We start from the raw sequence: 72089 nt of genomic DNA, 5'->3' as shown, positions 1-72089 counted from the left end.
CTGTGTCACTTTTGCTACTGTCTCATTGTCCTAAGAAAGTTATAGGCCAGTCTAGAGTCAAGGGGCCATGGAAGAAAGCTCTTCTCTATCATTTGTCATCTATTCCCTGTTACCCATGAGTTCTTCTTTTTCTTTCTACTTTAGTCTTTTGTTAGTCCTAATTTCTTAAGAAATGATGTTTTGTTTTCTTTTATTTGAAAGCTTTCTTGCTTGAATATGTCCTTATTTTGCTCTGGCTTGATTCATAGTTCGGCCTGGTGTATAATCTAAATGAGAGATACTTTTCCTGCCACAGTTTGAAAGTGTCCCTCCACTGTCCTCTATATTTTCCTGTGACTGTTGAGAAATTTGATGAGACTCTAAAATTTGATCCTTTGTATTTGACCTCTCTTAAGTTGTGAAACTTTGCCTCAGTTTCCTTCTATTAAAAAAAAAGTATAATAGTCCTACCTTTTTCAATGTGCTATGTGGAACCACATACAAACGCAACATATATAAGGTGGTTGGCCGAGGCCTGACCTATAGGAATGGCCCTGGAATGGTAGTGCAGTACTCTACCTTCACTCTCTTCCACCAGCATAATTAAAAACAAGGAGTAAGGATTTGACATGTACCAGACCACTTCTCATTATCCCCCATAACCAACCTCTTCAAAACATCCTCAGAAATATTTTGCAAAATATTCTACAGAATATTTGTGAATTAAAACTGAGAAGGGAGAAAGCTTTGAAGCTTTGTATTTATTCTATCATTTTTGGAAGGTGGGGTTTCCTTACCCTTCTAAGAAGGCTTTATGACTTGTTGGCAATAACCTGGATTTGGCATCCACTGGCAATGCCTCAGACTAAGTTGCTGGATCAAAAGTAGGAAGAGAACCTTTGGATCATATAACAAATAAGCTAATGCTGACTTCTGTTAAGAGAAAACTTAGGTGATTTGCTGTTATCACTGAAAGCTCAAACTTCCATTGCAGAGGTGATCCCATTCAAAAGGAGGGGTGACGGATGAGGTGACATTATTGAGCTGCCATGAACATCTGAACACAGTGATGAAATATTTATTCCCAACCTTCCACAAGGAAGATAGTTGTCTGCCACTGCTAAATAGGGATAAATTTTGGAGGATTAGGGAAGTTGATCCAATATGAGATTTGAAAATCCTTACCTGTGTTCATCCCTTACCTCTCTTCCCTCAACTACTCAGATGATAAAAAGGTGTTTAAAAGTGACATAGCCTCTCTTTGTCATGCAAATATGAATATGAAATGTGAATAAAAATTAAATCATGAGTTATAAATTAAAGAAAAATAAAAACACTAAAATTGTTCTGAAGACTCCACTTTTCCCTGAGGAAATTAAGCTTGCAAATGTGTTCCTTTTTCTCTTAAGGAAATATTTTTACAGAGGCAGATGGGAAATCAGAAGACAATTCAAATGAATTTTGATTTTAAGCGTATACATCTTTTTATTTACTGCAGATATTATGTGAGTTTGAAGAAGAATGTAAAGTCTCAGGTAAGATCTTGCAGAAATACAAAGCAGTAGAAGATGTGGCAAAGAACGTTTCATTTAAAGTTTTAGTCAACCATCAATGTTACTTGTGCTCACACCAATTTTTCATGATCTAAACCTGTGATTACTTGATTTATTAAAACTACAGGACCAGGGCTGACACTGGGTACCCTCATGACCAGGGCCATGTAATAAAATGATAAACAAAGCTATATCAGGTCTCAGACCCCACTTCTGAGAGCTAAAGTGAAACTCAGTATCTACCTGCCCACATGCCAGTATTTAAGGACATTTCTTTCCATTTAATTATCTTGTGGCTTTACAAGTGAATTAAAGCCCATGAAATCATTCTCCCACTTCAAAAAATTTACTGTGCTTTATGGAAGCATGACAGATAAACAGAGAGATACAAATGCCTACAACTAATTTCAATAAAAGATTGGCCATTACGCATGCTATAACACAAGTATAGATACACTATGGTTATAAGGGCCATTCCACACCTCAACTTCAACTAAGGCTCAGACTTTTGATGAAATTATGAATATAAGTTATAATGGTGTAGAGAAGCAGACAGTGGCTGGAGGCATAAAGACCGATTAGGACACTGTTCCTTTATTCTAGGCCCAAGGTAACAGGTACCTGAAACTGGGAATATAACTGGAATGAGAAAAGAGTAGATATGAAAATTATCAAGACAGAAAACTGAGGTTTGAGAAATTGATTTGTTACCATTCTCAGAAAAAGGACAGAGATACAGGAAAGAACCATGAAATGGATCTAAAAATTTCTACCTCTAGTATTTAGAGTGATCAGACTTCGGAAATTTGGCCAAAACATAACCTTTTCAGCCCTAAAAGGGACACCATCTTCTGTGAAAACTCCAGATTGAGTGATCCTGTAGGCTCCGCACTCCTTGTAGGGTGGGCATCTCAAGAGAAACCATATTTCATAGAAGTCTACTATGTTCCTGGTATGGGATTAGGTACTTGGGGGAATACACATTGAAATCAAACTTGTTCATTATCATAGATTACCTGCTATTCTTTTAGAACTGATGGATTTGCTATGTTCTGGCAGCACTTTGGAACCCAGTGCGAGGCAGCACTCCTGCCCCCAAGGGAAGGTCCAGAGCAATAGGTTCATAGATGCCAAACAGGCTGCATTTGTCAATTTTGCTTCCTCCTATAGATGCTCCAGGCATTGTCCTTCTTGGTCATCTGGCAAGTAGTGAAGCAACATTTTAAGGCTTGAAGAAAGAGGATGAAGAGGTGGTCAGAACCATCCCGAATTCTCCAGTGCTAGGGCACTGAAGTCATCCTCACCAAGACCAGTGGTTTCTAGAACGAAATCCAGTGGATGTGTCTCTGTCTCCGTAGCAGTCAGGAATGGCAGATATGGTATAATGACAGAAAAACAATTCTAACTGACCTAACCAAGAAAGGAAATTCATTGGTTCATAAAACTTGAAAGTCGTAGGTTTCCAGTGAAAGTCCTCACCTGGAGTCCCATTGGCCTGGTGGGCTCACAGGCCATCCTGTACTCAGGGAAACACTGCTTGTTTGCATCTGGGAACCATTAAGTGGGGTTCACTCAACCCAAGTCAAATGAACCAAGAGTAGGAGAGGCAGGGTTTCCTCAGGAAAACTAAAGCACATTCCCAGAAGCAGAAGGAATAAATGCATATCCATGGCTGTTTATTGTGTATGACTGGAAACCTTCAACACCCTCTTCTCTTGCCCTCTGATGTCATTCTTTTTTCTACTCCAACTTCCCAGCCTTCCTCACAGGATGTACCAGACCCACTTGCACTTTGCCCTTTCAAAACTTCATTCTGGGGATGCCTGGGTGACTCAGTGGTTGAGTGTCTGCCTTTGGCTCAAATCATGATCCTGCAGTCCTGGGATGGACTCCCACATCGGGCTCCTTGCAGGGAGTCTGCTTCTCCCAACGCCTATATCTCTGTCTCTCTCTGTCTCTTATGAATAAATGAAATCTTAAAAAAAAAAAAAAACACCCAAAAAAACAAAAACAAGCAGCTTCATTCTGTAACTTTGGAAAGGTTTTCAGCCTTTCGGTGATTTGCCTGGATTCCTAGCTAGAGAGGCCCCAGTGAGACTCACATCATTTCAACATTTGCAGAACTCCAGCCCCTGCCAACAAAGCCACAAGGCCTGACTGCCATCTGTCTCAAACCCCCTGCGGACTAGGCTTTGGCAAAGCCTCATTGTGCCCATTTGGAGGAAGAACTAGAAGTTCCAGTCCAGTCCTGAGATTTGAGGAAAACAGACCCCTAAAGGCTCATGTTTCCTAGAAAAGCTGGTTAGTACAACTAAGAAACACTCGGAAGTTACCGCACAGGGAGGGAGGGAGTGATTCACGAGAGGCAGGAAATGAGGAGGAGCTAGATATTTGCCTAACAGAATATTTCAAAGGCAATGTTTACACAGGGTCTCTCTCTTGAGGCTGCATGACCCGACACCAGGCTGTGTTTTCTCGTGGGGCTGTGCACCCCTGAGTAATGCACCCATGTGTTTGCTTTCCTGCCTCTCCTACCCCATTCCTATTTTTGTCTTACTCTTACAGCCCTGCCACAGTGTCCCCACACCCCTCCAGTAAAGTGTTCCTGCATCCTTTGCTTTGCTTTGCTTTGCTTCTTAGGGAACCTGGGCTACGACATAGGACTGTCCTCCTCAGGTTTCCTCCTAGACCACTTATCTTTTCACAACACAAGTTCTTCTGGAGAGACACCATCCACTCCTGAGGTTTCTATAATATTTATACATATTATGTATATCCCATATAACATCACACACACACACATACACATACGTTATATATATATATATATATATATATATATATATATATATATATATATAAAATGATCACTATAATCTGCAATCTGATGACACCCAGACCTCCATCTCTATCCCAGGCTCCACTTCTGAGTTCCACCTCCACAGAACCAGCTCTTACCAGAGGGCCCTCCTGAAAGGGCTCATGGAAACTGTGAACTAACATGCCTCCAACATATTTACGTGCCAAATCCAAACTGCTCTTCCCTTGACATTTCTTCTTTTTGCTTTTGACATTTCCTTTCTTGGTAAATGGCACCACCATGTTTGCTTAAATTAGACATGTGGAACCCTTGACCCCTCTCTTGTCTCTTACGTCTCTCTGTTCACAACGTCTCTCATCAGGCCTTGGCAATTCTATCTTGTTGATGAGAACATCAACATTATTGCATCTCCACTGCTGTAGCTTCTCCAAGCCATCATCCGGCCTTTCCCGCAGTCTTCCAGCCCATTCTTTAGAGAGCGATCCCTGTAATACACAAATCTCAAAGGTTCTTTGTTGTCTTTTTGTAAATATTCTTTGATGTTATGAAGTCTGCATTTTATGCCCTACCTTCTACCTGCACGTTCAGGTTCATTTCTTGCCTCTCAACAGTCTGGGTTCCAACCGTATGCAACTTTTATTTCTGTAGAGGCCCATGATCTTTTTCACTTCTGAGTCTTCACATAAGCTATATCCTCTGCCTGAAACACTCTTGTCTCTCTTCACCTTGCTAATTTCTACTCATCCGCCAGGTTCCAGCCTAGCTATCACTTCCTCCAAGGAGTCCTCCTAGATTTCCACTCCTTCCCCCAGTTCAAGCAAAGGGTTCCTGCTATGGCTGCCACTGCACCTGTACTCACTGCACTCAGTCAGAGGGGCTGTTTAGTTGTCTTCCTTTCTGCACAGGAGTAGGGCCTCCTTGCCCATAATTGCTTTTCCCCAAACCTGGCACATGATTGGCTTAAAAATATGTCTAACGTTTAAGCACATTTGTGAATGTTTTTGTCTTTTCATTTTGTCGAGTCTAGGACATCCAGTTTCCTTTCCCATGAATTTCAGAAACCTAGCATGTACGAGCTTGCTTTTGCAGATTCTCTCTCTCTTTTTAGAAGATTTTACTTATTTATTTGACAGAGAGAGAGAGAGAGAGAAAGCACACAAGTAGGAGGAGCGTCAGGCAGAGGGAGAAGCAGGATCCCCACTGAGCAGAGACCCCCCAGACTGGGCCTCCATCCCAGGATGTGGGGCTCAATTCCAGGATGTGGGGCTCCATCCCAGTACCCTGAGATCATGACCTGAGCTGAAGGCAGATGCTTAACTGATTGAGCCCCCCAGGTGCCATGCTTTGGCAGATTCTTTTAACAGTTTTCATTACAGGACTACATGGGGTAGAATTATAATGACTTTTAAGGCACTAAGCTTTTAGCTAGATTATAACCACACAAAAGATATCACCACAAAGATGTGAATGAGATCATTATTCCATGTTTCAAAGTTTGTTTGCTTTTTGTTTTACATTCTGTTTTTGTTGAAACATAGAACTTAAAATCCGTAGTCCTTAAAAATTGATTTTAGTGCAAGTGACTAAATGAAACACTTGCCTTTATTGTCTACCAAAGCCTGTCACTTGTTTACAGAGAACCCGGAACACAAGTCACATTTTTATATACTTATTTTAGAGTGCAGACATTTTACTCGTGTCTTTTTTCTTGTGTTTTTTTTTTTTAATTTTGTAATTGGCTTAATATACTCTTAAAACCTTTTTCTCCCTTGTAGTGTTTATTTTAGCATGATAATTATTTTATGCAGTCATTTAAACCCATACTTAAAAGTGGCCAAAAAGCATTTAAAAACAATGCTTTTTCACTTAAAATAAGCAAGTTGCCAAACTCTTTTTAAAAATATTTATGACACTATGAAAATACATTTTTTAAAAATTCCAATGCATAAATATTCTGTGTCATATAACACACTGCTTAGCACTAAGACTAATTTCTCTCTAATAATATATTCAGTTGATATAAATTATTAATTTTCAGGATCCTAAAATGTTCTTTAAACTTAACTAATATAAGCTGAAGTAGAGGTAGAGATAAGGGAATTGAAATTTAGAACAAGTCAGCTCTAAAACTAGTTTTAGATTGGGATTCCATAAGAAGAAGTTGTTAAATTTCATATACAAATCTGTGCTTTAATTTGTTTCAATTCTGATATGTAAATGTAACTCAATTTTTTATTTTTTATTTTCATTTTTTAAAGATTTTTATTTATTTCAGATAGAGAGCAAGAGAGAGGGAGATGCAAGAGCAAGGAGGGAGAGGCAGAGGAGCCCTGCTGAACAGGGAGCCCCATGCAGGGCTTGATACCAGGACCCTGTGATCATGCTGAGCTGAAGGCTGATGTTTAACCAACTGAGCCACCCAGGTGCCCCATAACTCAATTTTTTTTTAAGTCAATCGAAGCTACATTTGGGGAAAATTAAACTGTAGCTGGTTCCCCTCCACCCCCAACACCAATTCTTTAATAAGTCTATTTCTAAAGGCCTACTCTAAAGAAATGAAGAAACGAGGAAGGAGAAAACAATCTAAATAGGCTTTATTTTTAACTTTATTTTTTAATGATTGTATATTCAAATTGTTTTACAATGTTAGTTTTCAAAGTAGGGCTGGCAACCTAGGGGTTAGCAGACATTGCTCTTAAGACATCTCCCCTCTTTCCCTTCTATCTCCTGGGAAACCTACAGTTTATCCTTAAAAAGTTATCAGTGCAAACTCTAATCTCACTAGCAACAGCACCCAAATTAACTTTGTGCATCCCAGCAGAAAATGGCAGTTAATTACAAAGAAAATAAATGTCTGTAAACAAAGAAATTTAAATTGTCAAAGAAAGAAATAGTCTAATAAACCAGAACTTAAATGAAGAAGGAAAGGTAGCCATGAAAAAATCTAATGAATCAAGTTAGGTACTCTATTTATAACAGTGCCTATACTTGATATGAATAAAGTTTGGTAGGCTCAAAGGGATGAAAAAGTAGTAGTCAAATGATCATGAAATAACCACTTAGCAAAGTTAATGCTGATCTAACTACCACATTTAAAAATATTAAATATTGGTTACTTATTTTTTACATTATTACAGCTTGTCTGGAATTTAGGGTATTTGATCATAAATATTCAAACTCTGGGATGAAAACCTACTTTGTAATCCATGTACTTCTCACTAGAACATACAAGTCTATTTTTTTAAAGATTTTATTTATTTATTCCTGAGAGACACAGAGACATAGGCAGAGGGAAAAGTGGGCTCCCTGTGGGGAGCCCGATGTAGGACTCCATCGGAGGACCTCAGGATCATGACCTGAGCCAAAGGCAGATGCTCAACCACTAAGCTACCCAGATGCTCCCCCCTTTTTTTTTATTGTTATGAGAACATAAGACAACAAAAGCCTTTTTTTGTCTTGAGACCACACTAAGATAATTTATCCTTATGAGAAAGAATTTCTGTTTTTAGAAGATGATGAAAAAAACATTATCACCAGGAAATCTGGTTTTATATGCTCCACTGGTCTCAGATATGTCTTTGCTTTATCAGATCGTACACAAAGTCAACTGATTCTTGAAAGTTTCTCTTGCCTTCATGGATGTATCTTGCAAGAAGTTACTGTGGCCAAGTTCAAAAAGGGTGTTGCCTGTGTTGTCTCTAGGATTTTGATGGAATCTTGTCTCACTTTTAAATCCTTCATCCATTTTGATCCATCCATCCACTTTTAAATCCATCCATTATCTTTGTGTATGGTGAAAGAGAGTGGTCTAGTTTCATTCTTCTGCATGTGGATGTCCAATTTTCCCAGCACCACTTATTGAAGAGACTGTCTTTTTTTCCAGTGGATAGTATTTCCTACTTTGTCGAATATTAGTTGACCATAAAGTTCAGGGTCCACTTCTGGATTCTCTGTTCTGTTCCATTGATCTATGTGTCTCTTTTTGTGCCAGTACCACACTGACTTGACAACAGCTTTGTAGTAAAACCTGAAATCTGGCATTGTGATGCCCCCAGCTATGGTTTTCTTTTTTAATATTCCCCTGGCTATTCGGGGTTGATTCTTGAAAGTGATGAAAGTTTTAACTGGTAATATGAATTAGCAGAAAAAAATTCTACATATTCTAAAACAGGATTTTGTTATCTTGGGGAAATATAATTAAGAACAAAATCTTTTCCCAATCCAATCTTCTCTGTAGAAGTAGAAGAGACAGAAAACAGTTATTATTGAATAAGCATTAAACCAGAATGTGATGATCAAAGGCAATGTTCTAAGGGATTGCAGAGAAAGGGAGAAATCTCACTCTTTTGTAAAGTCAAGTACATATAATCCACAGCATAGACATTCTCAAAATAAACCATAAGGAGTCTTTAAGTCAGAGAAGTTGACGGCACCGTTTATTAGATATATTTCATCCTAAATTCACCTGATAATCCCAATGACTATACATGTCTGTTAACTGGTTTTAAAGAAAGGAAAATACACTTCTCCTATCTTTACTGCAGGAAGTAGTTTTACAACTGGAAGCCAAGAGCTCATCCAAAATTAGGCTCCTACTCCCTTACAGAGACTGTGAGAGAGAGGTACAACCTCCCTTGATGATTACATTTCAAAGAGATGGTTCTCAGGTCCCAGAGAAAGACACTTCTGGGTCACAGTGCTTGCAAGATGCTCATTCAGCTTCTAAAAAGATTTATACATATTTCAAAGACATGGAGAAAGAACTTTTAATTACCAGTTTTCTAAGATAAATGCTCTAATAAAAGGCAGGGGAGAGAAATCGCTCTCCTTATTTTTAACAGGGAGAATTAAGCTTTCCAATTTTTATTTGTCCTTATAGCTACCTCAATTTTTTTTTAGCTACCTCAATTTTAAGTTTTTATTTTTACTAATAACTCTGGACATTTTTAGATGAAACTCATTTATAGGGGCCCCTGGGTGGCTCAGTGATGGAGCATCTGCCTTTGGCTCAGGGCATGATCCCGGGGTCCTGGGATTGGGACTCGCATCCACCTTCCCACTGGGAGCCTGCTTCTCCCTCCACCTATATCTCTGCCTCTCTCTCTCTGTCTCTTTCATGAATAAATAAATAAAATCTTTTTAAAAAAAGAAACTAATTTTTATACTATTTTAACCTACTAATACGTACTCAGTACTTAAAAATAAACCTTCTTGTCCCAAATAGGGAATTACTAAATATTGAGAAATATAGATTTTCCTGAGGGCTCTAGTGCTTGCTAATCACTCTGGCATTAGTATCAACCTATTGATGATAGTGTGAGGAAAAATTGAGAAGCTAAATAATTTTACTAAAATGAATGTTCTCTTGACCTTTAAATGGAATTAGCTTTGAAGTTGCTTACATTCAATATAGTGTTATCTTGGACTACACTGATTTAGAACTTGACTTATTTAAATCTTTGAAACATACCTAATTTATTGGTCAGTAATCCTTAATGTGGCCCAAGGATCATTTGTACCAGAACTGCTTAGGACAGTGGTTTTCAGATGGTAAGATGAGTAAGCCCCACCTGAAGAGATTGCTAAAATCCTGGTTGCTGAAGCAACCTCTATGGTTTTCCAACTGGTAGGTCTGGCACGGAGCACAAAGATTTCCATTTACAACAAGTTCCTACGTGCTGCTGCTGAGTTGGAAACACACTTTGAGAACCACTGACCCGGGTAGGGTATGTGGTAAGAACACACACTTCTGGGCCCCATGCTAGCAGAAAAATTCCAGATTTTTCTGGAATTGGAATCTTGAGATCTTCATTTGAGCATTCTCCTAAATAAGAGTTCAAAAAAAATCACTATTTGAGAACCTCCATGACAAGTTATTAGGTTAATTTAACTATCATTGACCAATAAATAAGCCACATGTCATCTATAAGGTTGGAAATAATGCAAAATGACTAATCCCAACTCTGGTATGGTGAAAAGAATACACAAGGCTTTGCATATGAACCTTCATCCTGCTACCCACCACCTTTGTGACATAGAGAATGTTTCCCAAATTATTATAAGAAATGTAAAAAATATTGTCTTTTGTATTTGATTTGATCAAAGTAGGCTTTTCATTTATTTGAATAAAATAGTAATACTCCAATGCAACAGAATAATAATTAAAGTTTATATTTATTAACCACCAATTCTGGTCTGGGTAATGTTCTAATAGCCTTACATATATTAATTATTTTAATCCTAATACATATCTTGTGAAGTATGCAGCATTATTATCTCTGATTTATAGAAGAGCTAATAGGGGTACAGAGAGCCCAAGCAAGTTGCTCAAGGCTATTGATTACATTAATTTCCTGTGTAAATTTTGTTTCCTAGATGTTTACGCACCTATAGTATAAGAAAGAAATTGGTGTCCACACTAATGTAAAGAGTTGTTCACAAAATGGATCTGAATTCCTTCAAATTTTGGTAGATGCTATCATCACAAAAATAAACGTAATAGGTAAATATTGGGGAGTATTTGGGGATAGCACTCTGATCTGTCACTAAAATGAACATCCTTTCTCAAATATGCCATCCAAAGTGGTCATGATTTTCACAAGTTTTGTAAATAAATATAAATCACTAAGTCATTTAAAATTAGCGACAAGTCATATAAGAATTTGTTATCTAGAACTTTAAAGATAATCTTATGAGAAGTCTAAATCATTCTGTTACAATGTATTTGGATACTATTGCTAAAGCCAGTAAGAATTCAAAGCTTAATTATTTTTTCAGAAACTTTAAACAGAGAAACATTTGTGAATGTATTTTGGAAGGCCATTTTTAAAATATTTAAGTATTTTATCTAAATTCAATTTGCCAACAAATAGTATATATGCTATACTATATATAGCCTCAAGTTGGAAGGCCATTTTGTTTTGTTTTGTTTTGTTTTTTTGGAAGGCCATTTTGAATGAGTATCTACTTTGTTATCATCCACTGGCAAAAGTTAACATTCAAGAATAGTAAAAATCAGTGAACTTCAGTATATTGTTCATAAATTTTTTTGTCTTTTAATTTCTGACCTTTTTCTGAGAGAGAGAGAGAGAAAGAGAGAGTGTGTGTGTGCCCATGCACTCATAAAAGGGGTGGGGGAAAGGGGCAGAGAGAGAAGGAGAGAGAGAATTTTAAGCAGCCTCCATGCTGGGTGCAGGGCTCCATCCCACTCTCCTGAGATCATGACCTGAGCCAAAATCAAGAGTTGGTTGCTTAACTGACTAAACCACTCAGGCACTCCTAATTTCTGACTTCTTAAAGTTTATTTAAGCACTCAATATTTTCTAATTTTTTCAATTTTCTAATTTTTTCAATTAATTTTTTAATCAAAATCCTGCATTCAGAATATTTTTTTTAGTATAACTAATAGCTACATCAGGTACTAAAAAGGAAGGATTTCAAAATTGCTTTACACAAGTCATGAAAGGCACAAATAAGATTGATAGTTGTATAAATAATCATATGGATGAAAATGATAAACAAGTGTTTAACACATCCATAGCTGTACTTTCCCATAGTGAGAAGAAATTGCAAAATCAAATCAGCAACTGGAATCCTCTATAGGAGAGACATAGTTATAGCCAGTACTAAAGGTGTCTGTGTAGAGAACCTTAGGTTACGTGCCGGTTTTTTGGGCAAAAAGGGATAGAAAGCTTCATTTCAGTGGGATTTCTGGAACTTCTTTCTTCTGCATTTAGGATTTTCATGCATCTCCCAAGCACTAAGACTTTAGAGGTGGAAATGGGTACAGATGTGCATTTTTAACCACATGAACAAATCTCAGGGCATCTTTACCTTGCTTCTATTCTTGGTAGCCCTGCTTCACATAATACTTAGATCTTCTCCCATGTAAATGGTTCTTTAGTATCCTAAGTTAAGAGCAGCCCTCTCAGGTCATTTACTATGACATATATATCCTCACTGGCTGTCATAAACCAATCAGTATATTCTAGACGATGATCATGAATATACTGGAGGGTTTTAACTGTTTTCCAATATGATTGGTCTCTGCCTACTTTGGTGTTTAATTCCCCAGTAGAAAAGTCTTTATTTTCTTCTGGGTTCATAAACTTGCTTTTTTACAATGATGGGTCCTTGTAGCTCAGATATATTTGGCCATTCATTGTAGATTTTGTGGTCCTGTCATAACCCAGTAAAGAATTTTCACCTGAGAAAAGGTTCCAGGTCCAGTGAACTGTGTTTCCATAATTAGGATAACTAGCATCTGCACTCTGCACAGAACTTCATTTGCCCTTCTAAATGAGTCTGTTTAGTATCATCTGAATGTCTTACATGAGGGTAATTATGCAGAATGTTAGGCTGGATGTCACTCTGTTCTTCCAACAAAATATGAAATAACTGAGAACATAAGAAGAATATGATTGCTAATCCAGAGAGTAAGGTTAAACAATATAGCTAAGAATTTGAGGCCATTTCCATAAGTATATTTTTGACTTGCTGGGGCAGGGAGATCAGAAGCAGTTGGCAGAGACACCCCAGTGTGCTCCCACCCATGTGCTCTACTCTCCAGCATTATTTTTAATAATTCATTTGTATGTGTACTTGGATGTGGGATTTTTTGTTACTTTGTGTGAGCATATACACCACTTCCACTCCATTTGTTGCTCTGTAACAACTATGAAAGCTGTCAGGTTTATCATGTTGAATCAAAATTGCTAGGGGCAATTTTTAGGGTTATTAAATATAATATGGGCTCAGATCATAAATGAGATTTTTAAAAAATGGAAGAGATTCCCCCCAAATCAGCTTGTAAACAAAGGTAAATCTGTTAAGAATGGACATTAGAGGGCACCCTGGGTGGCTTAGTGGTTGAGCATCTGCCTTCAGCCCAGGGTGTGATCCTGGAGACCCGAGATCAAGTCCTGAGTCAGGCTCCCTGCATGGAGCCTGCTTCTCCTTCTACCTGTGTCTCTACCTCTCTCTGTGTGTCTCTCATGAAAAAATAAATAAAATCTTTTTTTTAAAAAAAGAATGGACATTACAATGACTTTAAATAAAAATATTAGAAATATTTAAATTAACTTTCTTAATCAGTTTTATGTTCAGAAAAAAAGCTATTATAAGCCTAATAAAACATTTTATTTTGAAGCATATTATCTTCTTTTTATATATAAATTTTTTATTGGAGTTCAATTTGCCAACATATAGCATAACACCCAGTGCTCATCCTGTCAAGTGCCCCCCTCAGTGCTCGTCACCCAGTCATCCAAATTTCCTGCCCACCTCCCTTTCCACTACCCCTTGTTCATTTCCCAGAGTTAGGAGTCTCTCATGTTTTGTCACCTTCACAGATATTTTCACTCATTTTCTCCCCTTTCCCTTTATTCCCTTTGCTTTTTTTAAATTCCCCAAATGAATGAGACCATATAATGTTTGTCCTTCTCTGATTGACTTACTTCACTCAGCATAATACCCTCTAGTTCCATCCACGTTGAAGCAAATGGTGGGTATTTGTGGTTTCTAATGGATGAGTAATATTCCATTGTATACATAAACCACATCTTCTTTATCCATTCATCTTTCGATGGACACCGAGGCTCCTGCCACAGTTTGGCTATTGTGGACATGCTGCTAGAAACATTGGGGTGCAGGTGTCCCAGCGTTTAACTGCATGAGTATCTTTGGGGTAAATTCCCAGCAGTGCAATTGCTGGGTCGTAGGGTAGCTCTATTTTTAAGTCTTTGAGGAACCTCCACACAGTTTTCCAGAGTGGCTGCACCAGTTCACATTCCCACCAACAGTGCAAGAGGGTTCCCCTTTCTCCACACCCTCTCCAACATTTGTTGTTTCCTGTCTTGTTAATTTTCACCATTCTCACTGGTGTGAGGTGGGATCTCATTGTGGTTTTGATTTGTATTTCCCTGATGGCAAGTGAAGTGAAGCATTTTCTCATGTGCTTGTTGGCCATGTCTCTGTCTTCCTCTGTGAAATTTCTGTCCGTGTCTTTTGCCCATTTCATGATTGGATTGTTTCTTTGCTGTTGAGTTTAATAAGTTCTTTATAGATCTTGGATACTAGCCCTTTATCTGATACGTCATTTGCAAATATCTTCTCCCATTCTGTAGGATGTCTTTTAGTTTCGTTGACTGTTTCTTTTGCTGTGCAGAAGCTTTTTATCTTGATGAAGTCCCAATAATTCATTTTTGCTTTTGTTTTCCTTGCCTTCATGGATGTATCTTGCAAGAAGTTACTGTGGCCAACTTCAAAAAGGGTGTTGCCTGTGTTCTCCACTAGGATTTTGATGGAATCTTGTCTCACATTTAGATCTTTCATCCATTTTGAGTTTATCTTTGTGTCTGGTGTAAGAGAGTGGTCTAGTTTCATTCTTCTGCATATGGCTGTCCAATTTTCCCATCATCACTTATTGAAGAGACTGTCTTTTTTCCAGTGGAGAGTCTTTCCTGCTTTGTCGAATATTAGTTGACCATAGAGTTGAGGGTCCACCTCTGGGTTCTCTATTCTGTTCCATTGATCTATGTGTCTGTTTTTGTGCCAGTACCACACTGACTTGATGACCACAGCTTTGTAGTCCAACCTGAAATCTGGCGTTGTGATGTCCCTGGCTATTCAGGGTCTTTTTTGATTCCAAACAAATCTTAAGATGATTTGTTCCAACTCTCTGAAGAAAGTCCATGGTATTTTGATAGGATGAAGCATATTATCTTCTAATTGATTTGTTTGGGATTAAGTATCTGAAAATCATTTCTGGGTCTTCAGTTATTTAAATATGTGAGTTGATTGTGGGGGTTGGAGAAGGATGACAAATTTAAGGCATTTCCTGGCAGGAGTATTAAACATAGAGTCCCTGTTTGGGTGTTATTTTAATCTCCCTAATGAGACAATGCAAAAAAGGTCACATTTTTCAGAGTTAATAAAAGTAAGCATGGTCTACCTGCATCCACAAGCATAGCACTGACTGTAGACACCTATATAAACAATTAATTAAGCAAACAAATCAATCTGCCTATAGTTATTAATCATCTGTTCTGTAGCTAGCAGCATGCTAGATGGTACATGATGCAGAATGTTGGCCTTCCAGATACATATTAATTTCTCAGGAACTATTCTGGGAAATAAAATAAAAAGTATTCAGGCTAAAGGCAATTGATATTTAAAATCAATATGCAGTAATTGTTTGGTAACCAAAAATCACTGCTTTATCGTTGTCCTTTCCACTGACTTGAGGAAGTGCTCACTTAACTTTACAAAAGTTCCTAAAAATGATAAACATAATTGTCTAGTAACCTAGGATGGGTGGATGATATTCAGATAGACAGACAAACAGAGGTATGTTCTTATGGTTGTCTAAGAATATCATTTTGAAGGATTTGGCTGTCTCAAATACCTCCTTAAATAGAAACACACACTACAACAACACCAACAATAAACTGGCTGTACTTTTTAATGAGAATGTTATGCTTTAGCTTCCTTTATAAACAGTAGGATATAAAAGTCTGACATTTGGATCTGTTTCAGGATTTCAAGAGGAAGGAGATGGCATGCTTATATTAGAATATTTCGAGGAGGCTTTTATTTACAAAGAAAAGTATCACCGGGGTAGGGCCAGGGTGTATGGAACCACAGGGGATAGAGCAGGACCCCAGCAGCAGCCCAGGTGTTACCAGTCCCAGAGTGGTGGAATCACAGATGCTGACAGAAAGGAAGCTCTGCAAGCATAACTAGGAGCAGAGATGCCAAGCAAGATATATTTGTGGCTGTCATTTCTCCTTCCTCCTGCAGATGCTTTAAACATTTTAAAGTTGTCCTTCTTAGCTTCCCAGTAGATGAAATATCATTTGAGGAGTTGCAAAGAGGATAAAGAAACAATCACTCCTTCCGAGATTCCATCGCTACTACTGCTCTCTCCAAGACCCCTACTCACCTGACACTAAATCCAGTGGACACCTTTTCATTCTGGTAGTTATCAGAAAACTCTCAGTTATAAGTGATAAAAATCCAGATAACATTGGGTTAGGAAAAAGTATAATTTGGATCATATAATCGAAAAGTCTGAGTTTATAGATTTTTTTCCCAATTGTTCCTGCAGAAGTTGTAAAAGGACCTGGCTGGTTGGCCTGTTATCTCTGTGAGCACAGAGATGAATATCTGGTGGTATGTCCCTGGGTCACATTCTAACTCTGGGGCTCTTAGGGCGCTTTACTCCAACCAAGGTACAGAAGCCAAAAGTAGAAGATGCATGGCTCTCCATGGGGAAGTTCGAGTGTCTCTTTGGGAAGAAGGGACAAGCCATTAAAATCTACTACAGTTGTTATCCTGGCTTGTCTTACTTGTCAGGTATATTTGGCATAGATGACCCCTTTATGACATACTTTTTTTCCTTGCCTTCTTTGGTGTTATCTAACCTTTTGACCACCCTGGGCCACTTCTATCAGGCTTGCTTAAAGGATGTACACTTCATAGTTCATATATTAGTGTCCAGATTTGTTCAGACCCCCCTCTCTTAGTCACAGTATACTTACCCTGATCTCAGGCTAGATATGCCCAGTAGTGGCTCAGATCATTCCAGCATTTGTAAGAGCCTGGCTTCCACTGCCTTTCCTTGTCACCTTTATCACGTTCTGATCTCTGCCTCCAGCAGGGACAAGGATCTGACTTCTGAACAGCCTATATAGTGCCTACCAAGGGGGAGCTGCAGCACTCCAGCACCAGGCTTTCTTAGTCGCTGCTTAAGAGGACAAGGTAATGAAACCTGGAAATGTGGAGGCAAGCTCTGATCAAAAAAGACAAGAGAAATGGGAAAAACCTAGCAGATAAATTGTTTGCCCTTTCTTACCCCGAGAGAAAATCCCCCTTTCATGGGCTTCATATGGCCTTTCAGGAGAAGTACTGCATGAACAGGCACGTGGATATGTTACCCTGTGAGGCTGTGGCTAGTTGGCAATACATCACCTTTTATTTGCTTTCCTTCTTTCCTAGATTTAGTTGTGTTTTTATCCACATTGCGCTTGTCCAGGCATAGCATCCCAAAGAAAGTATCAGCACACAGCTTTGTCTCAACATTTACTTCTTAGAGAAATTGGCATATGATACAAAACTGTCTTTCTTTGCCCATCATGCAAATTTGGTAATCACTGGGGTGTACTTCCCAGGTCGTCTCCATTCCTCACAATGCACATTCTGCCTCATTCACTCTCCTGATTGGAATGATTGAGGACTCCTAGATCTCTATCCTAGGCTTCTCTCCTGAGTTCTGGAACCAGAGCCAAGTGAACATCACTATTCAGATGCTCTGCAGGTATTAAACATAGTATGTCCGTATGTCCAAAAGTGAAGTAATTACTTCGTGCTCATTACTCCAAATTGCTTGTTCTTTGACATTTCATATTTTGTGAATGACATCATCATGTAGTCAGTTACCTATGTTAGAAATCAGAATCAGGGGATCCCTGGGTGGCTCAGCGGTTTAGCGCCTGTCTTTGGCCCAGGGCGAGATCCTGGAGTCCCGGAATCGAGTCCCGCGTCGGGCTCCCGGCATGGAGCCTGCTTCTCCCTCCTCCTGTGTCTCTGCCTCTCTCTCTCTCTCTCTCTCTCTCTCTCTATCATAAATGAATAAATCTTAAAAAAAAAAAAGAAATCAGAATCATTCCTGACTCCTTACTTCTGACTCTGTACATCCTATCTCTCCTTAGGCCTTGGGGCACCTTGGTCTCATCTGATTTCATTTCATCTCCACCATCATAGGACGTCCAAGCCATTCCCCCATTTCTCCTGCAGTTCTCTAGCCCATTCTTTAGAGAGTGACCCTTGTAAAACACATATCTCAAAGGCTTTCTTTTATTCTTAAATGTTCCTTAGTGTTATGTAGTCTGGATTTGACTCCTATATATCTATCCAGCTACCTTTCCTGTCTTTATGAAATCCATCTAGGCTCTGGCTGTGTTTATTTTTTTTCTTCCCTCATAGCCCCATGATCTTTCTTACCTCTAAGTCTTCACATAAGCTATTTTCTAAGTCCTCACTTTGCTGACTTCTACTCATCCTTCAGATCTCAGCCTATATATCACTTCCTTCAGGAAGCCCCCCTGATCTCCCTTCCCCTTAGTTCATGAGGACGGTTCCTGCTATAGTCCCCACGGTCTCCCGTATGTCTGCTCTCATTGCACTAGAACATATAATCGGAGGGGTTAACTGTTCTTTTCTTTTGTGTATAGGGATGGGGCCTCTACCTTGTCCATAACTGCTTCCCACAAAACCTGGCACCGTGACTGACACATACTAATTGCTTAAATATATATTGAAAAAACATATGTTGAGAAAGTCAACACAAAAATCTTATTTAAAATCATTTTTTTTCTGATAGTAGGTTTTTAGGATTTCAGAAAACGAGTGAGGATGGTCTTGCCTTCTTAGATTATTTTAGAAGTTCTCCTTACAAAATTGTAGGAGATGGCATTTTAATGATTTTGAAGATACTGAACTCTAAGGTAAGATGCATTATCATCCATTCCAAGAAATAACACCACTGAGGTGTGGATGCAATTCTTATTACATATTTCAAAGTTTTTCTGATTTCTGCTTTGAACGCTGGATTTGACAAAATATAGAGTGTAATGCTCATTATCTTAAAATATTTTTTTTAAGAATGGGTTTCACAGTAAGTGAGTGATAAAGCATTTGGCGTGGATTGCCTGTCAGGACCTGGACTGGAACCCATGCAGATGTTGCCAGGAAACACACTGCATTCTTGCGCACTCATGTCAACAATTGTTGCTGTGGTTGATCATGGTCCTCTTTCAGTTTTTAATGTCATTACTGAAACTGAGTAGGTTTGATTTATTATTGTCCTTTTAAAAAAGTTTTTGAGTGTCATTATTTCTGTTGAGTTTGATTTTGTGATCTTTTGCTACTTAATGTGGGCACATGCAATGTTTTCATCTTACCAGTTGCTGCATTTATAGTTTGTCATCCCTTGAATAGAAATTAATGATAGTAAGGTTATGAAATGAACTTCAGGTTCATAAATAATGAGAATTTAGAAAATGTGGTAAATTTCCAAAGATAACTAAATTAATAAAATCTACGTGTGTTGAAAATGATACAGTGCTGTATACACATTATATTATAACTTTAAACTATAAACACTAGAAATATATAAATTCTCCTTCTGCAGGCTGTAAGATGAGGGGTTGGGGATGGCATGGGAGTGGTCTTCCCAGATAGGGACTTCCACTTTTCAATTCCTGGTCTAGAGCAAGCTCTATATATGTACTCAGCAAGGACTTCTTAATACCTAAGCATATTATCTTCTAGAATTGCTGTCTCTTTAGTATTTAAATGCCTCAGTTGGCAATTTTGGAAAGGAATGGGAAAAACAGAGGCCAAAATACCATAATACAGATACAAAGCCTTATCCTGTGCACTGTTTTTGCAGTTTTAAATGTAAATAGGTGTCTCATATATTATGAAGAGAATTGGTTTAAGTCTCTGAAAGTCATTTTCTGAGCTCTATTTTATTTGTACCTCTAAATTAAGCCAGGCTGCAGAAATTAAACTGTCTAGGAGACATATGACCAAAAAAGTCCTGTCAGCCAACAATTTCTACATTTGCTTTCCCTACAGGATGAGAAAATAACTCTTTGAATTTTAGCCATTGCATCTATAAAGAGCTGCCGCTGATGGAGCTCCCTACGAAGAATCATTTAAATTAGTAACTTCTTTAATCTCCAGATTAACTCTGTCTTCTAGGACAGCTCAATTGCTGAGCCATCTATGAACCTGCTCTATCTTATCTCCCCAGGCAGATCTAGCTCCACAAAGTTGCTCCCACGGCTCTTGGAAATGCTTATGCTAGCGCTCTCTCTCGTTTGGACTTAGAGTACTTCGAGCGTAGAGGAAAGTATTTTGTTCCTCTTTGTAGTGCTGGGTCAAGCACAGTGCCAGTCATTTTATAGATAATCAATAAATATATGCTGAGGAGTAGATGACAACTAAAAATGCCTCTCCTAGAGACTATTTACTAGGAAACCAGAGACTGAGATTGTTAAGATGTTATATTAACATGTGTTTTAAAATATAACCTACTATTAAGCTATGGCTCCATTATTTTATTCATATTGTGGGTAGTTTTGATTATCTGAAATATGTCTAAGGGAGAAGATGATATGTCCCAAAAGATCCTTCACATTCATTTCAAAGTAATAGTTTTCAAGAGTTAATTATAAATCAAAGAAAAACTTTGGAAAACAATAATATCTTGGGGAAGTATATTCTTAGGGAAATAATGTTATTTTTTGTCTATATACAAATGGATTTTGGATTAGATGGGAAATGTGAGGATTGAAGTGTTTTGGTTCAAAACCATTACATGTAAAGTCTGAGCTAAAGATTATTTGCACCACAAAATTAGTCCAAAGGTTCCTAAATGGAAGTACAGAATGGAAATTCCAGCAGGTCTCTATTGTCCAAAATAAAGCAGAGGCTATAGCAGTAATGCAGTTCACATAAACCCCAGAGTAGATCTACTTAAGAGAACATCTTTGAGTTTCCAAAGAATGGAGCTCTTACTATAACTTTCACATTTAGCAAATACTTAAGATCAGTACATAATTTATCTTCAATTTGGGAAGGTATTTGAAAAATTGGGATCTAAAAGTATCTCTGTGTGTGTGTGTGCACATTCATGTATGTGTGTAGACAATGCTGTCACCTCTTTATTACTTTAAGCATAGTAATGCTTTTTTATACGTAAATAAGATCTCATTCAGAAAAAAGTTTAATTTTACTACTACCACTTTGTACTCAAAAATTAGCATGATTTTGTTATATTTATTAAATGTAAGTGAATACAGTATCATTTACATATAATTTAATAGATTTAGCTTGATTTCCCGCTCCCTAAAAATGTACAAGAAATGATGTAATAATTTGGAGTAAATACAGGGATTTAGGTTGAGTTCTTGCTAACTATGAAGCAAAAACCATTTTCAAAAAGTAGCTGCTTTTCTGTCAAGATATCCTTGATCTTGTAATTCCTAATTGATTAGGGCATGAAGCAATATTTGTAGTAGTTATTCAAGCTCTCTTTTTATATTGATAAGCTTCCCTTTGTCCAATTAGCATTGAGAACCATCAAGATTCTACAATAATTTGACTTAGGAGGGTGTATCATTATCAAAGTAACGTGAATCCTTTATATCAGTAGCATTAGCCACACGATCCCTCTCTGGATGTTATTTTAATCTATTTAGTGTGAAATTCTCTAAAAACCAGATTTGTAAAGATAATAAAGCTATGAATGGCCAGATGCAGTTACAACTATACATTTGTATGCAGATGTCTACATGTATACTTATGGAAATAAATCATCTGCCTGCTGCCTAACACTGTGTTAAGTGTTCTAAACAATGCAGAACAAAGACCTTAAAAATTTATATTGATTTCCAGATAACTATTTTAAGTAAACATTATGGAATCATTCAGAAAAAAGGCACGATCAAGATTTAAAATCGATATGTAACCATTATTTTGCCTTTTGTAATTCTTTCTCATGCCCTGACAATTAGGTAAATGTCTGATTCACCTAATCTTTCAAAGGTTCTAAGAGCCATAAACTTGAATGTTTAGTAACTGGGATAGTGTCAGAGAGATAGATAGATGCCTGCCTGGGAATGTCATCTGGATGTATTTGGCTGTTGAATGACCCATTTACCAAACGAAGAAACACAAATCATTTTTAAGTCCTACCTGAAGACTGATATGATCAGTATTCCCTAATTAAGGAAATGATATAAAACTTGGACATTTGTATCAGTCAAGGTCACAAGAGGAAATAGATGGCACACTGAAATTAGAATATCTTGAAGTAGTTTCATTGACAAAGGAGATAATTACAAAGATGGGGAAGAGTGTAAGGAACCACACAGGTTAGTGCAGAATATGGAATCATAGTGAAAATGTTGCCATTGCTGTGCCTGAAAGAGTGAGAGATTACTGACATGTGGAGGGAGAAGGTCCTTTCATAGAGGTCAGACTGGGATGAGTAGTGATCTTAGGGGAACACGGAGAATAATCCCGTCTTCACTCTTTTCCCTCTCTGTTACCTGCTGACTCCCCATTGGTCAATGAAGGCTGAGAACAAGTGAGTTCTTTTGTGTCCTTTAAATTTGGGGTGGACATGAATGGATGGACCAGTATGGATAATGGATCTGGAAGGACAAATGGAGGATATTCAGCACAATGTCAAAATAAGTTGTTCTTGTATGTCACTGTGGTGGAGCAGGTTTTGTCTACTGTTTTCCAGATAGCCCACAGGAAGCTAATAAGGCCCAACAACAGACTGTACGAGGGAGCCCCAGCCCTCAAGCAATGTGGCTCTTAAGCTCTGTGACTGGGGCAGCATCAGCCTGACCCTGGCCAATTAGGAACTAGGTCTAAGCCTCGCTGCTGCAGCTAATATGACTGGGTCCTGTGGTGTAACATGCCGTGTCACTATTCTACAAAGCTTGATTTCAATGAGGATTAGGATATGACACAGCTTTCTGGGAGACCAGCCACAGAGAATTAACCTTACCTCTATGGGTAAGGTTTTATGTATTGACTTTCCAGCTAATCAGTACACTCTTCTATTTCTACCAGATCAAGAGTTCTTTAAGCAGTGATGCCTGGATGGCTCAGTGGTTGAACATCTGCCTTTGGTTTAGGATGTGATCCTGAGGTCCTGGGATCAAGTCCCACATCAGGCTCCCCATAGGAAGCCTGCCTCTCTTTCTGCCTGTGTCTCTGCCTCTCTCTGTGTCTCTAATAAATAAATAAATAAATAAAATTCTAAAAAAAAAAAAAAAAGAGTTCTTTAAGCAGTGTTGGAGTTCTATGGAGATTGTAAGTACCAGGACTCACATTCTGATCTCAGGATTGACTCTAATGAGATGAGCTTGGTCAAGTTCTTTCCTCTTTCTAGCTTTAACTTTTCTCAAAATAGTAGTTGGGGAATAATCAAGTGGGTGCTGGATCAGATTATCTCGAATGATTCCTTCTCATATAATATCCTGTGGTCGTACCCTCTGGAATTGTTATCAATGTCTACTTGTCATCTCTAGAACATAGAAGAATGTTCTTAAAATTATGATCTGAAAAAAACTTTTGAAGATAACCTGCTTGTGTTTAATACTTTGTAAATGCTAGATAGAGAGCAATGGGAGAATTTTGAATGTATTATATAATGTTATAGGAAATTTATGTCTCCTTTTGTGTTTACTAACAAATATTTGTGTTTTGAAGTGGTTTCCCTATGAACTACTTTAAAAACCAATAGGACTTGTAACTCAGCTCCAAATATCAGGTAGGGTATAAAGGAGGGATACACACATGTTTAGAAAAGGCTCAATTCTAGTTGATCTGCACTTACCGTTTGATAAAATATTCTCTTTAAAGAGAATAAGAGGCTGAGAGAGAGAGAAGCTGAAGGACAAGATGGAATTTCTTTAGATATTCTTAAAGTTATAAATCATACAGTGAATATATTTGATTCATCTAAATAATAATAACTAGTTTCTATATTGATCGACTAAATATCCTTGTCTCTGAGGGATTTAATTTTGCATGACTGCTCTTTATAATTTTCTGAATTCCTGAAATTTTAATAGTGAACTTGAATTATTCTTATCTTAAAAAGTTTCCATTTTGCTCGGTGAAGCATGGTTGCATGCTTATTGTGGCTGAGTGCCCCCTACACTTCCTCACACATAAACACTGGACCTCTTCCAGCCACTAACTGTAAGGACTTGCTCTGTGGCGGCCAGGCGTTTCCACACATAAGTTTCAAAGCATAGACGGGATTACTTTCACATCAACCTTAGAACAATGTGTCATAAGATTAAGCAGAAAATAGATTGTTAAAGAGAAGGCTCTGGAAAATATTTGTGAGATTTGTCTCATTGGGGAGGTTTTTAAAATTATCAGTCCTCCTAAGTATTTCCATGAAGTCAGCTCTGTGATTTTCCTATTTAGACATAATTTCTTCTTGATTTGCACTGTATTCTATCCTAGAAACATGTCCTGGTGCTCGGGAACTTAGTGCCAAGATTCGCCTTTAATGGACACTGATGCAGTTTTCCTGAATGCCAGCTGTCCTCTCACTGGCTTATCTATGACAAGCCTACAAACAGCAAACGTGATACAAAGCATTTGAGGGCTTCCGAGAGCATTGCCACAATACTTAGTTATTGTGACTAGGTATTTCATGGCTAATCTATTAGATACAAAGACCCACCCATGTGAATGAGGCAGCTTCTTTTAAGTAAAGTTCAGCTGGCCTGATAATTACTTTAATGACTTTTCTGTTTTGTGAGTCAGTATTTACCCAGTAGAAATGCAGCAGTACTGTGTGTCTTTGTGAACATTAGTCAAAAAAATTCATTAAGTATTTCAACTATTATCTAAAACCATTGGCATGATTGCATCATCTTAGTTGGGGATTTCTTTCACCTAGAAAATAAAGCTGTTCTCTTCAGTTCCTCCAGCAAAGTCTAGGTCTTTTTCTACCATATTGTTGGGAGTTAGAAAAATTTGGAGGACTGTGATATGTCATTCAAAGGAAGTAAATTATAAACAGAGAGTCGCAGGGATGCTTCTGCATGCTCTAGACCAAGTTTGATGGACAGAAAACATATCTTGGACCTGCCACCGGGATATCAGAAGGGACCCACTGGATTCCTTTGTTGACACAAATCAGCCTACAAAAGAATACAAAAGCAACCAGAAGAAACCCACAGCATCTTGCCACAGCCAAATTCCCTAGTTTCTCTGCATCCATAGTTTCTTCCTTCTCTCTTTTGAGTTTCTCTGTGTCTGAGTCAAATCCCTAAACTTGTTCTTTAGATTTTAGCATCTCTAGTTCACTCAAGACCATCTCAGCAATTTCCCATCTCTTTTGCAAAAATCACTTTTTCTTCCGACTGGATCATTCCCATTGACATACTTTCTATATTTCAATAAACAAAACCAAAAATCCAATGTTCCCTTGAATGTTTACCTTTCCTCAGTTACTACTTCATTTTTCTACTTACCTTGGTAACAAAACTGGGAACTTGGCCTCCAAACCCTTCTCTTCCATCCCTCCTTCCATATAGTGTTAGGGACTGCCACTCCTCACCTGACTGTGACAGGGTTCCTGTGGAAGACAGCAGAGATTTCAGTTCTATCAAAACCAGTGGTCAATTCTCCCTCCTTAACTTATCACAATTCTCAGTAGCATTTGACCTGGTTCATCACATCTCTCGTCATTAGAATATTCCTTCTCTTCCATAACATCAATCTCCTGGCTTCTCTCATGCTTCACTGTCTCTCATTCTTTTTCTCATCCTTTGGTGGCTTCCCTCTCTCTGACCAGCCTTTTGCATGCTAGAATTCCCAGGGCCAGCCATGTTCTCTTTCTCTTTTTTCTCTATCCTCAGGTCACAGGTGTTCTCATCCAGTCCCTTGCTTTTCATACCATCTTAAATACGAAGTGTGGAAGTCTGACTGAGAGATTTTCCTACCTCCAAGGTGAAACAACAGTGCAGACATTCCAGCTGACAGCACACTGATGCAAACAAAGTAGATGATGTCTCCAGGGAAAATTCTAAGCAAGTCTAGTTGTGGTATGAGACTGTTCCATGTTAAAGGGACAAAACTGTTAGAATCACCTAAGCCTGGGACCCCTGGGTGGCTCAGCTGGTAAAGCATGCCCAACCCTTGATTTTGGCTCAGGTCATGACCTCAGGGTTGAAGGATCCAGCCTGCACAGACCCCTGAGCCTAGTCCTGCATGGGCTCTGTGCTTAGCAGGGAGTCTCTTCAGATTCTCTTCCTCTCCCTTTGCCCAACCCCATGCTCATGCTTTCTTTCCGTCTCTCAAATACATAAATAAAATGTAAAAAAAAAAAAAAAAAGAAAGAAAGAGGAAAAGAAAAGAAGAACCACTTAAGCATCAAAATATTTCCAAGGAGAAGGAAAAATGAGGAAGAAAGAAGTTGCCTTTGAGAGGAATGTGAGGATAAGCGGACACCCAAGATCTTTCATATAAATTTATGGGAATCTGAATCATCAGTGATTGATTGTCTCTGTTGGGAAAAATGGTTTTATTTTAGGTAAACTGGCCAGATAGCATTTGATTGTGGAGTGAGGTAGAATTAGTAGGATTTGAGAGAGGGGAAAGATGGCGGAAGAGCAGGGTCCCCAAGTCACCTGTCCCCACCAAATTACCTAGATAACCTTCAAATCATCCTGAATATCTACGAATTCTGCCTGAGATTTAAAGAGAGACCAGCTGGAATGCTACAGTGAGAAGAGTTCGTGCTTCTATCCAGGTAGGAAGACGGGGAAAAAGAAATAAAGAAACAAAAGGCCTCCAAGGGGGAGGGGCCCCGCGAGGAGCCGGGCTGAGGCCGGGGCGAGTGTCCCCAGGACAGGAGAGCCCCGTCCCGGAGAAGCAGGAGCTGCACCAACCTTCCCGGGCGGAAAGGGGCCCGCAGGGAGTTGGAGCAGGACCCAGGAGGGCGGGGATGCCCTCGGGCTCCCTGGGACAGTAACAGAGCAACTGCGCACGAGGAGAGTGCACCGAGCTCCCTAAGGGCTGCAGCGCGCACGGCGGGACCCGGAGGAGCTCGGAGGGGCTCGGGGGCGGCTCCACGGAGGCGGCTGCGGGGCGGGAGCGCGAATCCAACAGCGCAGGCCTCGGGGCACAGGGCGCCGGGACACAGCCCAGGATCCGGCCTCCCCCCGGGACAGGCAGTGGCCGGGAGGGCCCAGGACCGCGAGGATGCTCATGCCTAGAGCTGAGCAGATCAGCGGCCCCGCCCCGGAGCCTCCAGGCCCTGCAGACCGAGAGCTCCGGAGTTACTGCGGGAGCTGACTCCAGGGCTGCAGAGCTGGCCCCGCCACTGCGGTTGTTCCTCCTGGGGCCTCATGGGGTCAACAACCCCCACTGAGCCCTGCACCAGGCAGGGGGCAGAGCAGCTCCCCCAAGTGCTAACACCTGAGAATCAGCACAGCAGGCCCCTCCCCCAGAAGACCAGCTAGACGGACCAGTTCCAGGGGAAGTCAAGGCACTTAAAGTCTACAGAATCAGAAGATACTCCCCCGTGGTTTTTTCTTTTTTCTTTTTTTCTTTTTTTGCTTTTTGATATCAGTTTGCTTCCACCACCCTTTTTTCCCTTTCTTTCTTTTTCTTTCTCTTTTTCTTCTCTTTTTTCTTTTTTTCTTCCTTTTTTCTTTTTGCTTTCCTTCTTTCTCACCTCTCTTTTTCTCCTTTTCCCAATACAACTTGTTTTTGGCTAGTCTGCACTGAGCAAAATGACTAGAAGGAAAAACTCACCTCAAAGAAAGAATCAGAAACAGTCCTCTCTCCCACAGAGTTACAAAATCTGGATTACAATTCAATGTCAGAAAGCCAATTCAGAAGCACTATTATACAGCTACTGGTGGCTCTAGAAAAAAGCATTAAGGACTCACGAGACTTCATGACTGCAGAATTTAGATCCAATCAGGCAGAAATTAAAAATCAATTGAATGAGATGCAATCAAAACTAGAAGTCCAAACAACGAGGGTTAACGAGGTGGAAGAACGAGTGAATGACATAGAAGACAAGTTATAGCAAAGAGGGAAACTGAGGAAAAAAGAGACAAACAATTAAAAGACCATGAAGATAGATTAAGGGAAATAAACGACAGCCTGAGAAAGAAAAACCTGCATAATTGGGGTTCCCGAGGGCGCCGAAAGGGCCAGAGGGCCAGAATATGTATTTGAACAAATCCTAGCTGAAAATTTTCCTAATCTGGGAAGGGAAACAGGCATTCAGATCCAGGAAATAGAGAGATCCCCCCTAAAATCAATAAAAACTGTTCAACACCTTGACAATAAATAGCTAAGCTTGCAAATTCCAAAGATAAAGAGAAGATCCTTAAAGCAGCAAGAGACAAGAAATCCATGACTTTTATGGGGAGGAGTATTAGGGTAACAGCAGAACTCTCCACAGAGACCTGGCAGGCCAGAAAGGGCTGGCAGGATATATTCAGGGTCCTAAATGAGAAGAACATGCAACCAAGAATACTTTATCCAGCAAGGCTCTCATTCAAAATGGAAGGAAAGATAAAGAGCTTCCAAGACAGGCAGGAACTGAAAGAATATGTGACCTCCAAACCAGCTCTGCAAGAAATTTTAAGGGGGAGTCTTAAAATTCCCCTTTAAGAAGAAGTTCAGGGGAACAATCCACAAAAACAAGGACTGAATAGATATCATGATGACACTAAACTCATATCTGTCAATAGTAACTCTGAACAGTGAATGGGCTTAATGACCCCATCAAAAGGCGCAGGGTTACAGACTGGATAAAAAAGTAGGACCCATCTATTTGCTGTCTACAAGAGACTCATTTTAGATAGAAGGACACCTACAACCTGAAAATAAAAGGTTGGAGAACAATTTACCATTCAAATGGTTCTCAAAAGAAAGCAGGGGTAGCCATCCTTATATCAGATAAACTAAAATTTACCCCGAAGACTGTAGTGAGAGATGAAGAGGGACACTATATCATACTTAAAGGATCTATCCAACAAGAGGACTTAACAACCCTCAATATATATGCCCCGAATGTGGGAGCTGCCAAATATTTAAATCAATTAATAACCAAAGTGAAGAAATACTTAGATAATAATACACTTATACTTGGTGACTTCAATCTAGCTCTTTCTATACTCGCTAGGTCTTCTAAGCACAACATCTCCAAAGAAACGAGAGCTTTAAATGATACACTGGACCAGATGGATTTCACAGATATCTACAGAACTTTACATCCAAACTCAACTGAATACACATTCTTCTCAAGTGCACATGGAACTTTCTCCAGAATAGACCACATACTGGGTCACAAATCGGGTCTGAACCGATACCAAAAGATTGGGATCGTCCCCTGCATATTCTCAGACCATAATGCCTTGAAATTAGAACTAAATCACAACAAGAATTTTGGAAGGACCTCAAACACGTGGAGGTTAAGGACCATCCTGCTAAAAGATGAAAGGGTCAACCAGGAAATTAAGGAAAAATGAAAAAGATTCATGAAAACTAATGAGAATGAAGATACAACCGTTCAAAATCTTTGAGATGCAGCAAAACAGTCCTAAGGGGGAAATACATTGCAATACAAGCATCCATTCAAAACCTGGAAAGAACCCAAATACAAAAGCTAACCTTACACGTAAAGGAGCTAGAGAAAAAACAGCAAATAGATCCTACACCCAGCAGAAGAAGAGAGTTAATTAAGATTCGAGCAGAAGTCAACGAAATTGAGACCAGAAGAACTGTGGAACAGATCAACAGAACCAGGAGTTGGTTCTTTGAAAGAATTAATAAGATAGATAAACCATTAGCCAGCCTTATTAAGAAGAAGAGAGAGAAGAATCAAATTAATAAAATCCTGAATGAGAAAGGAGAGATCACTACCAACACCAAGGAAGTACAAACGATTTTAAAAACATATTATGAACAGCTATATGCCAATAAATTAGGCAATCTAGAAGAAATGGACGCATTCCTGGAAAGCCACAAACTACCAAAACTGGAACAGGAAGAAATAGAAAACCTGAACAGGCCAATAACCAGGGAGGAAATTGAAGCAGTCATCAAAAACCTCCCAAGACACAAGAGTCCAGGGCCAGATGGCTTCCCAGGGGAATTCTATCAAACGTTTAAAGAAGAAACCATACCTATTCTACTAAAGCTGTTTGGAAAGATAGAAAGAGATGGAGTACTTCCAAATTCGTTCTATGAGGCCAGCATCACCTTAATTCCAAAACCAGACAAAGACCCCACCAAAAAGGAGAATTACAGACCAATATGCCTGATGAACATGGATGCAAAAGTTCTCAACAAGATACTAGCCAATAGGATCCAGCAGTACATTAAGAAAATTATTCACCATGACCAAGTAGGATTTATCCCCGGGACACAAGGCTGGTTCAACACTCGTAAAACAATCAATGTTATTCATCATATCAGGAAGAGAAAAACCAAGAACCATATGATCCTCTCATTACATGCAGAGAAAGCATTTGACAAAATACAGCATCTATTCCTGATCAAAACTCTTCAGAGTGTAGGCATAGAGGGAACATTCCTCGACATCTTAAAAGCCATCTACAAAAAGCCCACAGCAAATATCATTCTCAATGGGGAAGCACTGGGAGCCTTCCCCTAAGATCAGGAATAGGACAGGGATGTCCACTCTCACCACTGCTATTCAACATAGTATTGGAAGTCCTAGCCTCAGCAATCAGATAACAAAAAGACATTAAAGGCATTCAAATTGGCAAAGAAGAAGTCAAACTCTCCCTCTTCGCCAATGACATGATACTCTACAGAGAAAACCCAAAAGCCTCCACCCCAAGATTGCTAGAACTCATACAGCAATTTGGTAGCGTGGCAGGATACAAAATCAATGCCCAGAAGTCAGTGGCATTTCTATACACTAACAATGAGACTGAAGAAATAGAAATTCAGGAGTCAATCCCATTTACAATTGCACCCAAAAGCATAAGATACCTAGGAATAAACCTAACCAAAGAGGTAAAGGATCTATACCCTAAAAACTATAGAACACTTCTGAAAGAAATTGAGGAAGACACAAAGAGATGAAAAATCTTCCATGCTCATGGATTGGCAGAATTAATATTGTAAAAATGTCAATGTTACCCAGGGCACTTTACACGTTCAATGCAATCCCTATGAAAATACCATGGACTTTCTTCAGAGAGTTGGAACAAATTACTTAATGATTTGTGTGGAATCAGAAAAGACCCCAAATAGCCAGGGGAATTTTAAAAAAGAAAACCATATCTGGGGGCATCACAATGCCAGATTTCAGGTTGTACTACAAAGCTGTGGTCATCAAGACAGTGTGGTACTGGCACAAAAACAGACACATAGACCAATGGAACAGAATAGAGAACCCAGAAATGGACCCTGAACTTTATGGTCAACTAATATTCGACAAAGGAGGAAAGACTATCCACTGGAAGAAAGACAGTCTCTTCAATAAATGGTGCTGGGAAAATTGGACATCCACATGCAGAAGAATGAAACTAGACCACTCTCTTGCACCAGACACAAAGATAAACTCAAAATGGATGAAAGATCTAAATGTGAGACAAGATTCCATCCAAATCCTAGAGGAGAACACAGGCAACACCCTTTTTAAACTCAGCCACAGTAACTACTTGCAAGATACATCCACGAAGGCAAAAGAAACAAAAGCAAAAATGAACTATTGGGACTTCATCAAGATAAGAAGCTTTTGCACAGCAAAGGATACAGTCAACGAAACTAAAAGACAACCTACAGAATGGGAGAAGATATTTGCAAATGACGTATCAGATAAAGGGCTATTTTCCAAGATCTATAAAGAACTTCTTAAACTCAACAGCAAAGAAAGAAACAATCCAATCATGAAATGGGCAAAAGACATGAAGAGAAATCTCACAGAGGAAGACATAGACATGGCCAACATGCACATGAGAAAATGCTCTGCATCACTTGCCATCAGGGAAATACAAATCAAAACCACAATGAGATACCACCTCACACCAGTGAGAATGGGGAAAATTAACAAGACAGGAAACCACAAATGTTGGAGAGGATGCGTTGAAAAGGGAACCCTCTTACACTGTTGGTGGGAATGTGAACTGGTGCAGCCACTCTGGAAAACTGTGCGGAGGTTCCTCAAAGAGTTAAAAATAGACCTGCCCTACGACCCAGCAATTGCACTGTTAGGGATTTACCCCAAAGATTCAGATGCAATGAAACGCCGGGACACCTGCACCCCGATGTTTCTAGCAGCAATGTCCACAATAGCCAAACTGTGGAAGGAGCCTCGGTGCCCATCGAAAGATGAATGGATAAAGAAGATGTGGTCTATGGATACAATGGAATATTCCTCAGCCATTAGAAACGACAAATACCCACCATTTGCTTCAACGTGGATGGAACTGGAGGGTATTATGCTGAGTGAAGTAAGTCAATCGGAGAAGGACAAACAGTGTATGTTCTCATTCATTTGGGGAATATAAATAATAGTGAAAGGGAATATAAGGGAAGGGAGAAGAAATGTGTGGGAAATATCAGAAAGGGAGACAGAACATAAAGACTCCTAGCTCTGGGAAACGAACGAGGGGTGGTGGAAGGGGAGGAGGGCAGGGGGTGGGGGTGACTGGGTGACGGCGGGCACTGAGGGGACACTTGACAAGATGAGCACTGGGTGTTATTCTGTATGTTTGTAAATTGAACACCAATAAAAAATAAATTTATTATAAAAAAAAAGAATTAGTAGGATTTGACAAGCAGCCTGCTATGAAACAATTCGAATTGGGCCACCTTTTTTTTTCTTTTCAAAGATTGTTTATTTATTTATTTGAGAGAGATTGAGAGAGAGAGAGCATGCATGAGTATGAGCAGGGGGAGGGGCAGATGGGGAAGGAGAGGGAAGGGGAGAGGGAGAGAGAGAATCTCAAGCCTACTCTGTGCTGAGCATGGACCCCAGTGTGGGGCTCAATCTCATGACCATGAGATCATGACCTGAGCTGAAACTAAGAGTCAGTCACTCAACAGACTGCGCCCCATTCAGGCATCCTGGGCCACCTTCTGTAATAATTATTTTCTAGGCGACTTGCTTGAGAAAAAGAAACAGTATCAGAAATATTAATAAGTGTTGCTGCTTTTGGCCATCAGAGCCTAGTCCTCTGCTCTATCTATTAAATATGCCACCAGGGATCCCTGGGTGGCGCAGCGGTTTGGCGCCTGCCTTTGGCCCAGGGCGCGATCCTGGAGACCCGGGATCGAATCCCACGTCGGGCTCCCGGTGCATGGAGCCTGCTTCTCCCTCTGCCTGTGTCTCTGCGCCTCTCTCTCTCTCTATGTGACTATCATAAATAAAAAAAAAATTTAAAAAAAAAATAAATAAATATGCCACCATGAGGGTTAGCCAGGTACACTTACCTGTAAATCAGAAGATCCTCTTAAGCAACTTAGACGATATCCCCTTTGCACCCAGGATATAACTGACACTTGGATGATACATTTCATAACCTATGTCATCTCTATCTGACTCTGTGTCTCTCATTCCCACTTATCCTCCCCTTACCTCTGCCCCTGGTATGGAGGTGTGGAAAACCCAAATATAGAACCATGGATTCATAGGAAGAATGAAGGACAAAAGTGTTTTTTAAAATTGTAAATGTGAGAAAATATTTCAGATGAGGTTTTCTGGGATTTTGTTGTGTTTGTTTGTTTTGTGGTTTTCTTTTGTTTTTTAAACCAGTCTCCTTTCTCACCTATCGTGCTCAGTGAAACAAGGTGACCTTGTCTAAGGTTTAGCTGCTTTTAGCATAGGGCAATCATCCAAACTTTGTCTAGACTCCTTGACAAACACCATAGCCAAGCACTACAATGGTACACTTATCTGGAGCAAAACATAGTTTTGAGATTTTACATAATTTGAAAAGGCAGAATTTATTATTACTATTCTATGTGGTGTCTTATGATTTAAAAATATTATGGTATTATCAGTAGTTGGTGAAATGTACTTGTCAATTCCTTTCAGAATGAATAAAACCTACCATAAGTACATTTCTGTACTGTTCCAGGATGGCAATTATAATGCCAGAAAGGCTGAGGGGTCAGTATAAATGTGGTTGGCATATTTCACCTGTGAAAACCTGACCCTTCCACTGTGCGTTCTTGTTCCTCACCTCCTATTTTTGTTTCTTACCATCATGGCTGCGACATTAAGACCTTGATCCCAGGCCCCAGAGTGACTCCCCCAATTCTTGAGTTTCAATCTTTGGAACATCTCTTTCTGTCCTATTATATGCACTGTCATACACCTTGATCTTTTAGAATGCATTCACCATGGACTCTCAGGAATTATAGGATTTCCACCCTTTGTAAAAACAGAAAGACCTGGAAGTCCATCTAGGCTCAAGTAACAAAAATCTAAAGAACAAGAAGAATGGACACAGAGGATTCCTTTTGATGGACCACTAAATGTAACTCTGAAGAACACTTTCTGTGAGGCCTGTCACTCACTTGTTGATGTCTTTATTTCCTTTCTATGTAGGAAACTCTGATTTTCATGTCCATTGTTCATTCCATTGCGATCTTAACAGTGTCTTCTTACTGGGACTTTCCTGTGAGGTAGGATATGGGTAGAAACCACCTGGTCCAGCAGGATTGGCTGAGATAGGAAGCTCATTTGCATGCATTTTCTTTTTTTTTCTTTTGCATGCATTTTCTATTGCATGAGATGCCAGGCATCTGTCTAAAGCTTGCTTGTTACATGTAGCAAAGTGGTGACAATTACTAGAAAACTTTGAGGAGTTTCAGAAGTATTCTTCAAAAACCTCTACTCATGAAAGAGGAAATATATTTGTTTTATGTCTGCTTTTGTCTGCTATTAATTGTTTTCGTTAAAATATTCTTCACCAGAATAAGGAACTTTATTTTTTTTATGAATTTAAAACATGTATTTAAAATACAATTTGTAAAATGCTTAATCTGCCAACTCAGGAGCCCAAGATTTGGGGTGAGGTGGGGAAGGCAGCTACCTGCTAGACCACCAGAACAGGACTGCAGGGGTCCAGCTCTCCTTCCCACGCCCTTCTGTTCAGACACCTCAGGGGCTCATGCACACACCTGGGATCACATGACCAGAAAACAGGACCGCAGAGATTTCCACTGTCTGCTTACCAGGGAGGCTGAGGCAGCCCTCCCAGTCCATCCCTGAGCAGAGCATCCCCATGTGGGGCAGAGCAGGGTATGTCTGGGTGGACAAGGTGGGGCAGAGCAGTGGACTCTGAAAGGAGCTGATGGTAGCAGATAGGGTGTTGCCTCCTCCCTGCAGGCGGGGAGCACCATGACTGAGTGGGCTGAGAAGAGTTGGCCACTAGGTCTGGACCCCTAGCTCCTTTGGTTATAGGTTGACATCAGTGTAGTTAGAATAAGAAAGTTTAAATAATACTTTCCCAATAAAGTACTGAAATTTATTTAACTTTTAAAAAAATTAATTCCTGTTGTGTGTACATGAAATAGAAAATCCTGCATTTTTAAATAAAATATAAATAATATAGCTCATTACAAATAATCAAATTTTCTTTAAAAAGTGTTAGAGTATTAAAAAAAGTGTTAGAGTATAGTTTTATATTTCTCTAATGCAGGATTAAGATTTGCTAACAGTTGTGCAATTTACCAACTATTATCATCATCATCATCCTCTGTGAATTTAAAATTTACATACTTAGTTCTTTCTTGTAATCTTTTGCAGCAGAATTTATATCATGGTATAACTATACCTCTTATTTAGAAAATTAATGCACTGAAAAATGTACAAATAATTTGTTTCTCTAGCACTTGTCAGACACATCTTTATAAATGCAATCTAGTGTATGAGAAAGGTCCTGGAGGAAACAAAGCATTCAATCGGTGTCAATGAAGTTACTGAAGGACACTAACCCAAATGTCACATGGGCAGCTATGATTTAAATATACTCAAATTAGTCTTAGATTTACATATGCTCAATTTATATTGAATATTTACATATACTTAAGTTTAGTCCTAAAGGGAGGATTTTGTATTCAAGCTGAGACTTTTTCGTTGAAGTGATAAGGACAAATTTCTGAGAGGACAGGATTTTTCAAAATTTCTGAGAGATTTATACTTTAAAAGTTGGTGCTTACTACCGCATATTTCATCTTTTTTTTTTTTAAAAAAAGATTTTATTTATTTGAGAGAGAGCAAGAGCTGGAGAGATCATAGAGGGAGAAGTGGACTCACCACTGAGCAGGGAGCCCGACTTGGTCCCAGGACCTGGAGATCATGACCTGAGCCGAAGGCAGATGCTTAATGGACTGAGCCACCCAGGGGCCCCTGAATATTTCATCTTTGGAAGGCAGAAAAATATAGTACTACTTGGCAGAGAAGGAGAGAATCATAGGATGGGTACATGGTTGCACCTGTGTATTTGCGTGTCAGTGTGTATGTGTGTGAATTCTTGTGTGGTTTTAGATGCTAAGTTATTTGAATCTTCAGTTGGTAAGAGAAACATAGAACAAAAAAAAAAAAACCCAAAAAGTAATTACATGGAGCATCAGAAGAACAGGAATGTGTATCTTTAGAAATAATTTCATTTTTAATATCTAAAATAATAAAAGCAATAAAGATTCACAGTGTAATAAATCTTCTCCTTCCAATAATGCTCACAGCAACCCTGTGAGGTTGGAACTAATTTATACAGAAGCAGAAACTGAAGCACGGTGAAGTTAGGTCACTTGCTCAGTCAGCTAGCTGTGGGCCTCAGAGTGAGGGTCTGCAGTCAGGAGGCGCAGGCTCCCCTAGCCTACGCTGCAGCTCTGCGCATATCATCTGAGAGTCCTGCGGGAGCTTTCTTGCTCTGTCCTTGTAGCTGACAGTCATTCTACCTCGGGTCCTTGGCCTACCCTGCAGAATGAGCTAGAGATGGAACACTTCTCAGGTAGGAAAAACCTGACAGAGATGTGTTTTAATTAAGTTTGAGTAAAATTTCCATTCCAATAAGGTGTGAATTTATTCTTTTTCATAATCCTTCAGGGTCATTTCTATCCTATCTTCTAATTAAAGATTTTGTGCCAAAATTGTATTAGTGGATACTTTGCTCTTCAAACTCTATTGCAATCTAACAATATATTTTCAAACCTATGGAAGTGAAAAGAGTAAAGTACTTTAAAGTTTGTGTTGAGGGGCACCTGGGTGGCTCAATGGTTGAGCATCTGCCTTCGGCTCAGGTCATGATCCTGGGGTCCTGGGATCGAGTCTCACATTGGGCTCCCTGCAGGGAGCCTGCTTTTTTTCTCTGCCTATATCTCTGCCTCTCTGTTTGTCTTTCATGAATAAATAAAATAAAATCTTAAAAAAATAAAATTTGTGTTGATATACTCAAAAGGAAGCTTGGTATTTTCACTTAAAATCTTGGCTCAGCATTTCACAATGTATTTTGGGGGACGCTAGTGTTTCCTAAGAATCCGTTTCTAATAGGAATTCCTAGTTAGGAAAAAATATGCTAACACTATATTATACTATACACACATGCATGTGTACAAACTTACGTATATATACGATGAAAAAGCTGCTAAATATCTATACCCTAAAAAAGTTTATATGATGACTTGTTTTTAGGAAAAAGGGTACTGTGTCAGTGAAAGGAGCATCACCTGAAAGATATTCTGATAAAGAAGACTCAGGTTCCTGGGCACAAACTATAAGCTGCCTTTCCAGCTGAGTGGCACTGTGCTTATCTTTTCAGTGTTCTGTGCTTCCATATCCACGATTATATAACCACGTTAGACATTTGACATATAATTTAAGATGTGACTGTGACTTTATCTGATGTCTTCTCTGTGTCAACTACGTGCTATGTCCCAAGATTATAAATACAAATAGGACATTGAATCCGCCTGTAGAGGCTTGGCAGCTGGTCAGAGACAGTGAGCCAACCTGTGCTAGAACATAGCATCTTCCGTGTCAACGCAGAGCTGTAGGAGAAGTGAGGCTTGAGCAGGATTTGGAAGGTTAAGACATTAAGCATGGAAGAGGTGCTAAAGAACCTAACATTCTCCTCTGAAAGGCCTTCTTTTTTTACATTATGCTTACTCCATATCTTTAAGGAAAAAAAATAAAACTAGATGATTTAACTCATTAGTCTCAAATGTCAAATTTTTAAAAAGAATTTTAGAATACTTTTCTACTTGTAAAAATTTTGAATATGTTTATATATTTATTATTTTGGGGGACTAAAATGGTCTAAAAGATAATGGAAGGGCACCTGGGTGGCTCAGATTGTTAGGCATCTGACTTTAGCTCAGGCTATGATCCCAGGGTCCTGGGATCAAGTCCCACATCAGGCTTCCTGCTCAGCAGAGAGACTACTTTTCCTTCTGCCTCCTCCCTGTGCTCATGCTCATGCTCATGCTCTCTCTCTCTCTCTCAAATAAATAAATAAAATCTTTTTTTTAAAAAGGTAATGGGAGCCTAAGATTTACTAACTATGACAATAGATGCTAGGTATTATATTATTAAATTTACTTGAGGAAATTGAACAAAATTGCCAATTGCCGTTCCAAAACCATGGTGGGCTTTTACTGAATATAACATGAGTATGCCAGTAATGTGTAACCTGAGATCTGTCATGGAAAGCCCTACATGGCAAAATAAAAATGATAGCTGAGAGATTTTAGAGCTTAATTTGTCAGTCTTCAAAATAGTGTTTTGAAATTAGGCCAAAAGCCCTCAGCCCATTTATTTTCATGCTGTGTTTTTGTTTCATATGTCTACTTATCTGGGCGCATAATCTATCTTGTACAGTGCAATGTCAGTGTTGATGATTTGTTTTAAAGAAACAGTTGTGTCTTCTTGCAATAGTGAGAAAAATTCTGAGTAGAATCAGGGTAATGGTCTAACATCAATTTTTATTCACGAGGCACTTCAGTGTTTGACTTCTATCATCAAATCTACCGCTTTATATTTTACCCTTGAAAATTGAGATCAAAGATAAAAAAAGTAATTTATTAAACAGTCTTCATTCTTTTCCTTTTTGAGGAAAAAAAGAGGAAAAGAATTATTGAAACAAATCATCAGAGTTGACAGGAAACTACAAGACAGAAGAAGCTATATGTATCACTCTTCAGAAATATTTTATAGCTAAATAAAAAGGATGTGTTGCCTTGTTTTCACATGAAAAACAAAATTTCAACTTCTATTTCTATTTTTAATTTTAATGTAATTTAATTTTTTAGAAGATTTTATTTATTTATTCATGAGAGATGAGGGGGCGGGCAGAGACACAGGCAGAGGGAGAAGCAGGCTCCATGCAGGGAGCCCTATATGGGACTCAATGCCAGGACTCCAGGACCATGCCCTGGGCTGAAGGCAGGCACTAAACCGCTGAGCCATCCAGGGATCCCATTTAATTTTTATTTCAAAAAAAATATTTTACTTTAATTCAATTTGCCAGCATATAGTATAACACCCAGTGCTCATCCCATCAAGTGCCCTCCTAGTGCTCGTCACCCAGTTCCTCATCAGCTTTTATTTTAAATGATGACAATTGGCATAGGCAATTTCTGTGTAAGAACGGCAATTAAGAACAAGGTTTAAACTGCCTGCAAAACATTGCAGCATTTAATAAATTAATATGAACACCAAAAAAAGTTTTAAATCAAGTTTATTTTCTTCTAAAGCACAGAGAAATGATCAAACATAGACTGCACCTTCAAGTGCATTTGAATTATGGTATCTCTGTCTCAGAAATGCTGAATAGTCATCAACCTTCAGGACATCTGGGGTTTACAATTTTTCCTGGAAATGTAGCTTTATGTAACTTTTTTAAGATTTCAGAAAAAAGAACTTTGGTTCTAGCTCTAACACCAATAAAAAAGATTAAAAGAGCTCCTACTAATAAGAAGCCTGGAAAGAAGTTTACTCTAGTTCTCAGCTGTATCAGTTTCCTAATGTAACAAAGTACTACAACCTGGGTGACTTAAAAGGGAGAACAGTCTCACAGCTCTGGAGGCTAGAAAGTCTAAACTCAAGGGGTCTACAGAATTATGATCCCCTGAAGCCCATGGGGAAGAAACTTTCCTGCTTCTCCCTAGCTTCTGGTGGAGGCCAGCAATCCTGATCTTTCTTGGCTGATACTCCCAACACTCCTAGGCTCTGCCCCTGTCTTTGCAGGATGCTCCTCCTGTGTGTCAGCGTGTCTTCTCAAAAGGACATCAGTCATGTTGGATTAAGAGCCCACCCGACTTCAGTATAACAACATCTTAACTAATTATGTCTGCAAGGATGCTATTTCCACATGAAGTCACATTTGGAGGTATTGGGGGTTAGGACTTCAATATATTTTTTGAGGGACATGATGTAACCCATAATATACATTGACCATTTTCTTCTTATTTTTTTTAAAATGCTTTATTTATTTATTTGAGAGAGAGAGGGGGAGAGAGAGAGAGAGAGAGAGAGAGAGAGAGAAAGAGGGAGAGAGAGGATGAGCAGAGGAAGAGAGAGGAGCACACTCCCCACTGAACAGGGAGCCCGACAAGGGGCTCGATCCCAGGATCCTGAGATCATGACCTGAGCCAAAGGCAGACGCTTAACCAACTGAGCCACCCAGGCGCCCCTGACTATTTTCTTCTTTATAATTTTTTTCTAAAATTTTTCTACTGAAATGTTTTTAGACAACCATAAACTTTCAACAGTAGTACAGAGGATTCTCACCTGCTCTCACCTAGCTTCTACTAATGTAAACAACTTTCATAACCCTGAGACAGTTGTCAAAACTAAAACTAAAAAATTAACAATAAAATTCTGTTAACTAACCTAAGGACCTTTCTTTGTATTTCACTAATTTTCCCACTGATACTTGCTTTAAGTATTTTTTATTGTTCCAGGATCCAACCTAGGATATCAAGTTTCACTGATTAAACTTAATTGTAACTCCAGTCTGGGACAATATTTTAGTCTTTATTTGATTTTTATTAACTTGGCATAGAAGCTTTCGAAGAATACTGGGTATTTTGTAGAACATCCTTCATTTGGGTCTTTCTGATGTGTCTTCATAATTACATTAGGATTATGAATTTTGAAGAAGGATGTCACAGTGGCAAAGTGTCTTGCTCATCACATATCAGGGGTACATGATACCTATATGGCTTATTCTTAGTGTTACTAAACTAGATGATTTGGTTAAGCTGCTGTCTGACAGATTTCTTCATAGTAATGTTGCCATTTCCCCCTTTTTGTGCTCTATTCTTTGGGAGCAAATCTTATGTCCAGTCCACACTGAAAGGAAAATTAAGTTTTACCTCCGAAGGGAAGGGGAATATCAAAGAATTTGTGGACATAGTTTAAAACCAACACAGTAATTAGAGAATGGTTAGAGGTAGATACTTTGAGGCTGTGCAGGTAACTTATTTCTCCTTAAACTTTTGTTCACTAATTTTATCCATAGTCAGTGAAGCTTGCCCACGGCAATTATTACTGTGCCATTCAAAGGTGATTTTCTACTTTGCTCATACCATAGTCTTTTGAAAAGCAACTAAAAAACAATAATTCTGGCATAGAATTAAAGTTATATCTATTGGGATGGCTTAAGACTAAATAAAATGTATTCATAGTGTTTCTTTGAAATACCATCAGGTCTAAGAAATAAAGGCCCATCACCATGCTTTCTCCTGGACTAGTTGGTGCATAAGAGCACTGAGTCGTGCAAAAGTGCTTAATCGTTGTGAGAGAAGGTGCATCCCTCTCGCTGACAGGGCTCATTTGCATACACATGTTTAATCCCAGCAGGAGGTGTGAATTCAGGTGTCTCCCAGAGTAGAAATATAGACATTCTCAGGTAAAAGCAGTTCTTCATAAACTTTATAAGCTCATTCCCAACTCCAGTTGTCAGTTTACAGCGTTCAGAATGACATCTTAAATCAGGAAAATGTCATGTGTGTACAGTAACTGGCCTAATCTTTTCTGTAAATTGCTGCCTATGGTTTTCAAAAACATAATAAATTGCTGGCAACTGACATTGTGTCTCCCTGCACGATTAACTTCACTTCTGCACAGTTAATAAATCAGTGTTAAATTATTCATCACATCACCTAGTGTCTAGGCTTTGATTGACAGCCATTGACTTTAGGGACATATAATTCTAACTTTTATACTGAGGCAAAATTTGCCATCTGATTGTTTCCATTCTCTTCAAATGTAAAATTAAAACCGTAAGCAGGAGGATGGCAGTGTAGAAAGATCCTGAACTCATTTCCTCCTAAGAACATACCAAATCTGCATATGGAGCATTTCTTCCTGAAAAATATCTGGAAACTAGATTGACTGTTCTCCACAACAAAGAATAAAAGCACCACACCAAGTTGGGTAAGAGAGGCAGAGACAAAGTCTAGTGTAGCAATATACAATAGGGTGGAATCTCACCAGACAGGTGTTTCTGCCAGAGGAGTGAGGGAATGATATCCTACATTGGGTACCCTGGCTCCTGGAAACTGCACTGAAGAGGTGTGCCCCCAGAACATCTGGCTTGGAAAGCCAATGGGGCTGACATCAGAGGTCCCAAAGTGCTATAGGAAACCGAGAGTCTGTCTTGGAGGGCTTGTGTGCAATCACACTTGCCCCTAGACCCAAGGAAAAAACAGCAGTTTGGAAAATGTCTAAACTATGTATGAGGGAAGATTCAATTTCTTATCTGGGAGTATTGGCTAGAGGTGAGGGTGGCCATTAAGGTACAATGCCATTGTTGCACACTCCACATATTCCACTAGCACAGGTGGGTGAGCTTGGATATGGCATCCTCCCACCCCTTTGGTGGAACAGATGGGGGAAAATTCCTCTGCCTTCCTGAAGATGGTGAGTAGCCTACCCATAGGCTCCACTAGTCTTGCTAAAGCCAGCAGGTAAAAGAAATAAACACAAGGAGTACCCTTTCATCACCTGTCCCTGGTGGACAAGAGAGCTGGTGTTCCAGAGTTCCACAGGGCTTTAAAAACTGGAAAGATATTACTTGGCTGGCCACCATTGTCAGGGCACTGCACAGACATAAATTTACTTAGCCTCAAGCTTCAGCCTAAGGGACATGCTTCAGGTTTCCCACACATGTAGAAGCTAAGGAGGCACTTAAGCATAAGCAGGGAGTACTGTCCTGACCTCACTATAGCTCAATAAGACTTCCCATAAAGGATCTTATGTACTTGTCGGAAGCCTTGACTTTTGCAAACATCACCTAGGGGACACCTCCAGGTCTCCTAGTCTGGAGGTCAGCAGGGTTTGCAACTGGAGGCCCATGACACTACACATATATGCATACTTTTAAAAAATATTTTTTCTTTATTTATTTATGAGAGACACAGAGAGAGGCAGAAACATAGGCAGAGGGAAAAGAAGGATCTCTGTGGGGAGCCTGATGTGGGACTGGGTCCCAGGACCCTGGGATCATGACCTGAGCTGAAGGCAGACACTCAACCACTGAGCCACCCATGTGTCCCCATATTTGCATACTTGAAAGCTGCTGCTTGAGGTTCTGGCTTCCAATCACCCTGAAATTAGGTGCTAAACAGATAAGATTCCTCCACTGGGATCACTGACAGGTCTTGACACACCTTCAACAACCTGACATATAAAAAAAATCAATCCTGTAGTTTAGACAATCACAAAAGTTCATGAGGCAACCCGGGCAAGTTTGAGTGAATCACCTACACAAGGTCACTACTTCAAGACAGAGAGGTAACTTTTGTCTCATACATAGAAACAATACAGAATCAAGCAAAATGAAGAAAGAGAGAAATATGTTGAAAAGAAAAAACAAGACAAAACCTCAGAAAAATACCTTAATTATATGGAGACAAGTAATCTACCTGATAAATAATTCAAAGTAATGGTCATAAAGAAGCTCACCAAATGTGATAGAATGGATAAACACAGTGAGATCCTCAATGAGGGGATAGAAAACACAAGAAAGTACCAAACAGAAGCCACAGAGCTGAAGAATACAATAACTGATCTAAAAAACACACTAGAGGAGCTCAACAAAAGACTAGATGACACAGCAGAATGGATCAGCCACCTGGGAGACAGGACACTGGAAATCATCCAGACAGAAGAGTGAAAAGAAAGAATCTTAAAAAATGAAGATAAGGGACCTCTAGAAAAACATCAAACATAACAATATTGGCATTTACAGGGGTCCCAGAAGAAGAAGAGAAAAGAGAGGGAAGAGCAATTTTTTGAAAAAATAATGGCTGTAAACTTCCCTAATTTAGGGAAGGAAAGAAACACCCAGGCCCAGGAAGCCCAGAGAGTTTCAAATAAGATGAAACCAAATAAGAGAACCACACCAAGACACATAAAATGTCAAAAGTTAAAGAGAGAATCTTAAAAACAGAAAATGAGAGAGAAAAACAAATAGTTACATACAAGGAAATCCCATGTGGCTATCAGCAGATTTCTTAGCAGAAAGTTTGCAAGCCAGATGGGAATGGCATGACATAATCAAAGAGACTAAAGGAAAAAAATTGTCGCCTTAAGATACTCTTCTTTTCATTCAGATTTGAAGAAGATAAGCAAAAGAGTTTCCCAGACTAGCAAAAACTAACACTTCCACATTTTATTACTGTTGTTGCTGTTGTTATTAATTTGTCTACATTTCCCATTATATAGAGAATTCATGAGAATAGAAGCTGACCATCTAGTATATTCTTATGTTCCTATTGCCATGCTTTTGATCTCTAAATTAAAATTTGTGTGTATTGTTTTGTTGGATTGGGTTGTATACTATAGAAAAACTCCAAAACAATGGCTTAAGAGACATTTTCTCATTTAAAAGAAATCCAATATGAGAGAGCCTAGAGATGGTATAGTAGCTTCATAAAGATATAATGTCCCAGGTTTCTATCTTTCCATTTTATTATCCCATCAATAACTTGTCTCCTCAAGGTTATCTCATGGTCCAAGCTGTTTAGGCTCCAGCCAATCAGTTTCCCTATCTTTCCCTATATAATTGGTTTGGTTTCCTCATCATTCTGCATGACCAGCATTCTCAGCTTTGTTCTTTTAGAGAGAAGGATCTAGAACTCTTGTGGGCATCCTGTAACTGCCACACAGTAAATCACACATCACATGCACAGCTACTCTACTGCTTCTCTTAGTCAAGGCCACTCATAACTTCTCATGCATTAATAATACACTTTCTCTGAGTGAAGAGAAAGTTTTTAGACCTGCCTAAAGATAAATGTGATTTTTGTCAAGTGAGTTGCAGAGGCAAATTTGTATAGCTAATTCAATGACTTTATTTTCTTTATAATTTCCCAGAAGGTAGTGCTGCATAATCATATCATAAGCTCTGTTCCTGTAAGGCTCTTCTGCAAAATGTTCACCAGTTATTTAATCTGTGATAGTATTCTTTGTTATTGTACAAAACTACTTGAAGGCATAAATTGCCATTCTGTTAAGGAAAACAGTAAGAGACATGCAAATAAACATGCTTATCAGGCTCTCTTCTATAATCTTTGGAACCACTTCAAATATCACCCAAAATTCTTCATTTGGATTTTCCTCTTAATTGAAGTTTCTCAACCATGAGATTGTATCCATTAAACCCACGAATTAACATCACAGCAAGAGAACCCACAATCTTAATGGCATTTACTGGTGGTCTATTTGTTCTACACATTGTTATTGCAGAATGACCTTATGTTCAATTTGCCCCATCAAGACTTCCATCCATACTACTTGAATTTCCTTTTAAAAAGCAGAGCAGCACATTGTACTAGATTGCTATTAAAGCTGTTTTCTCTGGAGCACAATATTGCTTTCATTAACGTTTAGCAGCCACAGTCTACTCTCAATGGTGTATTTTTGGCAAACTATAGCCTAGCTCTCATATATTGAAACAATTAAAGATTTATCGAGAAAGAAAGGTTGCTTTTATTGATGTAGGTGAGTGAAGTGGATACATTTGGAGAGCATCACAGGATCAGAGCCCCAGGAACATCAGGAAAGCTGAGTGAGAGCGGGATCCCCTCTGAACCTCCTTCCAGCTTTAGTCTGGCTGAGTAAGATGAGCACCACTGCTATTGTGTCTCCTGCCCAGGTGGCAGTGTCTGGGGAAGGAAGTGTGGGCAGGGGAGGAAACCCTCAAGCCACAAGCCACATATGTGTTTTTTTTTTTTTGGTCCAAGGGAGGAGACATGAGAGTATATCTTAACAATGAAGTTTTAACAGCTAAAATGGTGCAGAATCTGCACCTGAGGAACTGGAAAGGGGGATTTGACACAGAAGCATTAGGGAGGGAGTTACTGGAGAAAACATAATCATTTCATGCTTATAGTCCTGAATTGACACTATAAAACAATTACATGTACTTTTTTTAAAAAAAAGATTTATTTATTTTAGAGAAAGAGAGCACAAGTGGGAGGGGCAGAGGGAGAGAATATCAAGAAGACTCCCTGCAGAGCACAGAGCCCCATGTGGGCACTTGATCTCATAACCCTGAGATCTCAATCTGAGCAGAACCAAGAGTCCGCTGCTCAACTGACAATGCCACTTAGGTGCCCCAAAACATTTACTTTTATTTAAAAAGTTGTTCATTCTCATATGTTAATTTGGAGAGAGAATTTAGTGTAAAATAAAAGTGGCAGAGACAATATATTTTGGTGTAGTTACACAGACCTGCTCAATAAAGCGACTCTAACATAGACCAATATTAACCCAACTATTTAAAAAAAGAACAAAAAACAAAAAAACAACCCACCTGCAACCACTAAAGAAAGACATACCACTCACTAGCAGCAACTCATGCAAATAAAATATACAAAATCACTAGGCTGTAGTGATTACTTAAAAGTTTAGACTCATTCTGTTTGTCATTAGACTGTGTATTGTAGCAATAAATTACATTTTCTGGTTGTCTCCTGAGGAAACATTCCCCAAAATCTTTTTATTTGCATTAAACATCATGCTAAGATACAATACAGATTTCAACTTGCATACGGCTTGTCTTTATATGTTGCAGAGGAAAAAAATAGATCACCATAACAGAGAATATTAGAACTTTATTTTTCAGAAGTTATATTCACTTAGAATGGTAAGGTCTTTGGAATAAGAAATATAACTATCTACATTTAAGCTGATTTCTCCTGTTTTATTGTTTTTTGTTTTGTTTTGTTTTTAGTGTAGTTGCATCCTTTGACTTTGCTTGCGTGTTATCCTCACCATCTCCCTTCTGTCACTCCCTTCTATGTTTGACAATAAAAACAGAAGAGCAGGATAAATAATAGATTTACTATCAGACTTACATAAAAAAATTCTGGCGACCAAAACGTGTTTATAAATTATAAAATGCCTACTTGACACCAATTAGAATATTAAGGAAGGCATGATTCTTGTGGTTCAAAAGAAGGTATAAATTTTGCTCAATTTCTAGGATTATTTCTATAAATGCTTCTAAATCATTTCCTAAGGTAATTATTCTTGAATACAGTTTATAAACTTTCACAAATATCATATTTCAAGATTTCCTTTGAGAGTTGCACAGGTAGAAAGAAATCGCTCACAGGGAAAACCAAAAGTAATCATTATTAAAAATTAAATAAATTAGATCTATTTTATTAACTTAAAACTAAATTAATTGTAAGTAATAAGTTGATTAAATAAATTGTAGCTTTTAATAAAAATAAAATATACAAAGCATAGTTGATTAAGTTTAGTCAACTGAAAATAAAAAGGAACTGATGAGGCATAAACATATTTAGAAAGTTTATTAAATATACTGGATTGGAGGAAATGGAATTTGCATTTCCTATGTTTAGAACTCTTGCTTGGATCTCTTTTTAGAGAGAAATATTTTAATTTCCAATTTAAAATATCATGCTCAATGGAAAAAAATAACCAAACCCTGAAATTTAGAAAGAATTGAATCTTAAATTGGTATATCTAAACCAGTCACATTTAAAGTAATTATTGATGCAGATGGACTAATACTATCCTGTTTATAACTGCTTTCTATTCATTGCGTGTTTTTTGTTTCTCTTCATTCTTGCTTCTCGTGGTTTTACTTTTTGATTTTTAACAAAGAATTTATTTTATTTATTTGAGAGAGAGCATGAGCAGAAGGAGGGACAGAAGGAAAGGGCAAAGCAGACTGCCCACTGAGCAGGGAGCCAGATATGGTGCTCAATCTCCAAATCCTGAGATCATGACCTGAGCTGAAATCAAGTCCTTCACTTAACCAACTGAGCCACCACGGCACCCCTAAAATATACATTTTCAATTAATCTAAGCCCATCTTTAAATATCACTATACCTTAACCTGCAGTACAGTTACTCTGTAACAGAATATTCTGAATTTCTGCCTTGTATCTCTTGTGGAATTGCTGATATTTATTTTACTTTTCCATATACCAATTACATTGTTACTATCATTGCTTTAGACATTTCTAATTAAGAGTAAGAAAAATAAGAGGCTTTTTTTTTAACCTTCATTTATTCTTTCTCTTTATTTCCTTTCTTTATGTAAATCTGAGTTTCAGACCTATATCATTCTCCTCCCACCTGGAGAATTTTTAACATTTCTTGGAGGATGGGTCTATTATCAATGACTTCCTTCAGTTTTCCTTATCTGAAAAAGTATTTGTCTTTTATTTTCCGAAGTAATTTTGCTGCATATAGAATTTAAGGTGGAAAAAAGGAAAAAAAAAAAAAAGAAAAAAAAAGATCAAGGTTGGTGCTTTCTCCTTCAACACTTTATATATTTCACTCTACTCTCTTTTGCTTGCATGTTTTTTTTTAATTTTTATTTATATATTTATGATAGTCAGAGAGAGAGAGAGAGAGAGAGAGAGAGAGAGAGACAGGCAGAGGGAGAAGCAGGCTCCATGCACCGGGAGCCCGATGTGGGACTCGATCCTGGGTCTCCAGGATCGCGCCCTGGGCCAAAGGCAGGCGCCAAACCGCTGCGCCACCCAGGGATCCCCTCTTGCATGTTTTCTGATGAGAAGTCCTTGTTTTCTATAGGTAACACTGTGTTCTTTTTTTTTTTTTTCTTTCCCTGGCTTCTTTCAAGATCAACTTTAATTTTCTGCAGTTTGAATGGTAATATAACTAAATATTTGTGTGGGGTTTTTGTTTGTTTGTTTCTGCTTTTTTTTTTTTTAAAGATTATTTATTTACTCATGAGAGACACAGAGAGAGGCAGGGACATAGGCAGAGAGAGAAGCAGGCTCCCCACTGAGCAGAGAGCCAGATTCGGGACTCAAACCCAGAACCCTAGGATCATGAGCTGAGTCAAAGGCAGATGCTCAACCACTGACCTGCCCAGGTGTCCCTTTGTTTCTGCATTTAAAATTTATCCTGTTGGTATCATCTGAGTTTCCTGGGTCTGTAGTTTGGTGTGTATCTTTAATTTTGGAAAGTTCTCAGCCATTACTACTTCAAATATTTCTTCTGCTCCATTTTCTCCTCCACTTCTGATCTCTCAATTGCATGTATGTATGTATACCTTGGGATGTTGTCTCATAGTTCTTGGATGTTCCTTTTTTTTAATTTATTTACTTTTCTCTTTGCATTTTAGTATATGAGGTTTTTATTGACCTATCTCCATACTCCTTGGCCCTTTTCTCAGCTATTTCAAGTTTCTTAATGAACTCATTGAAGGCATTCTTCATTTCTGCTACAGAATTTCTTTCTCTAGCCATTCCTTTTCATTTTTTCTTTGATTTTCCATTTTTCTATCTACTTTACCCATCTATTCTTGTATGCTACTTTTACTCTTAGAGCCCTTAACATATTAACTGTGGTTATTTTATTTTTTAAAAAGATTTATTTATTTATTTGAGAGAAAGAAAGTGAGCAGGGTGAAGAGAGGGAGGGGGAGAGGGAGACAGAGGAGAGAGAAACTCAGGCCTACTCTCCACTGAGCTCAGGGCCTGATGCCAGGCTGGATCCCAGGTCCCCAAGATCATGACCTGAGCCAAAATCAAGAGTCTGATGCGTAACTGACTGAGCCACACAAGCACTCCAGACCATGGTTATTTTAAATTTTCTGTTCGATGGTCCCCACATCTATGTTATATCTGAGTCTATTTATGATGATTGCTGTGTCTCTTCAGAGAGTAGTTTTTCTTGTCTATTGCATGCCTTGTGACTTTTTTATAAACTAGACATATCATTATCAGATAATAAGAGTTGAGGTAAATAGACCATTCATTGGAGAATTTCTATCAATCTGGCTAGGATTAAGCTGTATTTAACATTTGTTGTAGTTACCAGAGGCTTTGAATTCCTTTATGTCTTTGTTTCCTCTCTTGACTTTGGCCCATCTTTGTAATCTGCCTCTCAGAGTCTTGCGGCTCTTTTAGCTGTAATCCTCTGTTATTATACTAGAAAGCTATTGGTATGGGGGTAAGGTGCTCAGGGAGGGGAAGTGTTTATTATATTCCAATTGAACCTAAGTGGTTCAGTGCGACTGTCTCAGGACTGTGACCTCACAGTATTTCTGCTATTTTGTAGCTCTCACCCCACTATTGCCTTCTCCCTTCTCTGGTTCCCAGTCTCGTTCCTTGAAGCCCTGACCATGGCTGACTGTTTTTCCCTTCTTCACTGAGACTGGACATCTGAGGGGGAGAGGGTAGGGAGGAATCCTCTTCCCCAAGCTGGAATAAGGCTCTGGCAAAGTCCCTTCCTCCAAGGTGGACTTCCTCATGGAAAAAACTCTGGTTATATTTCACAGTGGCTTTTCTTCCCCACTCCCCACCCTCCGAGAAAGTCCCAAAGGGACTTTCTCAAATCTTCACATGAGAAGCCTGTGGGTTTCTTGGAGGAAAAGTCTTTGGAAGCATGAGAGCCCCTAAAACTGTGACTCCACCACTTAAGTGTTCCTGGGAGTTCATGGTGCCAGCAGCCTCAGCTCCAAGTAGGCAGATCTCCGTTCTCTCTCTGTGCCTGTCTCTCCAAATGGGCCTGAAACCTCAGCTTTCTGATGAACCCAATAAAAATCTTGACTTATAGTTTGTCCAGCTTTTCGTGTACATTTGGAAGTGAACTGCAAAGTCTTCCCAACCTATTCTTGATTTTGTATTTACGTGACCCAATTTTTTCAAACTTCCAGAGTCAGGAACCTGGGTCGTCTTTTACAGTTTCTGGAGTTTTAAAAGTAAGTTGTATCAAGAAACTCTTTACTTTGAAAGCAAAATGAGAGGTATGGCTAACTTAAAACTGGGAACTACACATTAAAAAAAAAAAACATAAGTGACAAAAAGCACAGGGAATATAAATGCAACTTTGTGACTATGATGAGCCTTCAAGAATAATGACTATAATTATGAATAGGCTCTGCCTACAATGCACAATTCTAATAATGAGTAGAGTATAAAATAACTTATAGAACTAAATATAATAAAACAAATATAATATTCTTTAAAATTTTTAATTAAAAAAGTTTTAAACAAATATTCTTAATAATTTTACATCACTTAAAATCCATTTATTATCATAATGATTAGAAAACAATTATATAATCCATGTGCCTACATAGTGAAAATTAAGGAAAGCAAGAATTAATGGACTTTTCTGATAAAGTAAAATAAATGAGAGGACTATTGTATTTAATGCAGTGACATTTTTCCAGAAATTATCATTTTCAGTCATCCAAGCTATAATTAAGTTCTTGGGGGCATAGTTTCTTTATCTGAATCTACAAGTGGCTAGTGAGCCCTAGATTTCTATCAGTTAAGTTAAAGATAACCAATGTTCTCTAGTAAATAATGTATTTTCTAACACAAAAAGTCATTAATAAAAAGTAATTAATCTGTGATGTCAACAGATTTACAGGTTGCTGGGTTTGATTGGAAGCCTTTTTCCTTCATTATGGAAATTTGTGTTAATTTATTCATCCTAATCCTATTCATTAAAATTCCATGGTATCTTTTACTTAGTATTTTTCTTTCCTTATTTTTTTTAAAAGATTTTATTTATTTATTCATGAAAGACACACACACACAGAGAGAGAGAGAGGCAGAAACATAGGCAGAGGGAGAAGCAGGCTCCCTGCAAGGAACCCAATGTGGGACTTGATCAGGGGTCTCCAGGATCATGCCCTGGGCTGAAGGCAGACACTCAACCGCTGAGACAACCAGGCATCCCTAGTCAATATTTTTCACCATATAATCCACAGAAAGCATATTTTCCACTTTTATAAAATGCCTCCCCCCCCAAAAAAAAAACCCACAAAACCAGCTTTCCTTACTTACTTAAGTCAAAACATCTGTTTTTAGAACTTGCTTTCTTACTGGACTATGAAAGTGCTGTCATTGACTCTCTCCAGTTCTAACAATTTATTAGTGTAATGTATTTTGATATCATGGGTGGCCTCATAAAAATTTGTATATTGATATTATAACAGGAGAATCCTCAGAAAACAGTAATCAAGTGAGCATTCAGGATAAAGTCATAGTTTCAGGCCAGCAAATCACTTTAAAAATTAATGCAATTTTATGGGCATGTACTGAAAGTAGAAACCATTGAACTTTGAAGTTGAAAGATCTTAGTCGACTTTATAAAGAGCACATTTTCTGAACACACCCTTTTTCTTCCCAGAAGATTCAAGCTTATTGACCTTTTGACTATTGGCCTGTTTTGTATAAATGCCTTTCATCTCCAAATTTTTCTTCTTTCTCATTTTATTTTTTGTCTTATGTACAGTGTGAACTTCCATTTAAGGCTCCTGGAATGGTTTTATTACCTATTTTGATCTGGAATTAGGTAGTCTCTCTAAAGTAAGTTTAGGATCCCTGGGTGGCGCAGCAGTTTGGCGCCTGCCTTTGGCCCAGGGCGCGATCCTGGAGACCCGGGATCGAATCCCACATCGGGCTCCCAGTGCATGGAGCCTGCTTCTCCCTCTGCCTGTGTCTCTGCCTCTCTCTCTCTCTCTGTGACTATCATAAATAAATAAAAAATTAAAAAAAAAGAAAGAAAGAAAATGCTTTTAGGGATCCCTGGGTGGCGCAGTGGTTTAGCGCCGGTCTTTGGCCCAGGGCGCGATCCTGGAGACCCAGGATCGAATCCCACGTCGGGCTCCCGGTGCATGGGGCCTGCTTCTCCCTCTGCCTGTGTCTCTGCCTCTCTCTCTCTCTCTCTCTCTCTCTCTCTCTCTCTGTGTGACTATCATAAATAAATAAAAATTAAAAAAAAAAAAAAGCTTTAAAAAAAAAATAAAGTAAGTTTATCATGCTATTTATTGTAGCTTATTATCATTAGTTTGAAAAAAAGCACACTTACAAATTATTACAACACACATTATTGTTAATGTAGCAATTGAGATAATATGATAAAGAAAATGCTGATTTGAATAATAATGACTTTGGAAATATGTAAATATCATAAAACTTCAAAATAGCAGCCCCATGTTTTAGTTTTCATGCTCAAGTGGGACTTACCTTCCAAGGTATCTTCATGCACATTTTTTTAGAAAGATTTTACTTATTTGAGAGAGAGTATAAGCACAAGCAGATGGGAGAAGAGGCAGTGGGAGAGGGAGAAGCAGACTCCTCACTGAACAGGGAGCTCAGTGTGGGGCTCGCTCCCAGAATCTCCGAGACCAGGACCTGAGCCGAAGGCAGATGCCTAACTAACTGAGCCACCCAGATGCCCATCTTCATGCACATCTTTAAGTGAATTCTTATCAGCATGACCATGGCTCCAAATGGATAAGTGATACATTGTTTTACCCATTCTTGTTATTGAAGCAGGAAAAGGAATAAGAATGTCAACACAATATGCATAGCAAATTATTGTCACTGAATAAATAATGAAAAATATGAGTATTATATAGGATGGCATCCTTGCATATTTTAGGTAGAACATTTACTTATAAACAATTGAGTATTTTACTGTGGTGATTCCTATTTCTAATTCTTAATCAGATAGCAGAGAGAAGCCCAGATGCACTCTCATGCAGCAGTCTATCTGGCACAAACGTCAGTAGAGCACAGGATTTTCATGATTCCTGTAGAAGCAGTAATTGACGCCATGTAAATATAAGAGCAGCTTGTGTTGAATTTTTATTTAAGTGATTTAAATATTTTCTTGTATACAACATAATTTATCATTAAATGGTATAACTAAAGGAAAAGCCATACTATTTTTATACTTCTCATTTCCAAATATAGTTGTTAAATGCATGCTGTTGTTTTAAGTCACTCTCAAAGCTTTAAGTGCCATCAAGTGTCTTTACTTGCCCTTGTAGTTTACATCTTAGCAAATCTGCCTTGACCAGCACGGATTTTTTTTTAAAGATTCTATTTATTTATACATGAGAGACAGAGAGAAGCAGAGACATAGGCAGAGGGAGAAGCAGACTCCCTGCAGGGAGCTCAATGAGACACTCAATCCTAGGACCCCAGGATCACAAACTGAGCCGAAGGTAGATGCTCAATCACTGAGCCACCCAAGAGTCCCAACCAGCACAGATTCTTATAGAATCTGTCTAACAAAGACTACAGTGAGGCCTTTTTTTAGTAAAGGGCATTTGATTCAGTGAAGCAGCAAGAAATCCCCAGAGGATTTCCTCTAGAACCTCTGAGAGGTGGTTTCTGTTAGTTCTACATTATAATCACCGTACAGTTAGAACCTGTCAACACAGGTCACACATTCATCAGTGAATGTGTTAGTGAACCACACAATGAATTTCCCACCCTCAGTTCAATATCTGGAAACTAATATGAGCTTTAATAATATGTTATTATTTAATAATTGCCCAACTGTCTTCTGTCACATGCAGATTATAAAATAATTTCAGATTTTATGAACAAAATGATTATGTCCATTAAGTTTTGTGTTGTGTTTCAACACATCTTGCATCTTGTAATTTGAATATACTTAACTTCTGTGACGATTTGAGATAGATCGTCAAATTAGACTAGAGAAGATATATCCTATAGAATTGGCAACATATAACTTGTTTCTCTACTGCAACTAAATTCTTCAATATCAATTCCAGTTTCTTGAGATATTCTCCCTCTTTCACCCACTTCTGTTCGGTCAGACACCACAAACACAGGACTGCTGTGCATAGCTGACACTTAGTGAAGACTTGTGAAGAAAAAAATAAATGACAGAAGAGTACATTACGAGTAAGAACTTGACTTGAGCTTTAGATTCAGTGAGCTTTGGCCATCTCCTTCACAAGAAGTTTATCACTGGTCATTTTTCCCTCAAAAGATCCCATGTGTCACCATGGTAACTGCCCCCCCTACCATCTGGTTCTGCCTTTCCTCCCATTCTTATACCTCCTCTCTCTTTCCTCAGGTACTGCCACATAAATTCCCAACATTTCAACAACCCAAATATCTGATCTTCCTCCATTCAGTAGGAACACTGGTCCACAGAGGGAAAGTGTCTCTAGCTGGAAAACCAGGGTGATCTATCTTAGGTATCACATTGTGTATCTTTCTTCTTTCAAGATTCATATTCCTGAGCTGCAAAATGTTTCATGCCTGAAAATAGCTACTTTATACATTTTTTCCAGTTTTGCTTTTATTTTAATCAAAAGGAAAATTCCAGAACCGATTTGCATGTGGAAGTGTCTATTGATACTTTAAGTTTTTCAGTTATGGTGATCATACAATAGGTGAAATTAATATACTTTTTTTCATTTTATATGATGCAGACATTTCTTATAGTGTAATAAACTCAAAATGTTTTTAAACGTTTAGTAGATAAATAATTATCTAGCTATTCAGTATTAGCTATTTCAGTATTTTTCACCAGCTATGTTGCTTCTAAAATGTTTTTAAACATTAAGTAGATAAATAATTTTCTTAGCTATTTCAGTATTTTTCACCAGCTATGTTGCTTCTAAATTTACTATTATAATAATTTCTTACCTTTGATACTTTGGTAGTAAAAAAAAGGGAATTTTAAAAAATTTCAGTTCTTTGATATTTGTTGAAAATGTTTTTAGCACACTTATCTTGATATATTATCAAGTATACAATATAGTGTATGCCTGAAACTAACTATATTGGAATTAAATTTAAAAAAAAGAAAATATTTTATGGGCCAGCATATAGGTTACCTTGGCAAGTATGCTATGCACACTTGCAAAAAATATGTAATCTTTAATTGTTGCATATATTACTGTATAAATATCAAATAGGTCATAATAGTGGGATCAGATCATCTTTTTTTTTTAAAGTTAACATGATTTTTTTAAAATTTTTTTTTATTATTTATTTATGATAGTCACACACACACAGAGAGAGAGAGAGAGAGAGGCAGAGACACAGGCAGAGGGAGAAGCAGGCTCCATGCACCAGGAGCCGGATGTGGGATTCGATCCCGGGTCTCCAGGATCGCGCCCTGGGCCAAAGGCAGGTGCCAAACCGCTGCGCCACCCAGGGATCCCAGATCAAATCATCTTTGTTTTTTACTGATTTGTGTGTGTGTGTGTGTGTGTCTAATTCTATCAAATGCTGAAAGAGATATGTTACAATTTTTAACAATTTTTGTGGAATTGTCTCTTCTGTCAATCTTTGCTGCAGGATTTTAAAGCTCTGTTATCTGGTGAATATAGATTCCTGAATGTTTTGTGTTCCTGACTCTTTTATCAGTATTCAATTTCCATGTTATAGATGATAGTTCTTTTGCCCGAAGTCTATTTTACCTGATATGGACATAATTGATACCAACATAATTGATTTGCTTTCTAAGTTTGCATATGGGGCTGGGCATTTCTTTGCTTATGCATATGGTTGAATATCTTCTTATATATTAAATAGGTTGTTTTTTAATACCTGTTCATTGTGTATTTTTGACATTTTACCTCTGGGTTATGGAAGGTTTTTTGTTGTTGTTGTTTGACTCCTTTGGAGTTTAATTTTGTAAACAATTGTATGAACAATATTTACTTAGCAGTCATTTCATTGATTTGTTATATTTTATGTCATCAGTACTATTTTAATTAATTTAGTTTTCTAAGTATTTTAATATATCATAGATTTTATCTATGTATCTCTTTTACTAAATTCTGTTTCTATTTTATTACTCAAATAATCTTTACAGTAATATCAACAATAATAATCTAAAATATATAGAAATATCTTGCTTTAGTATGTCTCATTCCACATGTTGTTTTTTGCATGTGATATTGACTCTCCTCAAAAAGCTGAATTTCCCCTCCTCCTTTGTGTGGAGATGCTAAGACTACGATGAAAGCTATATTATATAACACCTGAGGCCAAGTTTAAAAGCCAATAAAGCTTCTTTCTGGTTATCTATTTCTCTCTCTCAGCAGACATATCTTGAGCCCATCTCTGAACCCACAGTTTGAGATATCACATGGCAAGACAATATCAAGAATGGGAGAGATGCCCAAGGAGCCCCAGCTGCTGATCTTCTTAGCCCACATGCCATATATGTAAGTCATAAGTGATCCTAGTCCCAGTGCCCCAAGCCTCCTTAGCCTGTACCCAGTGGAACAAAGACAGATTATTCCTATTAAGCCTTGCTCAAGATGCAGATTGAAAGGGAAATAAGTATTGTTATTTTAAGCAAATAAGCTTTGGGTTTTTTTTTTATGTAGCCATAATACCCAAAACAACATGTGAATATTTTGTTTTATGTTCATTGTGTTTAACTTATACAATAATTAGGGAATGATTGACAGAAAATTGTTTCATAGAACTCCAGGAAGGGATCTAAACGACTTTGTCATAACCCACAAGGGATCACATAACATGAAAACTAAACCAAAGTCACAAACACGATGTCCACTCAATGGCCACCCCTCCTTTCCTTTCTCACTAAGAGTAATCTGTTTTTTCAGATATCAGCTCTCTTCTGTGTGACCTTGTTCTACATAAAATGCATACTTCTGGTAAACCTCTGCAGATTTAGGTCATGAGTCCGTCTTTTATTTTTTCAAGTTAATCATGGTTATTATAGTCCCCTTGTCTGACTTAAAAATGTGCATATGATCCAAATTTAGCCAATGAAACACAATTAATTTGCCTGGGAGTATTTTAGGGATGTTTCCTTAGCTCTTAAAGAATGAAGGGTAATTGACCAAGATGGCAATATAGGAGACTCCTCAGCTCCCCTCTCCTCATGGACACACTGAATGCACAGCTACACATGGAGCAAGTCCCTAGAAACAACCTAGTTGTCACTTGATAGATGAATGGATAAGTAAATGTAGTATTTATATACACACAATGGAGTTTTATTCATTCTTAAAAATATGGAAATTCTGTCATTTCTGACAACAGAGATGAAACTGAAAGCATTATGCTAACTGAAATAAACCAGAGAAAAATACTGTATAGTATCACTTATATGTGGAATCTTAAGAAAAGAGAGAGAGAGAAAAAAGAAGGAAGGAAGGAAAGAAGGAAGAAAGGGAGGAAGGATGGAAGGAACAAACGAAGGAAAGAAAGAAGGAAGGAAGGGAGGAAGGAAGGGAGGGCAGGAGAATGAAACAAGTTGAAATCTTAGAAAACAGTATAAGAGTGGTTGCCAGGCTAGGGGTGGGGGAAATAGAGAAAGGCTGAGCTAAAAAAGTACAAAATTTCAGTTATAAGATGAATGTGATCTAGGGTGCCTGGGTGGCTCAGCTGGTCGAGCAACTGACTCCTGGTGTCTGCTCCTGTCATGGTTTCTGTATCACAGGATGGAGCCCCACAACCGGCTCTGTGCTCAGCAGGGAGTCTGCTTGAGATTCCCTCTCCCTTTGCCCCTTACTCTTTGCCTTTTTCCCTCTTCCCCTTCCCCAATTTACAAACTCTTTCTCTTAAAAAAAAAGAAAGAAAGAAAGAAAGAAAGAAAGAAAGAAAGATGAATAAGGTCTGAGAATCTAAAGTACAACATGGTGACTATAGTTGATACTACATCTTATAAAATTGAAATTTGCTAAGATAAACATTTGTCATAAAAAAAGCAAAGCAAGGCAATAGAATCCTTTCACAATGTATATGTATGCTTTTATCAAATTATCATTTTGTACAATTTAAATATCTTAAAATTTCATTTGTCAATCTTACCTCAATGAAGCTGGAAAAATTGAAAGAAAAGAAAGTTCATTATTTTTTCCTGCTATTTGACATCAATGTAGGGAAAGATGTGATGGCTGGAGCTACTAAGCCACTTTGAGATAATGAGAAACACAGCCAGTTAAGGGTGATAGAGCAGAAAGACAGAAAGAATCTGTGCCCTTAATAATATTTACTGCATCTTTGAATTGACTAATTCTGAAATCACCAACCTCCAGACTCCTCATTAAAGGAAATGATGAATTCCACAATGAACAGATGAATTCAATTGGGATTTTCTGTTGTTTTCTGTTAAAAGCATCCTGATTGACAGTAGATTACTTCATGTTTCCCTCAAGTCCATTGGATAGCCCCCTGTCTAGTCTTAGGATGAAGAGCAAGGTCAAAGCACCCTTGCACTCCTAGTGTCCATTCCAATGCCTAAAACATAGTTGGTCGATGGTTTGTAGAATGATGACTTTACCTCCCTCTCCCACTTCAAGGTGATCTCATGGCATCTCCTAGTAATATGTGTATAATGCAGTATAGTATGCTGGTAAAAAATTGTCTCAAGTGTCAGCCAGACATACATTTGAATCTCACATACTATCTTTTCTAGCAGAAAACTTGATATGTGGGGCAGCACCGGTGGTGCAGAGGTTTGGCGCTGCCTGCAGCCCAGGGTGTGATCCTGGAGACCTGGGATCCAGTCCCATGTCGGGCTCCCTGCATGGAGCCTGCTTCTCCCTCTGCCTGTGTCTCTGCCTCTCTCTCTCTCTCTGAATGAATAAATGAATAAATCTTTAAAAAAAAAGAAAAGAAAACTTGATATGTGTATTACTTTTTGATGCTTTTTGATTCTGAGTAAAGCAGGGCCCAAACTCAAACAATCCTGATTTCAAGGGAATGTATTATTCATAAAACAGAAGTCTAGCAGTTAGATAATTGGTCCGTCCTGCAGCTCAGTGATCCAGATTCTTTCTATTGTTTCCACTCTCTGTCCTCAGCAGAGCTTGCCCTGCGGTAGGCACTGTTCTAGGTACTCAGGATGTATTAGTGAAACAGACACAAAACCCCTGCTCTTGTGGAACTTGCACTGTTGCCAGGAAGTGAAGCTATAAACATTGAATATAATAATATGCTAACATATATAAAAAAGGAATATAATAATGCATAACATATACAAATTTGAATGTAGTCACAGGAAATTATATAGTATGCTAAAAATGATTTCTATGGGAAAAATTAGAGCAAAGTAAGAGGGATTGGTATTGGGGCATTGAGTGGGAGATGGCTTGAGGGCTTTGTCTTCACATTCACTCATCTTGTAGTATAGTGTCAATATGCTGATAGGACATCTAGGTTTTACATCCTCATAACACTCAAATCCTAGAAGATAGAATACTGGTTTTTGTTTGTCTTAAAAAGTGAGAAAATTGCCTCACAAACCATGCAACAAAAGTAGATAGTCTTAATAGTTCTTTGGGAGATTTCACAAAGAGGGATCATCCCAAGAGAATTGGAGGAAACATGCTGAAATGAGACTGCTCAGTTTTTATTCCCTGGAGCTGGAGAAGGACCCAACATATTCAGGTGTTTTCATGCTTGAAACAAAACCTGATGTTCTTTGCCAAGGAATAAGTTTATGGGCATGATGAAGAGTGACAATGGGTATTTAACCAAGAGGACCCTTCCCCTAGAAAATTATATACTACTAAAGTCTTAGTTTCCTTTTCTTCAAGATAGAGATAATGATAGCATCAATTTAATTGGGTTGCTGAGAGAATCAAAGGAGATGATGCATAGAATGTGCTTAGTAAAGAAAGAACGCAGCATATTTTGATCATTTAATAAATGGTAGTTATTATGATGTTCATCATTACTGTTATTATTAACAGCCATCACAACACTCACCCAGTACTTTTGGATGTATATTCATTACTATGCATTACTATAAAGGGAGATTGTGTGACTAAGTGGCATGTTAAGTACATATAATGGTACTTTATGATAGAATCTCAGATCTGCACATTAACCTCACAGCTGTAACACCATTAATTAAATCCTGTCCCTTAACATGTAAATAGCTTTTGTGGAATACATTCACAGACAGATTCTCCTGGTCTCTCTATTGGTCCCTTTAGGAGTACTTTGGGCATCTTCAGACATCTCCAAGGTTGTTTTTCATGCTACACTTTAAGATCAACAAGGGCACAATTAAGTTATTGCTGCTTCCTTGGAAATTAAATGGCATGGATCATTTTCCTTCCAAGTAATAGCTACAGCATGTAAATATATGTAAATAAAACATAAAATATGTTTTATCTGGCACATTTAAGATACAAAGAAACATATTGGCTATTGTAGACCTTCCAAAGGAATTAGGCTGACTTTATAGAGACATCTTGATGATTACTAAAATTATAGATTAACTTTCCTATTATTTGTTTCTCTTCAGAGATATGGAACTTTTACCTTAGCGATTCTATGCAGTTTCCAATGTGTTAGATTCTTAAAGCATTCAGCATATATTTAGTTGTATATATTTGTTTCACATTAATCATAAAGTTTGATCAAAAACCTTCTAAAAGCAATGATAGGGGAAATGGGTGACATTTACTAACTGCCTACTTTGTACACATTATTTTACATTTATGTTTTTTATTTTTGTCTCACAGCAACCCCTCAAGGTAAATATTGTATTTCTTATTTTATGAGGGATTTCAACTCCAAGAATCTAAGTGAGATGCCAATTTACATATAGTAAATGAGGAAGATGGGCTTCATCTCCAGGTCTCGACAACCAGATTTGTGCCTGATATACCACACCGTCAACCACACAGATTTAGTCCAAATATGTTACATTTTAGCAAATATTTTTGTGACAATAGAACCTTACCCTCCTTTTTGACTTGACATCATTACTCAGAAGAGCTTTCTTTTCCAAGAGATGTTTCATCTGTACATTTTTACCTACAAATCCAGTCAGGGTCAGTGATACAATTTTTCTATTTTCATCCCTATTACATAATTTACATGATTCCTCTGAATATGGCTGGGAAAGCATTTTGTCAAGAACTGTTAAAAGCTAAAGAGGCACATTAAAATTTTCAACAGTTTAGTTGAGCATACACTGATTTGAATCAGGCAGTGACAAATGGAAGTGGTTAGTAGTGATTAACTAACAAGAACTAGGGAAAATATTTTTTTAGAAAAGACAAAGGGACAAAACAAGGAAATCATTTGATTGGCTATAGCTTAAGCAGTTGCCTTATTTGGGAAAGCCCAGTTGGCTGTTTGGTTGTTCTTAAGTTTCATTTTCTCAGATTCAAGTGCATGGACTCTGGCTTAAGTTTTGGTTTACTCAGGTAGGCTACTAAGTCATTAGAGCCACCTCAGCCTAATGGCTTCCCTTTTGCATTATTTTCACCCAACGCACTTCTAAGTAGCACACAGGTCAAACAGTCTCAAGAAAAGTTGGAAGATATTTTGAACTAATTAGAAATAAAACATGGAAATTTGTGGGATACAGCAAAAGCAGTGGTACTTAGAAGGAAATTTATTGCACTGAATGCATACATGGGAAAAAGAAAGATCCAAAACTAGTAATCTAATTTTCTCTGCCCTAGATGGCCAGAGAAAAAGTAAACAAAAGTTAAAGCAAGCAGAAGAAAGGAAGTAAGAATTTTAAGAATATAGCATGAATCAATTAATAGAAATAAGGAAACAATAGACAAAAATCAATGAAACCAAAAGCTGGTACTTTAAAAAGATCCATACAATTGATTAATCTCTTGACAGGTTTAAAAAAGAAAAAAGAGAGAGGACACAAATTATCTGCTATTATCTTGTCGTCCTTGTTAAGCTTTCAAACTCCATCTCATCTGTCACTACCACCTCCTCTAAGAGAGCCCACAACCCAGCTCTTGCCTCCCTAATTTGGATAATTAACTACTGTATAGAGAATAGAGTCTCTGTATTTTGTATTCTTTTTTATTTCCCCAGCACTAGCGCAGAATAGTAGGTCCCTAAATGAATAAATGAAAACCATCAGTTATTGACTTCCTACTTCGTGCCATGGGGCAGAATAAAGTCTGTAAATTCTTCCTGCCCAGATTCGTTTTGCCTAGGGAGGGAGGAGAAAGAGGGAGTTGGGTGGGAAGAATGAATAGTGTGAGAACAGTTTGGTCACATAGGTGGGCCAGGAAAGAGGACTGTGGACTATATTTTTTACTTCATCCTGCTGACAAATCTTACCAACTATCTTCTCTGACCACAATATGGTGCTAGTAATAAATTTTAGGCAAGGAACAATATAGTTTAGGAAATAATGCAAAGGATGGATTACAGGGAGGGGAGGTAAGAGCTGAGGGCAAATAGCAAATCATAGCTGATGAAAGAAATGATAGAAGCAAAAATCAAAGCAGTAGTTGTGTAAAAATTGTGAGGGGCTGGTGTTTAGAGGGTAAAAGCAATAGGACTTGAAAACAATACTATCATGTGCATTCTCTATCCAATAGAAACAATTGGCCTTCTGGGATTTAGTGACTGAGAGCATACTGGCATCATAAAATAAGAAGTCACTGATACGTAAAGTACTCTATGTTCCTACTAATAAACTAGGAGAGTCAAAATTCAATAATAGTTTGATATTTTGAAAGGCATCATCATGTTGGCCACCCCAACACCAAGGGACACATGTTCAGGAGACAGTGCAGAAGATTGCAAAGGATAGCTTTTGCAGAATTAAGATTAACACAGAAGTTGCTTGATCCAGGAAACAAAACAGCTGGTATCCAAGTCCCATGTGTCCCCTGGCCGGCATTTTGCACACAGAGACTATTCTTTGGTCCCGGTTATCTTCATCAATGTGACTTGACATAAAATAAGGTCTATCTTGAGTTTTAGAGACAAAAATTGTTGCTTTTGGAGAATTATTTGTAGCTTTATCTTTTAGAAAGATAAGGTTTTTAATTTAATTAAATCAGCACTGAACACTAGAATGTTTTGGGGAGAAAAAGATTAGTCTATAAAACCATGACCTGCAGAGTAAAACACTCAGTAATTCTGAGTATTGTATGTTTAAATAGTTAGATTCTCCTGGTCCAGCAACCATAGCCTGCCTAATTTCAAGGGTAGTGGAGGCAAGGAAAATAGCACTCTCTATTTTGCACCATGTTTCTTTTTTTCCTGCACAAGTAATCTTAAATAACATCTTTAGAGAAAGTGAAGTTAAGTATAATAAATACTGGGTTAGATTGTGGCTCATAGTATATAGTCTTCATACAGGTTTAGAGTATAGTATATATCATTCATGTTTGAAAGAATATGGAGTTTCTCCCACCCCGAAATTAACTTAATGATTTGCAGAAATGTCCGATAATATGCACGATGGCATTTGTTTGGATGGGTCAGAAATAAATTCAGTATATGTATTTATAATTTACTAAATCCATTCTAATTTGAATTACTTTATTGTTTTCAATCTTCAAACAGGAATGATTTTAAATGAGCTTACAAGGTTTTTGCATTTATTATTTACATTCTGATCAACGCTATGCTCTTTTCCCTACTGCAAGGCCAAAATTCCATCCTCTGATTCTTGTCAGACTCTATTTTAAATTCCCAGGCAAACTTTGACTTCTGATATGTTGTAAAACAAAGTGTATCAATTTATTTTTGGTGTCCTATTGTTTTGTTCTCATTGCAAAATATTCAATATGGGAAAGACATTGGTATCCTCCTTGCAGACAATCCTTTCTTAATTTGAGTTCGGGATTAATAATTTTATTTTAATATGTCAAAGCAAATGAGAAATAACTTCATTCACCCTTTTAACAATTTGGTAGTGTTTCACTGAAATATATGATAAAAATAAGATACTTTCAATCACTATGTATTAAGAACTATATTGACTGGTTGTAAACTAATTTATACAACAACTACTATATACAGAAAATTACCAATGATAGAAACCGAGTGGAAAAAAAAAGGGAAAGCAAAGCTATCCTCCAAGCTCTCCCAGAATCTTGCTACTCACCTCAGTCAACCTTCCTCCCCAACCCTACCCTTGACATTAGGCAGGCTGTGGTTGCCTTGACAAGGAGATTGGGACACATTCGGTGCTTTGAGAACTCTGGGGCTAGGTCATAGTAAGTTGAATGACTTTCATCTGGTTCCCCTAATCTTTACATGTTCTCCCTTGGACCAATCCATGATGCTGTGAACAAGTCCACACCACTCAATAAAGCTTCTTATAGGAATTCTGATAGCACCAGCTAAGGTGTCAGCTAGAAGCCTGCATTAACTGCCAGATATGTGCATGAGTGAGCCATCAGCTGCCCTATTTTCCAGCCTTTGAGACTTCCAGCTGAGGCCCCAGACATCATGGAGCAGCCACAAACCATCCCCACAGGTCCTGACTGAATGTCTTACAAGCAAATTTGTGGGCATAATAAATGGTTGCTTAACACACTAAATTCCACAATCATAATAAATGGAAGAGCTATTGAGATCTGCATATTAAATTTCATATTATGGCATCATAATAAGAGATGTTTATTACTAATTTCATACACTATTTTATGCAACTTTTCTCAGAATGCACCAAAGATCTTGTTGAAAATTATTATTTCAAGTATAAAATAGATGTTGAAACTATATGGTGATATATATGCTTAGGTTTTGTGCATATTAGTGAAATCTGGAAAGACTTATGATTTAAATTTACTACTATGCTTGATAAAACAATTGGCTTATTATACTTTCTGAACAGTAACTGCAGGCTTACAATAACAGAGATAATGCTATGTGGAGGAAATTATTTTACATTATTGTCTCCCTATGTGCAAATACTTTCTTTTCTTTTCTTTTCTCAAAAGAATGGCAATTTTGATGAAAACTAACTGCTTATTAAAAACAAAGCTTGCTTTTTACTTACTATGTCCTCAAGCCCTAGAGCAAATTAGAGGAAAGCAATCCCTTTGATGCACATTTTGTTGAGGCTTAACTCTTGTAAGGAAATTTATCTTAAATAAAGCTCTTTAGAAATAATCAAATTAAAATTACAGAACCGTAGGAGTGGTAAGGTATGTCAGTATTAGTTCCTTTTCATTATCTATGTAATGTTGTTAAGCAATTATGAAGTATACCAAAATATGCAATCGGGGATCCCTGGGTGGCTCAGCGATTTGGCGCCTGCCTTCGGCCCAGGGCATAATCCTGGAGTCCTGGGATCGAGTCCCACATCAGGCTCCCTGCATGGAGCCTGCTTCTCCCTCTGCCTGCTTCTCTGCCTCTCTCTGTCTCTCATGAATAAATAAATAAAATCTTTAAAACAAATATGCATTCATATAACTTATGATGATACAACTGAATTTCATCAAGGTCATTATTATGTGTGAGTTTTACATTCTATATGCATAGCTTTTATAATCCTTCTTGTCGTATTAGGATACTATCTGACATATTCAGTCCTTTCCCTCCTAGATTTATACTGATGATATAATAATTTCAAAAAATGAAAAAAAAAACCAAAAACAAAAAAACAAAAAAACAAAAAAAAATAATTTCAAAAAATGAACCAATGATTAGCTATGCAGATAGCACTAGAAGCAACAAATTAGGAGTGAAAATGGCACCAGAAGTATATTGCTAGGTATGCATGGCAGGTGTTTGGACTGAATACCTTTAATCTCCTCTGACAAAAAGGAATGTCCTTAATCCAGTAAACTGAGTTTATCTTGGTTAAGATTCACCTTCAGCAAGTTGTGGAGGAGAAGAGAAAAGAGCAAATGCCCGAGGACAACCACACCAGAACCACATGCATTTTACGGGTATCTCCTAATTATAAAGTGACTTGTCACCATCTCCTGTATCCACATATTGGAAGATGTACATAAATGACCAAACAGCAAATGATCAGGGTAATAATGTAAATAAAATGTCAGTCTTTTAATTTTCTGTTTGTCTCTGCTTGTGACTCTAATTAGTTCCCAAGCACAGTCTCTGAAAAAGCAGCCAGTTGCTTCTCGATCCATGTGTGCAATGAAGGTACAAAAATGAGTGCTGTGCTCAGGAAAAAAAAAAAAAAAAAAGATTACCGAGGAGCAGCTGCAGGCAATACAGTCTGAAAAGCAACATTATTTTAAAGCTGTCATGTAGGACAAAATGTTCAAGGTAAAATTTTCAAACAGATAAAAACACAATTTCCTATTCTGTCAGAAAATGTACGGGTAACATTCCATTTTATGATACTAGACAAAAAGTACATAATGAAAGAGACTAAATAATGACACCTATTTGGGGACCTGTATTTTTTACTGAAGAAGACTATTATCTATCATCTATCTATCTATCATCCATCAATCTATTCCATGAATACTTCAAAAATACATTTAAGGTTACTTGAAATAAAAGCACAAATGAAAGGTCACCTAAAGTAATTCATGCACAATAAGAGATAAAACAATAGGAAATGAAAAGAGCAACTCATATCAAAAAGCAGCCTAGTTGAAGAAAACCTATAATGATACATGCTATCAAACCTATTAAAAGTAGATTTGGGTGCCATACTTTAAGAAGCAAACTACCACTAACCAAAAGAAAGCAAACAAACAACTTATCCTTTGGGACATTTAGTCATGTAATTTTCCAGCAAAGGTATGTCTACATTTCAAAACTTGTCTAAAGATATCACTTTAAAATTTTGCAAATTTAAAACAATTTAAGTCTGCATCATGACTAGGTAAGTATATATACATATATATGTATGCATATGCTATACATAGATGTATATACATTTATATACATATATCTATATATGTGTAAATCTTAAAACTGTCACTGAAAAGAATTTCTAAACCCTCAAATAAAAGGATCTGAAATACCAGTGTTCTTCTAACTTTGAAATAGGCACATTTCCTGGGTCTTGCGTTTTCTTATGCTAGAAACTAAGGTAAATACATTTGAAACTCAGAAAAAAAGCCAAAGTTTGAAAAAAAAAGTTGAAGCTTAGCTATAAATTTTGTGCTTATAAATGCTAGAAGAAAAATAAAACATTTATGCTATTTACAACTAAATCCATTTCCCAGAATCATGAGTATATTTATGCAATGTGTAGATAGAAAAATCACTTTTCCTGAAATCCAACTTAGTGCAATTTGGAAGCTAATACAGAAACGCCAAGGCTATTGTAACTGTATTGCTACTTGCTTAAGAGAAAAAAACATACCCAGATTATATCATATAAATTAAGAACTACTAATTAGTAACTTTAGGTGTTTTATCTCTTGAATCCTTGACATGCAATTTTATTTGGATCCACAGGAGAGAAGTAAAGATTAGAGTTTAGCATTAGAAATATGCTGATTCTGTACCTTGAACTCTGCATTATTTTCATGCTTGATTAGATTACAGAACCAGTTCAGAATAAGTTTGATAGAGTTTTATATTTTGAAACGATTTTAAAATCATTTGGATACACTTGGAGGATAAAACAGATTTCATGATTTATAGGTGATTAATAAGATACTATTACTTTAACCATTATATTGGCTGATGATTTCAAAGATATCTCATAAATTAGAAGATGTGGGAAACAGGCATTTAGTCATTTATATGTTGATTACAAGACAATGAACTATGAAGACCTTCCTCAATCTTAAAAGTGCTAATCAGGGTTTCGGGGTCAAATTGAGAGTATTTGTACCCTATTTTTCCATGGCATTTTCTAAAACTTGGTGAAGGAGTTCAAAGGATATACTTGAAAGCAATGAAGAGAATGATAGGGGTATTCATTTCCAGATGAGAAAATTTCACCACATAACTGGAAAACAGAGAGCAGAAAGAAATGGGCTATCAGATAGCTGACTAGAGGAAACTGAAGACTCCTGGATGCAAAACAGCAAGCAGTACAGAGACTGGTAGTGAAAAGCCTGGCTGAAAACGGGAGAAATTATCAGTCTGTGAATAAAAAGTCTACGCACACTCACTCTGCATGCAGAATCCAGAAGCCAGACCACTTTTATCTGCTTTCCCTATTTATCTCTTGGTCTCTATCTCTCTCTCTTTCAAACACACACACACACACACACACACACACACACACACACTGTTCACTGAAGAAATTGAATGACCTGTATGATGAGAACTATAGTCGATAGTCTGGATTATGGCATCCTTGAAAACTCTCCATGTTCAAATATTTGAGTACTCCTCATACTAATGACCAGGTTCTTGGACACTCAGCTCCAAGCCAAGTGTGCCAAGTGACACAGTCTGCCCCTATGAACTGAGTTCCCAGTGTTTCTTAGTTGCCACATTACATAATGATAGCAAATAATGAAGACTCACTTGTCAACAGAGAAAAGCCAGGAGCACAGCAGAATAAGACCAAGTATACAGAGAGAAAAACAGATCTGGAAAAAGCAAAGAAGCCATTGAACGTCACTATTAATAGGGTGTCTATATCTTCAGAGAGTGCTAGAAGGCTTTCAGGCTCATAAGAATAATAAAGGGGTAAGAAGAATGGAGAGTTAGAGAATATAAAGGATTTTTGGGCACTAGAAATAGGATGGAATAAACTATTTAAATATTTGGGAGTTAGTACTGTGGGAATTTTCCTGAGCACAAATGGACAAGAATTAAAATTTTAAGATAATTGATGAAAAACATAAAACAAAAAAAAATCCATTCTCTGCTAATAGAATTTTCAAAAAGATAAAAGTAGAAAATTATCAAATTATTAAAATAAGAGATTTTCTAGGAAAGAAAGGGGCACTAGTATTTGAATGTAAAAGTCTTACTGAATGGAGAGTAGTCTGAATAAAAACGACCCACATGTGAACAAATTATTGTATTATTCTAAAACTAGTTCAGTAATAAATATTATGAAATTTTCTGAGAGGGAAAAGATTACTCACAAAGACCTGAATTTAGACCAACATTAGATGACTCTTCAGCAACATGAATATCAGCATAAAATGGAACAATGCTGCCAAAGCTCTGAGGAAAAATTATATTGAATCTAGAATTTGGTACTTAGCTAAACTACTAATCAAATGATAAGCACAGAACAAAGATATTTGAGACAAGTAAGGCATCAGAAAAATCACAAATACATTTTGGTTGATTAATTACCTTGTGATATAACAACAAGAGAGATGAAAATAGGAGTTCTAAAAATAGTGGCTATGACTCTGGAGAGCAGTAAAAGTCACTAGTTAAAAGTAATTAAACCTATAGGATGCAACCAGACCAAATTAGAACATAAGAATGGAGGGATCTTAGAGGGATGACATTAGACTCCATACAAACAAGACAATGATGTAGACGATTGGCCATACCTGACCCATCATCTGTTTCTGTATATAAAGTGCTATTGAAACACAATCACATTCATTTATTTATATAATATTGTCTATGGCTGCTTTTGTGCTACAGTGGCAGAAGTGAGTAGTCGCAACAGAGACTGAATGACTTGCAAAAATTAAAATTATTTACTTATTTGTAATCTGTCCTCTTTACAGGAAAAATTTGCTATCATTTGATGTATACAATTGAGGATACAATGAAGTTACAGAGTCCACAGTTAGACACTCCAGGAAATCAAAAAGCTGAATATGAAGCGACAAGTTGACCAGTATGACAGGAAGCAAGACCTTGAAGAATAGTAGAATAATTTCTATGTAATAGCGAGAATACATTATAACCACAAGTGATTAAGAATATGACAAAGAAGGGGATCCCTGGATGGCTTAACAGTTTAGTGCCTGCCTTCGGCCCAGGGCATGGTCCTGGGGTCCCGGGATCGAGTTCTGCATCAGGCTCCCCGCATGGAGCCTGCTTCTCCCTCTGCCTGTGTCTCTGCCCCCCTCTCTCTCCCTCTCTCTGTGTCTCTCATGAATAAATAAATAAAATCTTAAAAAAAAGAATATGACAAAGAAAACATATACCTTATTTTCAAAGATAAAAAGATGAAAGAAAATTAGGTATTACCAGAAAACAAAAAAGTAAGGAAAGAATAAAGCAAGGAAACCAAACCCACTGTTACCTGAAAGACATGGCTCACATAAAAAAAATATTAAAATTATCATAATTTTGAGTGTAAGAATGTAAAGTACATGAACACATAGATTGTAATAGTGAGACTATAAAAAAGGAATGTGATTTTAGCTTATTACTTCTACATCAAGTATATTTATGTGTCATTACAAAATAAATGTCATTTATTGGTTTATGACATTTAGAATCAAACTATAGAAAAAGCATGAAAAACGTCATTAGCATTGTAGATTGGAATGTAAGCATAGGCATATTCAAAAATACCTAAGTATATTACTAAGTGTATTATACAAAAGGCATGAGGTGCTGAAAGTTCTGTCATGGATCATACATAGAAAAAGGGAAGTTCTTTTAACCTCTTTTTACAGTGTCAAACATTTTTTTCATTTGGGATGAAAGCAAAAATCACTATCCTAATTAGACACCAATATATTTGCCATCACATCAATCATTAAATTTATCTCTATCCATTTTCTATTTTTTTGTTTTAATAACAAGAGATTCGATTTATTAAGGGCTTTCTATGTTCCAAACACCATACAAAAGGTTTTTGTTTTACACCATCATATTAGTTTCAGGTGTACAATATAGTGATTCACCAATTCAACACATTATTCATCATAAATGTGCTCTTAATCTCCTTCACCTGTTTCACCCATCCCTTCACTCACCTCCCCTCTGGTAACCATCAGCTTGTTCTCTATATTTAAGACTCAGTTTTTTTTTTGTCTCTGTTTTGTTTCTTAAATTCCACATATGAGTGAAATCATATGGTATTTGCCTTTCTCTGACTGACTTATTTCACTTAGCATTATACCCTCTAGATCCACTGTGTTGTCGCAAATGGTAAGATGTTATTCATTTTATGGCTGAGTAATATTCCATTGCATACATATGCCACTTCTTTCTCCATTCAACTATTAATGGTTGCTTGGGTTGCTTCTATATTTGGCTATTTTAATAATGCTTCAATTTGGGACGCTTGGTGGCTCAGCGGTTGAGCGTCTGCTTTGGCTCAGGGC

Source organism: Nyctereutes procyonoides, unplaced genomic scaffold, assembly GCF_905146905.1.
Source record: "Nyctereutes procyonoides isolate TBG_1078 unplaced genomic scaffold, NYPRO_anot_genome, whole genome shotgun sequence".
In the NCBI taxonomy this organism is placed as follows: Eukaryota; Metazoa; Chordata; class Mammalia; order Carnivora; family Canidae; genus Nyctereutes; species Nyctereutes procyonoides.
The sequence above is the reverse complement of the archived record's forward strand: the minus strand, read 5'-3'. Positions refer to the sequence as shown.